General features: G+C 41.0%; 2 protein-coding genes and 1 pseudogene across 3 annotated transcripts; 1 reads left to right on the plus strand and 2 right to left on the minus strand.

Annotated features, from left to right (window-relative positions):
* The first annotated feature begins 30,953 nt into the window (after window positions 1-30,953).
* Window positions 30,954-35,627, plus strand: LOC115685630 (uncharacterized; annotated as a pseudogene).
* Window positions 35,628-39,423: 3,796 nt separating this feature from the next.
* Window positions 39,424-42,316, minus strand: LOC115685608 (putative receptor protein kinase ZmPK1). 2 transcript variants are annotated; one of them, XM_030610688.2, is made up of 2 exons: window positions 41,120-42,316; window positions 39,424-40,975 (listed from the first exon to the last, which is right to left on the minus strand). In XM_030610688.2, the coding sequence occupies exons 1-2, from the start codon at window positions 42,178-42,180 to the stop codon at window positions 39,787-39,789; spliced, it is 2,250 nt and encodes a 749-aa protein (XP_030466548.1). In that variant the 5' UTR covers window positions 42,181-42,316; the 3' UTR covers window positions 39,424-39,786. The 2 variants fall into 2 exon arrangements, with proteins under 2 accessions (XP_030466548.1, XP_030466549.1); XM_030610689.2 differs by having other exon boundaries at window positions 39,424-40,700; window positions 41,120-41,527.
* An 8,226-nt stretch (window positions 42,317-50,542) lies between these two features.
* LOC115665554 (putative receptor protein kinase ZmPK1) lies at window positions 50,543-52,967 on the minus strand. Its single transcript, XM_030587419.2, has one exon. It carries the CDS (start codon window positions 52,965-52,967, stop codon window positions 50,544-50,546), a length of 2,424 nt encoding a protein of 807 aa, XP_030443279.1. The 3' UTR covers window position 50,543.
* Window positions 52,968-72,089: the final 19,122 nt, after the last annotated feature.

The raw sequence follows: 72,089 nt of genomic DNA on the forward strand, positions 1-72,089 counted from the left end.
AGGGTTATTTGCAAGAAAAAGAGTGCGAATAAGGTATTTTCTTCAAAAGGATTAAATTTGAAATTTAATCCTTTTGAAAGGGGGCATATGTTGATACCAAAAAATGATCTGATCATCGATACACACGTGCCTAGCATGTGAATAAGGAAAAACTTGTGAATGGCATATGAGTAGGGATAAAGACAATCACGTGCATGGCACATGAACGCTATCTTGCACGTATTGATCTATCGACGGGGATAGGAGTTAACACGTGGCAATCGATGATGATATTCTTTAATGCCACATGTCCAGTTGTCAAAATACGATAACGGACGATTGATAGCCGCAAACATGGGCACCGATGGTAAGTTTTCATTAAAAGTATTTCAAATACCATTCAAAACTTGAAATTATCAAGACGGTTAGCATTGAGGATGCACACTGTGGAGGGAACGGTTACCATTCTGAGACCTAGTCATGGAACGATCATCGATAGCTACAAAGCTGTCCACACATAATGAAGATAGTTATTCAAGAATGTGGATAAGTAAAGCTTGCGGAAATAAAGGAGTATGGATGAGATCGATGGAAGTTATTTGAAGAAGCATAATTGCTGAACCAATTCAAAAACAAGGATGAGTAAAGCTTGCGGAAATAAAGGAATATGGATGAGATCGATTGAAGTTACTTGAAGAAGCATAACTACTAAAGATTGTCATGGAGTAGTTACCACACCTTCACTATAAATACCACCAGCTATATAACAAAAAGCCCTCCCCCAAATTATCAAAATAAAATTTTATCTTTCAATTATCTTTAAGCTTTCCTGCACAGTCCCTAGTTGTAGCTTTCAATTCGCGTCATTGATTAAATGTCGGCATATGTCTTTATCCTTGTATTGCGTCGTTGATTAAATTTCGGCGTGATATCTCGGTGTAGTCAGGCTGTTGTTGATAAATTCCATAAGAGTTTGTTTACATTTGTACCCGCTGTAGTTTCTAGACTTTGTCGTCGATTAAATTCCAGCACAGTTCAAGTTTGTATAATTTCGATCGAAGTGAAGTTGTTGATTCTATAGTTTGCCTAGATACCTCATGTTCAGAATTGCCACAGAACCCGATCTCTTCTCATTAAAAGCCGAAGAACGATTTTCGGTAAAAGATATATTGTAGTGGGAACAATTCTGATGAAACAAATTTAAATTCAGTTTGTATGTGAGAGGAGTTATTAAACTATTACCTTACATCGCGTAACTAAATGTGAACCCTGCAAACATCTTTTCAGGCAATGGCACAAGACATCTATTTCTTGCGCTCCTCAACGATGTTCAGCAGTTATGCTTTTCAAGTAACTTCCATCAATCTCATTCATACTCCTTTATTTCCGTAAGCTTTTCTCATCCACGTTCTTGAATTGGTTTAGCAGTTATGCTTCTTTAAGTAACTTCCATCGATCTCATCCATAGTCCTTTATTTCTGCAAGCTTTACTCATCCACGTTCTTGAATAACTGTCTTCATCATGTGTGGACAGCTTTGTTATCGTCAATAATTGTTTGAGGACTGGTAAATAGTAACCGTTCCCTCTACAGTGTGCATCTTTAATGCTAACCGTCTTGATAATTTCTTGAACAGTATTTGAAATACTTTTAATGAAAACTTACCGCTGGCACCCATGTTTGCGGCTATGAATCGTCCATTATCGTATTTCGACAACTAGACACGTGGCATTAAAGAATATTGTCATCGATCGCCACATGTTGACTCTTGTGCCCCTTGATAGATCAACACGTGCAAGATAGAGCTCATGTGCCCTACACATGATTATCTTTATACCTGCTCAGATGTAATTCACATGTTTTCCTTATTCACGTGCTACGCACGTTTGTATCGATGACCAGATCATTGTACGGAAGAAGACAAGCGTAATTGAAGGACTAGGAGCCACACATAAGCAAAATCAACCTGATGCACGATGAATGCAGGAATTTGGTTATGAAATTATGTTAGAAAGTTCAACAAAAGAAAATTTTGGTTATTCAATGGAGGGGAAATCACATGTATAAGGCTTGTAGTCAATACAGGTAATCAAGTAATGTAGCATAAAATTTTGACAACTTTGACTACTAAAGTTTTAATATCGAATCACCAATTTGCTTGAAAGTTTTGAATGAATTAGGATCTCATTATATTTGAATGAATCTATTTATGTTTTGCCGCTCTTGACAGGTGAGTCCACTTTAGGACGGGCGGGGAGGACTTGAGAACCGGTTACAATGGACCGGTCGACCGGCTGGCCCCAACGCCCAAAGGGATGAGATCACATTGGATTTGGGGAGAACCTTCCAAGTTCCCCACTAGAAAAGGATAGGAAGGTGCATCTTATGGCGTATTAATAGCTTAATTATCTACAATTTACTATTGATTAAGGCTAAGAGTGTGCACATTATTAGGACAAGAAATGACAAAGATGTTGAAGAGATGGACATCTTGATCGTGACGAGAAACCCTACAAAAGTAGGGACATCAGTCTACGTTGTACTATCTTATCTGTGGGAAAAAAGACTTTATGAGTAAGAAAATCAGTGTAAAAATATTTAGTAAAATCATATGGAGAGGGATCAGATGATAAAGAAGTTTCGTGAAATTAATCCGTCTAAGATTAGGGCGATGTGGCCTCCCTTAGATCTACCAGCGTATGTGAAAAAAAAAATCAACTAGTCATCTTTTTGGATTTTCTGGATCTATATTTAGCAAAGACTCCACTACAAACTTCGACTCAGCATCTTCTTGTTGTCCATTCGGCAATGCAACAAAATAATAGCGAATATAATGAAAAATTCACCAAAACAGATTTCGGCAAAATCAAATCTAATGGTGTCTTTTGTTTTGAACATCAGTCTCCAAGATATCAGAGAATTTTGAAAAAGCTTTTTTAACATATCAGAGATGGGAGACAATATTAGAGCGAGCGAGAGATTCCCACAACAAGATCTGGTTTGTAACTTTTTCTTTTAGGGAAATTGATTTCCTCTTTGCGTACGGGAGAACTCATTTTCCCGATTTGGTCTGCGCTTCTTAGTCAACAGAAAACTTTTTTCTATTGACCGCTTATTTTACCGTCATGTAAACACCGAAAAGTTAGAAAACATTTTTTTGAAAAATTTTATTTCTAAGAAAAATATCCTGACTTCTTATGAATTACCAGGACTATAAATGAGATCAATTTCATGGAACATGAAAAAAGTAAGGGCATCTCAAGATTATCCCAGGGGCTATGTGTGTTTTTTTTTTAATCTTTACATAAGAATCTTAGATTGGCTCTAAAGTAGGTTTATTACCACGGTCGCGAGAGGATAAAACTAGTGAGCCTATCTCGAGGTTGGCATATCATTGTGGAATGATGCAAGAGCAATGCGAGCTATACTAAATTGAGTCTCTTAAAGCCGATTTACTAAGGATGTAGTAGATTGTAAATGAGCTTTTAAATTAGTCGGCTAAATTTAGCACCTAACAACAAGTTTTGATGTTATCACTTACTATACAAATTTTATAAATTTGTCTTAGATTAAAATTTCTCAAAAAGTTATCAGGGGCAAAGAATTCTAGCCACTAAAAGTTCTTAAGATGTTACTCCATGTGATGTAGTTGATCGACACCTAAATTTAGAGTATAGTTTTGTGCAGCATGAACTAATTAATTAGAAGAAGGTCTAGCATCAGTAGCATAAACTCAAATGAAGTTGGACGTGTCTCTGTATTTTCAACGGGATCTCGAATGTGCTCTCCACTGGAAAACACACTTCCCTCCGTACCGTCAACACCCCTCCAGTTCCGGAAACCTGCTTAATACTTACTAAGGTCAGGATGGATCGGGAATCCGATTTAACACGACCTCCTTTCACCGCTACACCGATTTCTAAGTCACGTCAATCTCTTCATTGCCTAAAAAAACAAAACGGAGAGAAAAGAGAGACGAAATTTTGCTCTAATCGTCGCTAAAGCATACAGCTTCTCGGAAAGTGCTTAAAAGAGAGCAAGGACAACGTCAAGAAAACGCAAGATGAGATCAAGACTTGCGCAATGAAATTTCACCAATTATCATTATCTTAGCTGGATCCCATCACAGAAAAACTCCAGCATTCGAAATATTTATAGCAAATCTAATCCTCGCTGTACAAACAAAGCCATTTCCCGGAACTTTCCATGACTCCTACTGAGAAAGCAAATGCCCATCGAACTTTCAATCTGGTGGTTTCTTCTTTTCCCTTCAAATACGCACAAAAGACAGCACATATGGCACCATCGACTCGGTGGGGACGATGACTTGATAGCATGCCCGAGTCAAGTCTCTTCCCAGGTGCGACAGAGGAAATCACTTACCCTGAAGGGAGGAATTTGACGTGGTTGACGGGCGAGTTGAGGACCAAATCCACGTAAGTGAAAAAAAAGGAAGGAATTTCTGGTAGCTCTTGATCGAATCTCTAGTCTCTATATCTTTGATGTTCGATTCCTTTGGTGGGGTGAAGAACTATGTGTCAATCTCCTCAAAATTTCAACACATTCCGACCTAGAATAAATACATGCTCACCATTTTCACGAGACTGCGTTGAGCTCTCTTGTTGGTCCGACCGGTTTGTTTTTCTATTTTCTCACCAATCCCACCAAACAAATCCAAGAACAATTTCTTCCCATATTCTCCACAAATTTTAAGCACAATCCAACGGTTAACGTTGTGGAGCACGATCTAACAGTTAACATTCGTGCACTCATCGATTTTGAGGAAGAGAGCTTCGCCGTTTTATCCCTCCTCTTTTATTTTCTTAACTTTCTGTATGTCTAACCTTGATTGTGAGCCTTCTTTTGTGAAGGCTCAAAGCACATATTTATCGGTGTAAGTCTAGAGTTTCTTTTAAGATCAAAATCCCTTACTTTCCTATTTTGGAATTTAAGATAAATATTCTATCTTTAACAATAGGAAATTCTCCTATTATGCCTTATTATTTATTGTGATAATATCCTTTCCTATTTTGGACTTTAAGATATGTATTCTCTCTTTAACAATAGGAAATTCTCCTTTATGTCTTATTATTTATTGTGATGATATCAAGTTTAATTATTCTCTAAGTTTACTTTTAATAAATCAATTCCAACTTGGCAACCCCTATCTACAAATTTTCGGCCACCATGAAGATTTAATGGGCTCAATTTGATTTTTCACCTTATAGGCTTAGCTCAATTAATTTAATTAAGCTCAAAACGTCCCTCGTTTAAAGTCCCTTAGTTCCAGTCCAATGCAATTATATGTGCTTAATTAAAATCCTCATTATATTTATATGAAATTTTAATTCCGAATCATCAATTTGCTCGACATCGACAGTCTTGAAAGTTTTGAATGAATGAGGACCTCATTATATTCGAACGCCTATATTTAAGTTTTGCCACTTTTGAATGGTGAGTCCACTTTAGGACGAATGGGGAGTACTTGGAAACCACCGGCCAGCCCAACGGTCAAAGGGATGACATCACATGAGGATCTGGGATAAACTTGCAAGTTCCCCCACTAGAAAACGATAGGAAGGCGCATCTTTTGGAGTATTAAGAGCTTAATTATTAACAATTTACTATTGATTAAAGCTAAAAGTGCGCGCAACATTAGGACAACAAACGACAAAGACGTTGAAGAGATGGCCGTCTAGATCGTGATGAGAAACCCTATAAAAGTAGTAACATCAGTCTACGTTGTACTATCTTATATGTGGGAAAAAAAAAACACTTCATGATTAAGAAAATCAGTGTAAAAATACTTAATAAAATCATATGGAGAGGGATAGGACGATTAACCCAAAAAAGTTTTGTGATATAAAATATATAATGAATGCACGATCCATGGATAGACAAGGGCGATGGCACCCGCTAGCCTCCCGTAGATCCACCTGTGTGTGTTATGATGCTCGATAATTACTTATTTATGACCTAACCTCAAGGGTCAATGGGAAAAAAAAATCAACTAGTCATATTCTTGGAGTGGCTGGATCTATATTTAGCAAAGACTGAACTACAAACTTAAACTCAGCATCTTCTTGCCGTCCTTTCGGCAGTGCAACAAAATAATAATGAATACAAGGAAAAATTTTTAGAAACAGATTTCGGAAAGATTAAATCTAATGGTGTCTTTTGTTATGAACATCAGTAAGTGGCATATCAGAGAATTTTAGAGAGAGAGAATTTACGCCCGCAACAAGATCTTGTTTGTGATTGTTTTCACTTGCGGAAAATGATTTCCTTTTTGCCTCCAGGAGAAGTCATTTTCCCGATTTGTTCCGCGCTTCTCAGTCAACAGAAAACTTTTTTCTACTGACCGCTTATTTTTCAATCATCAAAATACCGGAAAATTAGAAACATTTTTCTGAAAATAGTTTTCTTTCAAACAAAAAAAGACCCCTAACTTCTGATGAATTACCATGGCTATACATAAGATCAATTTTATAGAACATGAAGAAAGTAAGGCGTCTAAAGATTATCCCAAGGGCTAAGTGCTTTTTTTTTCCCTTTACGTCAGAATCTTCCAATAATTAGTTCTAAAGTAGGTTTATTATTGCCGTTGCGAGAGGATGAAATTGGTGAAATTTCATATACCGTGACGGAACATGGAATGATGCAAGAGCAATGGGAGCTATACTAAATTGACTCTCTTAAAGCGGATTACTAAGAATGTGGTAGATCGTAAATGAGCTTTTGAATAAGTTAGCTAAATTCAGCACCTAATAACAAGTTTTGATGCTATCACTTATTATACAAATGTTATAAATTTGTCTTAGATTAATATTTCTCAAAAAGTTATCAGGAGCGAAGAATTCTCGTTTAAACGTTCTTAAGATGTTTCTCGGTGTGATGTGGCCAATCGACAACCAAATTTGGTGAGATGGCCAACTGTTGGAAAGCTCGCATAGTAAGGCGGAGATCAGTTTAATTATAGTTTTGCGCTGTATGAACTAATTAATTAGAAGAAGGGCTGGCATCAGTTGTGAAAACTAAAATGAGTAGTTAATCTTTATGACCAAGCAAATCAACACACTGGGTTTCGAAGTTTCAATGGGATCTCGAACTTGTCTTCAGTTCCAAAACCTGCGTAGTACCAACTAAGATCAGGATGGATGGGAAATCTGATCAAACACGACCGCCTTTCAACGCTACTCAAGCATTACTCTTGCTTTTTTTACAAGAAGCAGTACTCCTGCTGATCTCCTCATTACTTGAAGAAACAAAACATAGAGAAAAGAGAGACGATTCAAGAGTAAATGCTGTCCTGATCGTCACCAATGTGCATACAGCTTCTCCGAAAGTGCTTAAAAGAGAGTAGGTAGAACGTCAAGACAACGCAAGAAGAATTACTCGGGACTTATTTATAATCCCAACCATTTTTCTCCGGAATCTGGAGGCTTGGGGGAGATCAAGACTTGCGCAATGACATTGCACCAAGGATCATTATCTCGATTGGATCCCGTCGCAGACAAACTCCAGCATTCGAATTATTTGTAGTAAATCTGATCATCGATGTACAGACCAAACCACTTCCCAGGAATTTTCCACGACTCCAACTCAGAAGCAAATGCCCATCGAAGAATACTTAAGAAAGTCGAAGAACGTCGCCTTCAACCCCTCTCTCTCTCTCTCTCTCTCTCTCTCTCTCTCTCTCTCTCTCTCTCTCTCTCTCCCCGTGTGGGCAACGTCTGTGTGTGAATATAGTGGAGCGTGTAAATTATCAGTAAGAATCTGGTTGGTTTCTTCTTTCCCTTTAGATACACACAAAAGATGTTGTACTGATAAGCATGCCCGATAGGAAATTATAAGGGGATATTTAATCCTAGCGCATCTTATTCGTTTGTCCTCTGTGGCTTAAAGATAGCACATTTGGCACCATCCACTCGGTGGGGACAATGACTTGACAGCATGCCCCAGTCAAAGTCCCTTCCCAGGTGCGACAGAGGGAATCACTTAATCCCGAAGGGAGGAATCTGACGTGCTTGACGGGCGAGTCTCCGTTTGTGGACCAAATCCACGTAGGTGAAAAAAACAGGGAAGGAATCCCTGGTAGCTCTTGGTTGAATCCCTAGATCTCTAATCTGCTCGACTCCTTGAGTGAGGTCGAAGAACTATGTGCGGTCGAGATCTCCTCAAAATTTCAAAGCATTTCAACCTAAAACAAATACTTGATCACCATTTTTGCGAAACCACGCCTTAAGTTGTCTTGTCTTGATCCAAGAGTCCGATCGGTTCGGTATTCTATTTTCTTACCAATCTTGCTGAACAAACCCAATGACAATTTCATACTACATGTCCCTCCTCTTTTATTCTAAAAAGTCTCTATATGTCTAACCTTGATTGTTAGACTTCTTTTGTGAAGGCACAAAGCACATATTTATAGGTGTAAGTCTAGGGTTTCTTTTAAGATCAAAATCCCTTACTTTCCTATCTTGTATTCTAAGAGAAATACCCTATCTTTAACAATAGGATACTCTCCTATTATTTCTTATGAATTAAATTGTGATAATAAGTTTAATTATTTTCTAAGCTCACTTTTAATAAATCAATTCCAACTTGGCACCTCCTAGCTACAAATTTTTTTGCCACCATGAATATTTAATGGGCTCAATTTGATTTGTCACCTTATGGGCTTAATTCAATTAATCCAATTAAGCTCAGAACTGCCCTTGCTTAAAGTCCCTCATTTACAGTCCAATGCATATGGGCTTAATTAAAATGCTCCAAATACTTATGTGCAATTTAACCAATGTTTTTTTTAGGGGTCAGAATCGATTCCTAATTTTTTTATGTAATAATGACTAAAATGAATCATCAAAATTTAAATGTCAACAAATTTTTTTTTTTTGGGATGACAGTTCCATAATTGCTCAAATTTGGGCCACATGTAGCAATTTTGGCCTGTGTCTTGCCGCATGACAATCACAAAGGTAAAATGAAAGCGAATGTCCTTTCAGCTCCCATTTATATTATACATAGATATAATTTTCAATATGAATTTTGATTAGAAATCGTATATAAATTGAATTCAATAACTGTGGTATAATCTCTGATTACAATTTCAAATCATAAACATTCTCTAATACTTTTTCTCTCAAGAATGATTTAAGGGTCTTCATGGCGTAATCTCTGATCAAACATCACCAACTATGGATCCTCTTTATATATCAGACTTGAAGGTCACGATGGCTTATCCTCAAGCTGAAGATAATTGGGATATTAATAACCTAAATCCAACAGAGTTATGCGTTCTTAAAAAAGCTTTTAGTCTCTAAGAAACATCAATTCTTCGGACTTTCAGTGTCTTTGTTTGTACAAGGGGTGTCAAAACAAATGAAGGACCTTCCTATTCACACGGAAGAAGGAAGGAGCCTTTAAAAGGGAAAATTGTCCAAAAAGTCATAAACTTATTATACGGCGGTCAATTCAGTTCTAAACCTTTTAAAAAGTTGCCAATTCAGTCCTAAACCTTTTAAAAATTGCCAATTCAATCATAAACCTTTCAATCATGTTAATTTAGTCCTAAACCTTTTAACGAATTGCTAATTTAGTCCTTTCAGCTAATTTTGACAGAAAATTGCTGACGTGGCAGTCCAGTCGGCACTGGCCATCCTACGTGGCGCTGACGTGGATAATTTTATATATTTTTTTAAAAATCCAAATTTTTTATTGATTTTTGTTGATTATTTTATTTTTATTCATTTTTTTTTCTTTTTTCTTCGTTGAGCCGGCGACCAAGGGTTGAAGGGGGTGGCTGGCCACTAGACGAGGGTCGGCGACCCTCGTCAGCCTGCCGGGCCGTGGGTGAGGGCGTCGCGGCCCTCGCCAGATCTGGGCGAGGGCTTGTGAGCCCTCGTTGTAGCTGGCGAGGGCGTCGAGAGCCCTTGCCCAGGCCCTCGCGGGCCACAGTGAGGTCGTCGCGGCCCTCACGGATTTGGCAAGGGCTTGCGAGTCCTTGTTGCGGCCAGTGAGGGCATCGCGAGCCGTCGCCCGCCCTCGCTGTGGCTAGCGAGGGCATTGAGAGCCCTCGCCCAGGCCCTCGCCAACCACAGAGAGGGCGGGTGAGGGCCGCGACGCCCTCGCCCATGGCCGGCGAAGGCTTCGCGGTCCTTGCTCTTGGGCTGGCGAGGGTTGCTGGCCCTTGACCAGTGGCTGGCCACCTCCGTTGGCCTTTAGTCGGCGACTCGCTGGGTCAACGAAGAAGAAGAAAGGAAAAAGAAAAAAAAGAAAGAAGAAAAGAAAAGAAGAAAAGTAAAATAATCAATAAAAATCAATAAAAATTTGAATTTTTTTTAAATAGAAAATTATCCACGTTAACGCCACGTAGGATGGCCGGCGCCTACTGGACCACTATGTCAGCGATTTCCGACTAAAATTAGGCGAAAGGACTAAATTGGCAATTCATTAAAAGGTTTAGGACTTATTGACACTTATTTTCTAATTTTTGCCCAAAATTAACTATGCAAAATTTAGGAGGTAATTTCTTAATCAATTCATAAAACAAAAAATATATTATTTTTATCTAAATGCATTGCATATAGACATTAGGCACATTTGCATTAATAAGGCCTATTAGAGCATATTTTTTTAATTAACTTTCAAAATTTTTTATAAAATTATAATTTAAAAAAAAAAATTTAAAAAATTCGGATCGGGCCAGGTCGGACTGGGTCGACCCGACCCTTTCTTTTTCCCTCCGCGCAAGCCCAGCCCACTTTTTTTTTTCTCTCCCCTTTCCGCGAGCTGGGCCCAGCCCGGCCCAACTCTTCCTTTTCCTTCTCTCCCCACTGCCAGTCTTCCTCCTCTATCTTCCTCTATTTCTGGCCGTCAAGCCAACGAAGGACGGAGAAGCCTCGACGTCCCCATCAGCCACAACAGGTAGGTAAAGGAGCAGCAGGAGGAGGGCATTGATGGCCAGTCCCATCCTTCTCCCTTTCCCGGTCTCTCCCCCTCTCCTCTTCTTCTTTTGGTGCCCATGGAAGTCAAGAAGCAGAGGTACACTTTCCCTCCCTGCACCGGCCTAGGGTGGCCACCAAAGTCGTGGTGCAGGCTATGGCTGGTGTAGGACCATTAAGGCCACGACTTCTGGGGCGGAGCAGGTGGTCGGTGACCCCTATAAAAGCCAGAGAATAGGCAGAGAGAGGGGAGGGTTCAGGGCAGAACAGAGAGAGAGAGAGAGAGAGAGAGAGAGAGAGAGAGAGAGAGAGAGAGAGAGAGATTTTCAGAGATTTTAGAGCTAACCGAGAGAGTCTGCAAGTCACCGAGGAGTACTAGCAACCCCGTCGTTGTCAGTAGGACGACCGGAGATCCCCCCGGAAGCAGTGCCAACCGGTGAGTCTTCCCGGTCTCATCAAAGCCCTGTTTGCCCTTGTTTTTTAGTAAGGTTTGGTTGGGACTCACGCCGGCCGTTTCACAAGAATCCCGGCCCATACCGTCGTTCCCCGTAGTCCATACATCGTTGCCGAAGGTAAGGGTAGGTTGCCGGTGTAACCGCCCGAATTTCGACGTAATTCCGGGATCAATAAAATTGACAATATTTCGCATTTTATTTTAGTAAGTCTCGCCCAGAGCTGATCACTCTCGGGATACTAACCAATGGGGTATGGCTAACTAGGAAACGGTACGTGGACTAGGGACTCGACAGTGAACGGGACACCGATCTCGAGATACGATGAGTGAATATTTTGGGCCAACGTGGGCCGATCTTAGGAAAGGTGATGGATTTGGTTTGGCCAAGGCCAACGATGTACAATCGGATCGCAGGTGATTCTGCAAGACCGTAAGTGCACGTGGCCAACCAGTCCTGAACCTGAACCGAACGATCGTGATCTTTGGAACTAATGATAATTTCTCATTCTCTCAATGATCGGGACCGTCGTAATTCGAATAACCCTAGGTCAATACGCGTATGTCCTAAACAGCCGCCCGTTAGCCAGAGACCCTGAAATTGAAACTCGAGCGAGTTTTGATCACGAAATTGGGCCCGGATTTCGATGTCGATTTTCGAAGGCTTAAGAGACTATTTTTGGGAATCTGACATCATATTACGCTGGCCACACACATTTGGAGTTAGTACGAGTAAAAAGTGGAATTTCGGTCCAGGGGTGAAAAATTACGGTTTTGCCCCTGTGGGCACCGAGGTTGGATTCGGAAGCCGTTTGAGGTTATTTTTCGCGGCCAAGGTTATTTTGGGGTGGCCACGCACATTTAGAGTGGTTTTGGTCAAAATTTGGAATTTCGACAAAAATTGAAAAAATAATATTATTTTATTCCCGAAACTTTGCAGTCAGTTTTCGAGGACTTAAAAAGTGAAGTTCGCGATTCCGACGCCATATTATGTTGGCCACGCACATATGGAACACGTATGTACGAAAATTGAAATTTCAGTTTGGGATCGGAAAATTACGAAAATGCCCCTAGGCCATTTTTCACTAATTCCGAAATTTAGTTAATTTTTGGGGGTTAACCAAGATTAGTTAGGCTTAACTCAGGTCTGGTCAACCATGGTTAAGGACAAATGACCATTTTACCCCTACATTATTGGATTGGATCAAATTTGGGCCATTGGATTAGGGGCAAAAGTGTCCAATGCTATGGATTAATGACACTTGGATTCCACCCACACTTTGTTGACCTATTTGACCAGACATTTCTCTCTCTCTCTCTCCCATTCTGTTCGATCCGCCGAGCCATTCTCCTCCTCCCCTTCCCCGTGAATTTCTTTTCCCGTTTCTTTTCGGCGTGCACGGTTCCGTCCCATTCTGCACTGTTCACGCCGGAACAAGCACTCAGCCTGGAAATGCTCGCCGAGCCAAGACCACCAGCAGCCACTCCCGCCTCTGTCCAGCCCTTTCTCTCTCCCTTTCCCTCTCTTTCTCTCTCTTTTTCTCTCCCGGTAAAGCACCGCCGCCGCGTCCGAGCCTCGCCGGAGCTTCGCCGGAGCTCTGATCGCCGTTCCGTCGCCACCCAGCCGTCCAGCCCACCCGTACGTCGCCATCCAGCCTGTCCGTACGTGTCCGTACGGTACTGTTCATCGCGTCCGTATGGATCACTGTTCACGCCGGCCGTACGGCCGCCGTGCCGTCACCGCCACTTCGCCGGTCACCGTTTTCTGTCCGTCCGTACAAGTCCCCCCCACCGCGTGAATAGTACGCTGTGAACAGTACTCCGTGAACAGTACCCGTGAATAGTGCGCGTGAACATGCACGCCCCCGGGAATTCCGCCGCCGGTTTCACTGTTCATCGCTGATCGGCCGCCGTCCTCCGTCGCCGTGGTCCAGAAATTAAGTGAGTAAAATTCCTAAACCCGGATTAGGACTGTTAGTGCGTTTTTCTGGACTGGTTTAGGTATTATCTGTACAATTTGGACTGACTTAGATAGTATCAGTGTGTATTTCAGACTGGGTTGAGGACGGATTGGTAGAAATTATCATTTGGAAATTTAGTGGATTAATGAGAATTATTTGGGGAGATTAATTGGATTAAATGACCAATTTAGGAGCCCGTTGGAAAATTATCGGGTATGTCCGGGTTGACCGATTGTACGTCAATTGTGCTTAATTGTGGTTGATTTCGATCTTGCTATGTCGTATGTGGTGTGGCTGATTTTATGGAGTGCGATTGGCCATTGTTTGGTTTACAATGATTTACTGATTTGTGAATCGCACGTTAGGCCACACGGTATTAATTGGGCCAATTAAGCACGTGTTGTGACATTGGGTGTCTGAATTATATTGGTGCTCGTGGTGCATTGCATTGCATAACATGGACACGCATTGCGTATGCCAAGAGTGAGGCATGTGATGAACTTGCGCGAGAATGCGTGTCTCGCCATGAGCATGTGATCACCTAAAATACCCCGAAGCGTTATACGCGGGTTCGATAATAATGAGTTGTGTGATCACCTAAGGACCTTTGGGTCATGACCTTCGGGTCGATACCGTCCTCATGCACTTTGAAGCAGGACGATGCCCGGTACGTCCGGAAGGCGACCATCCTCATGCACTTTGAAGTAGGCTCTGGTTCGCAAGGAGAACAGTGTTGCGCCTCATGCACTTTGAAGCAGGCTAGAGACACTGGGCCAGATCGGTTGCTGCGCCTCATGCACTTTGAAGCAGGCTAGACGCACCGGGCCGTGAATGTTGTTGACTCGAGTCGTAATAAATAATAAATTGGGCGATTGCCAGTGTGGGCCAGTGGGCCGGGGAAATACAAGTGACATGTCGACGACATTTGCATGCATGAACATGCATGGACTAGCATGCGAGTGTGTGAGCCTCGGTGCATGAGCATGTGATTGGCGTACGTGTGATAATATGTGCCACGTACGTGCCGTGATTATTATATATTGAACTGCCTAACCTGCAGGATCGGAGGATTATTTGATTGTTGTTGCACTATGGCTTCACATATTTATTTTCTGGTCAGGAGATTGCATGCTAGCCTAGCCTAGGTTTAGGGGTTGAACTCACTGAGATTCGTCTCACGGTTGTGTAAACCGAAACATTTCAGACCCCTAGCCGTAGGATGCCGAGGAGAGTGCCTCTTTTTGGTATACCGCAATTCATCCAGCGGTCACCTAGTGTGCACCCTTGTGGGGATGGACCTGCAGCCATGGTCGAGGAAGCTGAGGAGCCCGAAGTGATATACGCTGACCCCTTTTTACTGAGTGGCTGCTGACTGTGTGTTTTCTCAGCCGTTGTATAAATGAATTTTGTAAAAAGTTTCCTATGGTATTACTAGTATACATATTTTCAGAGGTGCTGTTTACTTAATGTACTACTTTGGTCTCATGTGTTTTATTGTCAGGGTGTATATATATATATTTATATGCGTGCTTCTGCATGTGTTTGATCTCTGATTGGGCGTTGGGTCGGCGATGCTTCCTGGGAGCATCGCACCAAAATCGACCGTGACGGGATGTTGCGTTCCAATGGGGTACGGGGCGTGACAGCCGGAGCCCTGAAGTAGGTCAAAGTTGCTTCATTTCGTCTCTACACGCCAGGTACTGATGAAAAACCTCAACTAGGCCGATTTGATTTTGCTCGCCGGCCGACAAGCAGGTGGCCAGACGGCGAGCTAAGTGGCTGTGGGAGCTCGGTGGTGGTCCCCAGAGGTCGGATTTAGGCCGGAGCCACATGGGTCGGCCGGCGAACGGCCGATTTTCACTCGGCAGGCGTCCTCATGTGCTTGTGCACGCGAGAACCGACCCAGCCCTGTTCATGACCCGGGTCAACGACCCAACCCGATTCATGACCCGGGTTGACTGCCTGACCCGGTTCGGACTCGAAGATCCGACCCGGATCAATGCTTTGGATCGAATTCGTTGACCCGGGTCGGATTTGACCCAACCCAGGTTCGCCGACCCGATCCCGTTTGATTATTATATTAATATTAATATTTTTTTTATTTTTTTAAAAAAATTTGTTAAAAAATTTTAAAAAATTAAATTTTTTTGCCGTATTTATTATTATTATTATCATCTCTAAAAATAATAAAAAATATATACATTTTTTTATTCTTTTAAAATTACGAAATAGTTTAGAAATTAGTATTTTTGAATATTTTTCTAAATTACGTGAATTATTTAATTTATGATCATGTTTAAATCGGATAATCCTATAGGGCTATGCGATAGTATTTTGCATTTTATTTTCACTACTATTGTAATATTATTATGCATGTTATTTTTAATTAGAATATAATTGCATAAATTGTTGTGTTTTGAATGTTGTCACCTTAGTTAGGTTAGAGCCCTAGGCTGCATAATTATCTTGATTGCTAATCGTTAATGATTGAGCACTCGTTTGATCACCTCACATGTTAGGAGAAATGTCCTAAAATCAATCCAAATTACCTGACAAATGTTTTCTGAAATGAATAGGGTAAAAAGGTACCAAAAGGGCACTAGTTATTCAACTAGCGTAACCAAATTCCTGAACTCATTTAATCTCTGGTTGGTAGGAGTAAGGTGATTCTCCCGTCACTTTACTTGGGTGTCTAATTGATCCACCTCAAATCGATTAGTGGCGACTCCTAAATAAAAACCACTTGCAGGTTGAAAACCTAAACCCTAAGTCGTGATATGGTATGGGCTTGGGAGAACCCGAGTTAAGTCCCAGATATAGACTTGGCGCGTACCCGGTGAGACCGCCCTTTTTATGCTAAAAAGCCGGAGGTCAGTCGTGACAGACTAGCGACTCCGCTGGGGAAATATTTTTTAAGTGGACTTAGGCCAGAAATTTTATCTTGTTCAAAAACATTTTTGTTTGGCAGCAAGAATTCCAGGTATGATCCTGACATTGAGGTGTTAAATGTTCTTGTAGGTTCGAAATAATGATTATTTATGAATTGTTGGGAATGCTTTAATGATTTAGCACTATACTGTTGCACATACAACCATGCCGCCAGACTTGAGCCGCGATAGGGCATTTTACAATGGTGTTAAGAAATATACGACCTCGAACGCGAGACTGCGATGTAGAAGTTGCCTTTCTTTTTCCCGAAATTTCTTTCTAAAAAATCGCAAAGTGTCTATCTTTAACCGTTATTCACGTGACTATAAGATATTCCTTTCGATTTGGCCGAGATTAAAAGGACTTGACACCAACGCGAGATTGCGACAGTCAGGCACCCTTTTAGCTTCACTTTGCTGAATCAGTCTAGATAAAAATCGAACCTCACTCCTCATGTGCATGTTTATGTGATTGCCATGGTTCAAGATAAGGTATATAATCTATCCCTTCTTATTTCATTATGCGGCCTACTTATTCCTTCGATTCATGACTATTAGGTTATCCGTTGATTTCATTCGATATACAATGGGAAGAGCTGATATCCGACAGGCTCGATTAGAATAGCCAAGAGTATGTTAAAGCAAGATTTGGTTGCCTACTTCCACTGCTCAAAACCAATGTTCATTCTAGCATGATGCTGGCATGGCACATTTCTGGTGCCCTCATACATCCACTTTCGTGTTTAGTAAGTTTGAAGTGACCCCAACTCGAGAAGAATATTGTGTTGCCATTGAAATGCCTTTGGGATCTGAACTCATCAAATCACTTTTGGGCATTTCCCCTATACTAGAATTGTCATAGTTTTTGCAAGTCAAGATCAATGCGGTAAAAAGGATTGTTAAAGCTTACTGTAATTCATGTCTATTATTTTTCTTAAATGAATTTTTTGAAAATCAATCAATGAGTCAGAAATCTAAGATCTTTCTCGTTACTCTTATCGGGTTTGTCATTTTCCCTCATCGCAAAAATTCTATAAACCCCTCAATTGCATATGTGGCCAAACAATTTGCATTGGTATGGGTTATGTTAATTCGATTTTGGCAGAAACATTCTTGACCCTTAACCGTTGTTAACAAAATGAGGAGAAGGTCATGCGAGCCGCCCCGGAAATTTTGCAAATTTGGTTTTTATCTCACTTAAGAGGATTTGGGCACCTCATGCAGCTTTTTAAAATTGATGACCTTATGCACTCGATACAAAGATTTGAAGTCTTAAAAAGTAATTCCCCTGATAAGGAATACTCTTGCTAGATAAATTTTTTGAAATATCCCGATCCCAAAACATTCTTATGGCACACTAAATGGTTCCGTGAGGGCGAGGTTCGTTATGCTCACAGGTTTCACAACCCTGTTCCACTACTCGATTTATCTGGCGTCACTTCTTACTACCCCTATTGGGTAGCCCGCCAGTACAAGGCCCTTTAGGAGATCTTGCCGCTTCTCAAGACGGACCTGTTTCGAGTCCTATTCTCTTGCTCGAACTACAACTATATTAGCGAGATTCGTGCCATCCAGAGTGCATGGGTCGAGTGTCAACCTAAGAATATTATTGTACCCAGGCGACTGAAGGGGCAAGAAAAGATCCACCGTGCCTCTCTGTTCTATATTCTCCATCAACAAATCCTAATAGCTCTATAGCCAAAGGTCCCAGATATAGCTAACAAGCCCAATCACCAAGCATGGATCGATCATTTTGAAAGGACTGTGGGGACGAGGGATATGCTTATTGTAGAGCTTGTCCGTGAAAATAAGCGACTTTGAGAGACCGTGGCTTGCGCATCGTATATAAAATGAGTATCCGGGAAGGGCACCTTTTTTTGTTAAAAGCCCATATCTTTTATAAATTCATAGTATTTGTGTTTAAGGATTTATGTTTTCTAGTTTTAAATGTTTAGGGATTGTACTGATGTTAATATATGTCGGACCGCTTTTATATAAATAAAAGAAATTGCGCTCTAAAGACACTACCATGGCCATAGCCTGGTGGTATCCGGGGAATGAGCTGTCCGAGGAGATCGGGGTTCGAACCCCAGGGTTGCCGTTGTAATGAATATATAAATAAAAATCTTTTTTTGCTTCTCTTATTTTTTGCAAATAAAGAAAATACGTACAGATTAAATGGCCGAGAAAATAAAGACAATATGTAATGTGACCTCATGAACTGATTCTTTATGAGGTCTTATACTTATTTATTTCAACGTCTTCACAGGTAGTTACGAATTAAATGACCGAGGAAAACGTGCCGATCCGTCTCGATAACATGAAAAACAAAATAAAGATGGTTTTCAATGCAATCAAAATCTCACCAAGCAGGTAGAATCTATCAATGGCAAGCTCACCCCACCCCTGCGTCAATTGCGGTAATGTTACCGCCACTGTCTGCTGGAAAAGTGAAAGCCTCCGCCAGCGACAGCAAGATGCCCTCGCTAGAGGACGATCCACTTCCACTTGCCATCAAGAAGACTGAACTTGTAAGCACGCCTATGATAGAGCATGATAAACGCCTTGCAAAGGTCGAGGAGATGTTAAAAACAATTGCAAGGCCTGCAACATGCTGTCCCACTTGACCTATCTGTGTACAAAAGGGTTAAGGTGCTAAAAAAGTTCAAGATGTCAGAATTCGAGAAATATAATGGCACCTCATGCCCTATGCACTATTTGCACATGTATCATGTGTGAATGACCCAGTATATCGATAATGAACTCCTCATGATGCAGACCTTTCAAGCAAGCTTGACAGGGCCAGCTTTGACATGTTATATGCCAAAAGATGTAGATGCCTTCAAATCTTGGGATGATGTTGCTGATGCATTCCTCAAGCAGTATCAATTCAACATTGACATCACATTTTCTCGTGACGACCTCGAACGCATCGAGAAGAAGAAAAGTGAGTCGTTCAAAGAATATGCCATCAGATGGAGAAACTTGGCTGCCCAGGTCACCCCAGAACTTACTGACCATGAACAAGTGAAGCTGTTCATTAAGTCTCTCCCATATAAATACAGACATCGCCTAGTTTGTGCCACTGCTGAGTCCCTTAATCGGCTTGTTCCAATAGGTGAACAAATTGAGATAGGATTATGTGACGGGTGGTTCACGGACCTTGCCTCCACGAGCAAGAGACTCACATGAGAAAGGAAAATGAGCCCCTGATAGATGGGAACATCGCGTACACCCAGACCATTCATCCTCCCCCAATAATTCAAGTGAGCAGTGAACAGCAATCGGCCTCAAGCTGTCAGCCCTTAAAGCGATATAAGAAAAGGCAGTTCACTCCATTACCTGGATCTCTTTCTTAGGTCCTGGCCATACTTCGCAAGAAAAACTTACTCTCCACAGAGCCGAAGCGGCCCAACTCAAAGAGCTTCTTGAACTACGATCCGTTTAAGAAATGTGACTATCACATGAGCGAGGTAGGACATTCGATGAACGATTGCTATACCCTCAAGCACTGAGTACAGAACCTGCTAGACACTAAGGCCTTCTCGTTTCAGACATCCAAGCCAAATGTTCAGAATAATTCGTTATCGGAGCATGAGAACAAAATTAATGCCATATTTAGTTTCAATGCTGATCGAATCAAGAATGTAAGGGTATACACCACTGACGTTTATAATGGTCTGGTGAAAGCAGGATACTATCCTACTGATGAGGTACTGCCCCTGACCCTAATGAAGGAAAGAGTTGCCAAGATGGCGCAAGCAGGCCTAATTGTGTATGCCAACCATACCGGCATAGTGGCCACCATCTCCCAGGTTATCATTGACTGGGATGGAGAACTCTCAGTATTGAATGTCGAAACAAGTGAATCCATCCCTATACTCGTGAGGGAGCCTTTGGCTAACAACCTAGATGACGAGGAGGAACTGATGATTGAAATACCTCTAACTGAGGATTACATAGTGATCGAGATACCTCAGCCTTATCAGTACGAGAATGATAATGCAGTCCCATGGTCCTACGAACTGGACATTGACCTAGTCACAAGGTCAGGACGAACATATGCCCAAGCTGATGCGCAGCCTCCGAAGCCAATTTACCGACAAAGAAGCCAAGAAAATTTTGGCCGTCATCAAAGCCAGTGAATACAACATGGTGGATCAACTACGCAAGTTGCCCGTCCAGATTTCTTTGCTAGAACTACTTCAAACATCCACGAAGCATAAAAAATCTCTGATGAAAGTGCTCAGTGAGATAAACATCCCTGAAACGATTGAGCATGACAAATTAGAGAAATTCGTAGAGTCCAACTTGTTGAAGGACCAGATAGCAATTTCGGATGATAAATTCCCTACCGAGGGTAGGAGGCATTCCAAGGGCCTCTACATCTCTATTAAATGTAGGAACTCCCATGTGGCTCGAGTCTTGATCGACAATGGGTCTGCTTTGAATATTTGCCCGTTGGCAACCTTGCGCCGTCTCAATATAGACCTGTCTAAGCTTCGTGCCTCCAAAACATCAGTCTGAGCATTTGACGGGATGAAGAAAGACACCGCTGGTGAGATCGACCTCGATGTCCAGATTGGCCCAACCGTATTCAAAATTCTATTTCAGGTAATGGACATCCCCACAGCGTTTAACTTTCTATTGGACCTCCTTGGATTAACTCCGCTGGAGCTGTGCCCTCAAGCCTTTACCAAAGCGTGAAGTTTGTAGCTAACGGGAAATTAGTTACCATCCTCGGCGAAGAAAACCACCGAATCGATCAGGAAATTGCCATCCTGTATGTCGAACCAAATGGCAAAGTGGAATTAAGTTATCAGTCTATCGAACTTGTGTCGATAGTACACGGGTATCGAGGAGCTTCACCCCCTGTCCCCAATATGTCAAAAGCTACAATCATGGTAGCAAATATTATGGTAGGGAATGGCTTCACCTTAGGTCGAGGACTCGGTAGAGGAGGCTGGAGCATCCGAGAGCCTATCCAAGCTGCCAGGAATCACCGTACCTCTGGTTTAGGATATTGCAGAGGAAACCAACAAGTTAACAAGGGGCACGGAATGGGCCGAGCTAACTTGCTGCTTCCCCATATTCGAGAAATTTTCCCGCCACCTGCTAGATTATTGCAGGATGAAGAAAATTGTCTCAACTTCTCAGGACAACCAGGCGATAGGTTCAAACATCCTGCCGAATGCTCAAGTCACCCGAGCTCCTCGACACTTCCTGTAAATATTGCCATCGGTAAACAGGAAAACTTAGACGAACTAGTGATTGTGAAAGAAGGCAGGCAGGAGGACACCCTAGGTGGCATGATTATCCTATTTGACGATATCTTCGTAGGTCCTATTCATGAAGACTCGACCCCAGAAACGAATATAAACCCAATTGATTGGTTTGCACGTTTGCAGTATCAGGTGGACAAACTACGAAATTTGCTTATATCCTTGATGGATATCACTGCCCAAATCCCTAACATATCGCTGTTGCTTCCCGATCAAGAAGAGGTGACCCAAGCGAATGTTCCTGAAGAAAGCCCACCATCGGGAGTCCTTGACATGACATGGCAGGATATCCGACTCCTACAATGGCAAGGCGACGTGAGGCACTACTTGCCAGTCCCTAAATCCATGGATGTAATACTCCATGTCTTTTTGCAGAAGAGGCTGATCACAAGGAAGCCAAGATATACTACTCCCGAGTACTTCATCAATTATGATCCCATCCTGTCATATTACTATCACTCGGGAGAAATTGGTCACTCATTAGATGATTGCAGCGCCCTGAAAAACAGAATTCAAGATCTATTGGATGTTGGGGCATTTACTTTTCGTGCCCCCTGGCTGTGCTACGGTAGGAACGACCTTCTGGTGGTGCCTAGCATTCGTGCCACCACCCTTGAACTTTCTAGGAGAGTACGCAAAGAAAAGGCGATCATGGATACCCTGGATGAGCCCAGTGGTGGGTATGACTTCTACGTAAACTACTAGATATCGTTAAAAATTTTTGACGAGTAGCAGAATAATATCGTGGATGGATGGGATGGCATGGCTCGGCTAATAGCAGTGAAGGGAGGAGGCGATGAGTCAGACTTCGGGAATGATACTTTCGAGAATTTCTTCGTCGGCGCGATAGACGAAGAACCGGTGAAGAGAATGGGTGCAAGCCCGCTTGAGTAGATTTTGCATGAATCCCTGGAAAATGAGATATCCTTGTATTTTATTTTTTGTCGTCATTTCTAATGGAAGAAATGTCTTTTTGCACTCTCCCTCTCCTGAGATTGTAAATCCATGGGTTGTAAATAAATAATGTTTTGAGGGCATGATGTAGTATCTCAAACCGGCCCGTTGATGATATCCAGCCACGTAAAGGAAAGTATTCTGAGGCCAGGGCTACCTCATGCTTCCTTGTTTCTAAACTTTTTGAAAATCAAAGGCATTTCACTATTTCTTCCAAAAATGTTTTAAGAAAAAGAACAATGGAAAACTATTTATGTTCATAACCCGATTTGTTTTTCTGATCAATTTACCTTGTATTCCAGGCATAATCGTGCGACTTGCGAGGGAGTTAGTACGGTCTAGCCAGATGCCGTAGATGCCAACAGCAGCGATTCTGACGATTCAAATGATGATCCCACTGAAATCCGAAGAAATTGGGAGCAATATGAACAAATCAAGCCCTTTACAACCGAGGACACTGTTACTATCAATTTGAGTGGTACTGACGATCCAAAAGAAGTGAAGATCGGGGCCAATCTTCCCGAAGAGAAGGCCACACGTCTGATCGCTCTCCTAAAAAATTATCAAGATATCTTCGCGTGGTCTTATTTTGATATGCCAGGTCTAGACCCTTGGATTGTCGAGCACAGTTTGCCTACCAATCCCGACATACCTCCTATGAAGCAAAGGTTACGAAGAACCAAACTTGAGCTATCGAAAAAAATCAAAGAAGAAGTGATGAAGCTCTCAAAAGTAGGGTTCATCGAGGTTTCGCAATACCCTGATTGGATAGCAAACATTGTGCCAGTGAAGAAGAAGGATGGTCGGATTCGAGTTTGTGTTGATTACCGCGACTTGAACAAGGCCAATTCGAAGGACGACTTTCCGCTCCCCCGTATAGATGTCCTTGTGGATAGCAATGCTGGATTCGAATTATTCTCTTTCATGGATGGATTCTCCGGGTACAACCAAATAAGGATGAACGACGAAGACAAGGAGAAGACGACATTCATCGCTCCATGGAGAACCTTTCACTATAAGGTCATGCCTTTTGGTTTAAAGAATGCCGGGGCAATATACCAACGTGCTATGGTCACTCTGTTCCATGACATGATGAACAAAGAAATTGTAGTCTATGTCGATGACATGATCACCAAGACTAAATGTGGAGAGGACCACGTTGAAGCCCCGAAGAAGCTATTCAGCCGGCTACGTGAGTTCAAATTACACCTAAACCCTGCAAAGTGCGTGTTCGGGGTGACCTCTGATAAGTTACTCGGGTTCATCGTGAGTAGCAAAGGGATCGAGGTCGACCCATCAAAAGTCAAAGCAATATGTGAACTGCAGCCCCCATCCACAGTGAGGGAGGTCAGAAGCCTTTTGGGAAGGTTGAACTACATCTCACGATTCATCTCCCAACTCTCTAAAACTGCACGGGCCTTTTTCAAACTTCTCAAGAAAGATGTTCAGATCAGCTGGGATGAAGACTGTCAAGAAGCGTTTGAAAAAATGAAGCAGTATTTGATGAATCCCCCAGTACTAGTTCCGCCAGTTCCAGGACATCCTCTAACTCTCTATGTCACGATCCACAATGAATCGTTGGGAGCCCTATTGGCCTAGAGCAACCCCTATGATGGAAAAGAATGGGCCATCTATCATTTGAGTAAGAAATTCATCATTTCGGAACAGAATTATTCCGAATAAGAAAAGACATGTGTCGCATTGGTATGGGTATTGCATAGGCTTCGGCAATATACTTTGCACCACCAAACGTTTCTCGCAACTGAAAACGACCCCATCCGGTATTTGCTTAACCGGCTGGCATTGGTGGGAAAATTAGCCAAATGGCAAATTCTAATTTCGGAATTCGACATCCAAACATCATCGCAGAAGTCAGTGAAAGGTCGAGTGATCACTAATATGCTAGATGAATGCCCTGGGGAAACACATGAGGATGATCTCCCAGATGATCGCATTTTATCGACAGAAGAACATACGTGACCATGTTATTCGATGGAGCAGTAAACTTGTTTGGCTCTGGCACCGGGCCAGTCTTAATATCCCTATATGGGCAATATTGTATTCGCGAAATTGGTATTTCCCTGCACCAACAATATAGTTAAGTACGAGGCGTGTATTCTCGGTCTACAAGCAGCATTGACATGAAAATAACCAAACTAAAAGTATTTGGTGATTCTACCTTAATCATCCTCCAGACTATGGGTGAATGGAAGACTAGGGATGCTAAGCTAGTACCCTATCATGACTATTTGAAAGAATTGGTGACAGAATTCAACGAGATCTCGTTTGACTACCTATCTAGATCTCATAACCAATTCGCCGATGCGCTGGTCACACTATCATCTATGTTACAGGTCACTAATGGATTGGAAATAGAACCTCTGAAGATTGAAGTCCTGACCAGACCAGCCTATTGCATGGCCGTGACCGAGGAACTTGATGGCAAACCATGGTATTATGATATCATGAACTACATCAAGGAGCAGCAGTTCCCTGAAGGGAGTACCCCTGCAGACATAAGGTACATAATGAAGATGGCAACGAAATTCTTCATCAATGGTGAGAACTTGTATAAGAGGTCCTATAATTCTATCCTACTGAGATGTGTGGACGCAATTGAAGCAATGCGAATTATGCAAGAATTGCATGAAGGAGTATGCGGTCCACACATGAATGGACACATGCTGGCCAAGAAAATAACGAGACTGGGTTATTACTGCCTTCCCCTAGAAAGCGATTGCATTCAATATATTTGGAATTGTCACCGTTGTCAGATCCACGTAGACAGGATAAATGCCCCTCCAACTGAATTACATCAGTTGTCTGATCCATGGCCATTTTCAATGTGGAGCAACGATGTGATTGGCCCAATCAACCCGAAAGCTTTAAATGGACACCGGTTCATTTTGATTGCGATTGATTACTTCTCCAAGTGGATTGAAGCCACATCATATACCAACGCCACTGCTCGAAACGTGGCGAAATTAATCAAACGAGACATAATCGCCCGCTATGGCATCCCTAAAGCCATTGTTACAAATAATGGGACGAATCTGAATAACAAGCTTGTTGATGATTTATTCAATGAATTCAAGATCAGTCATATGAATTCGTCTCCTTACCGTCCCCAAATGAACGGAGCTGTCGAGGCAGCTAACAAAAACATCAAAAAGATCTTAGCCAAAACTGCTGAGAACTAACGAAATTGGAATGAAAGATTGCCTTTTGCATTAATGGCATATCGAATATCAATTTAGACTTCTACCGGGGCAACCCCTTTTTCCTTGGTGTACAGCATGGAAGTAGTTCTGCCTGTTGAGATAGAAATCCCCTCGCTGCGAGTATTGTCCCAAGTAAAACTGTTTGATGTAGAGTGGAAGCAGCAAAGACTAGAGCAGTTGAATATGATCGACAAAAAGCGGCTAAAGGCTCTTTGTCATGGCCAATGCTATCAACAGAGGGTAGCCAGGTTGTTCAATCGGAAGGTCCACCCAAGACACTTCGCAATAAGCGATCTTGTCCTGAGAAAGGTTCTACCACTATTCCCCCAACTTGGAGGTAAGTTCGCTCCAAACTACAAAGGTCCCTATATCGTGAAAAAGGCACTCCCCGAAAAGACTTTGACTCTGATCGAGATGGATGGAAGTCAATTCTCCAACCCGGTCAACTCTGATGCCGTGAAGAAGTACTACCCTTGAAATAACTTCTATATTCCCGTTGATAACAAGGGAATTGGTAGAAAAGTTATTGATGAGGGTACCCCTAGTAGCGAGTTTAACTGAAAAGGACTTTGCATATGACAAAATGGCATCGAGGCCGATCTTGACAACCATGGAAGTCTCCATGGTAGTGATGCTCATATCAGTCAAAGACATTTAAAGTATAAATTAGCTTTGCTGCGAAGATCTCTATGCAAGCAATTGCACATGCCCTGTGCAGTCATGAATCAAATGATTCTCGAGAAGTTCCTCAACGTGTCGGAACCGCATTGACACAACATACACCGAGAATAGGACCGCCTAATAAGGAGTACCCTTAATTATAGAGGATTTCATTCGAGCTCTAAGACCAAACATGAAAGAAGTCTTGAAAGAAAAGACTCTGCTAGCTTTAAAGGCAAAAAGAAGAAGAAGGGTAATTTGTATCGTTCTCAATTTACCTTCAATTATCTTATTGCTAACATGAGCTCATGTTATTCTTAACAGAAATTGTTGACATTCAAGAAAGCTCAAGGAATTGCCAGCTTAAACAAAGTGAAGGGAGACACGAAGGGAGACACAAAGGGAGACACGAAGGGAAATGTTGAATCATTCCCAATTTATGTCCCTCAAAGAGCCATTCATTAACATAGTCTTTCTTATTACTTGGCAAGTTTGCCTTACCGCCGCTGCAGCACAGGTAAGTATTTATTTCCTTTAAAACTCTTTTTTTATAAGAGTAGAAAGAATCAAAGAAAGAGGAAGCAATTTAAAGCAAATAGACGCTTAATCCTCCCCTAAATGCATCGCATGTCTTTTAGAAAGGAATTTTGCATGGTAATTTTACCTGTTTAATTCATCAATTCCATGTGAAAATTTTGACAATTCGATGAATGGTGTCGAACTGCTCGGGTATGCTGAACGAGATGTGTCAGGATGATGAAAGACAATCCTTAGTCCATACACATCCTCATGTACTGATCCCTTGCGAGACGAGTGAAAAGATTCCATGTCTGCAAGGTTAAAGGATTTCTTGCATAAGGTACGGTAGCCAAAATAATGAGAGGTAATTCATTTCTCTACCCCATACACTATCGGCAATCTTTTGCTTAAACATGTTGAGCCCATACACTTAGAGGTTCCTTTCAAATTACTCCTGTCAAGAATCACCCTGCACTGGGGCAACTGGAGGTAAGTCGGCATCGCAAGGTGAGAAAAATGGATGGAAATTTTCTTGCTATCACTTGCATCAATCTTGAAGTGTTATTATTACATATGAACTCTCATGATGATTCAAGTGCCCTAGGATGATTAAGAGCATTTCTTCTTCTATCCCATACACTTATATCCCTTGCTAGCCCAATTGAGCCTTTAATTTTGTTTCGTACAAATCCAGTTGATGATCATCCTCACACTGGAGCAAGGCGAAGGTCACCACAGTTCAAATATCATGGTCCAGAGTGCCAAATGAAAATAAAGACCCCAAGAGCCTAATAATATTCCTTTGTTCAAACTTTACTAGGTTAGTTCGTGACAACACAAAAAGAACAGCAAAAAATGATAAAACTGAAAAACTGAAAACTAGAGGCATAAAAAAGCAGTGTGCCTGGTAAAAGCGAGGTCAATGCCCATAGACAAAAAGCAAAGGAACTTGTATCCCCAAGCGAATTCGCAATTGTTGAACAAAAGTCCAAGAAAAAAGGGCTTGAAACTACCTTGGGGAATTTTCAAGAGGATCCTAATGGTGGAGAAGAAGACTGGTAACAATGCCGAGATGATCATCAACTCTCACCCTTACACACATTTTTGAACCTGACGATCCTTTCGTTTCTCAACCTGTGAGCCAAGCCCACGTTATGTCCCTCATGAAATCTCTCCTAACTAGGGCGCTTGAATTAACGTAGAATTTCAAATGTTTATAAATATCGCTCGAGGAAGTGCGAGCAAGACTACTTCTGTTTCAATTTGCAGGATTCTTGATTTGTAAACCCGGAGATGATCGCGGAATATTTTCTTTCTTGGCCTTGACTCAGACAGTCTCCTTTGTTAAGCCATTGACCAAGCCTACATTACGATCCTGATAAAGACCTCTCAAATTGATAAGATCGTACCACTTGCGAGAAAACTTGAGCCCTTGTTGATGTAATGACGGTCAGATTAAGTGTTTACAATATTTTCACATTAATGGTCGGGACAAACAATTCCTTTTTCAATGAGAGCGAGTGGAAATTCCTTTTTGACTGAAGGCCCCTCGTTTAGCATCTTGAGAAGTCCACCATGTGAGGGAAAATTGTCTCAATTAATAATTACCTTGAGTGGATATGTGGCGATGCAAACATGGCAAAATCATGACCTTTCAAAATGCACATTCTGGAATAGCCTAGCTTGTCTATATCCTTTATGAATATATGATATTTGCTCTAATCATTTTTGACAGGTAAAACATGCTCAAAGACTCAAAGAGCACCTGACCTAGAGTATCTCCAAAGATGTCCCAAAAACTCTCAAATGTTCTCCCCAGTAGAACAACATGGCGTTCCCCGGCAGCCTGGAGTTCCCCTTTTCATTGACAATGCTTCCGCAGCTTAATGTCCCCTCAACAAGACCGACACAGCATGCTTCTGTGGCCGGTGTCCCCTCATTGACTTGACGTTCTTTCGTGACTCAGGGTCCCTTTTTATTCTCTAACAGTGTATCCTAGAAGAAGTTCAGATACCAAACTAGTGCTCCCGTTCCACAAGAGGAATTGACACGGCATGTTTTCGTGTCCCGGAGTTTTCCTTACTCCTCAGTGGTACGCCATGAAAATTAGAGCACTAGAGAAGCCCTCTTTACCATCCCTAGTGATGTGTCCCGATAAAAGTCGATTATTCAGCAGATGATTTATTAAACCTTCGGGTAAGAAATCCCAGATATTTCATCAAAACTCTTTTCAAACCACCCGGAAGGAAAACTAGGTGTTTCTTTGAAAAAGAAAAGTATTTCTCATTGCGCAAGATGTAACTAAGATATTTCAAAAGATGTATGTGTTCTAGAATAGCCTTAATTATCTATTTCTTCGATGAATATATATGCTCTTGCACGAAAACTTGTCTGACAAGAGACATGCCCTCAAGAGGCAGGAACGTGCCTAGGTAAGTATCTTCTACCTATGTCCGGTTCCAAAAATCCATGTACCTACGATTGTTATGGTATCCCTCGAACATTGGGCTGACCCTTCTGTTCACCACGTACCTACGATTGTTATGGTACCCCTCGAACATTGGACTGACCTCTTTGTTCACCAGGTACCTACGATTATTATAGTACCCCTCCTGAACATATGATCGACCCCCTCTATTCACATCAAGCTTGATGTGGACATCGTGCCATATCGAGGAGGAGGTGCTAGGGACCCATTGTCCTATCCTCTTGGTCCGAATACTCGAGCAAGGGCAAAGCAATTCGAGCAAGTTGTTGGCATCATGGTTCGAGATCTTTGGAGTGGAAGCGAACTTGGATCGGGACTTGAACAATCTTGGACTTCTTGGCGCAACACGATCAAATTTGGTCAGTTGCAAGGAAACGGGCCTCTGATTAATACTCACCGCTAATGCCGTGACGGATGTCGTTTTTTTCGCATTTCAGAGTAGTTTTGATAGTTTTTTTTAAAGTTTTTTTTATTTAAGCGCTTTTATTAATTCTAGTGGCGTTTTCGTAATTTTGCGTTTAGGGTTAACACCATATAAAAATGGTGTTTAGGGTTTCTTTAGAAGGGATGATTCAGTTTAATATGACAAGAGGTTTTTCTTTTTTTTGAGTTCTCTGTGTACTTGACCTTATCAAGGTCTTCCTTGTGGCGATCGATTCGACTAATCGAGCAGCATAGTGAATTCTCTTGTTCGTGGCGTTTATAACGTCAATTGGTTGACACAACTTCGTCAACAGGTTACGTTTATACCGAGGTTACCAATCACAGGTTCGATTGGGGGTCGAGGTTTTGCGATTCGCACTTTCTAGATCTTCGTAGAACGATCAACTTCCGCTCAGATTTACTTCATCTGGTATCAGAGCCCAGGTTCTACAAGGTTTAGTTATCCTAACTTTGTTACTTTCATTCAGCAAATTGAGAATTATTGAACTAGTATCTCAGATTTTAACCGAATTGGGGATCCAAATCGTTCTTGCTGCATTTTTTTTTTCTTTTCGGTCCTAATGTGTTTTGATTGTATTTGAGTTCGTAAAATAAAAAAAGGTTTCGGCCTAAAAAAAAAAGCAAGCCGAACAAAAAAAAATCAACCGAAAAGAATCGAGAAGATGACTCGTTTGTTAGTTGGACCGAACTGAATTTTTAAAAAAAGTATCAAAATTGAGTTTGAATTTGACAATTAGTGAAAGGTTGACAAATTATTTTGATCCTGCTTGGTGGTTTGGTCGATTGTTGTGAGGTGGGTGAGAAAACGGTTTTTAGTCCGATAAAGAGCTTGTGAGAAGGGAATACTAGAGGTCAAAGGTAAGAGTATGTGAGCTTAATTGAGGAAAAAAAAGCCGACATTGAGTTTGAGTTAAACACAAGGGGGAGCGACAAATACCTTGAGCAAAACACGTGAGGGAGTGTTTGGTGAGATTTCTTTTATTTCTAACATTTTCTTGTAGGTAAATCATGTCACACGATCAAGAAAGCGTAAATCAAAAGAAGGATGCTTCCAAACAAAGGGATGATGTAATTTTGGAAGGCATTCAACAGTTGAGATTGCAACTTGAAGTACTTAGTACCCGAGTTATGGGATGTAAGACGAGGCTTGACGGAGATCGAGAGCCACCATGGGGGAGGCCGCGAAATCAGCGAGATGAATCTAGAACACGACCTAGATGGCAGTGGCAATTTGATGATGAGTTTGAGGCCGAGATGGAGGAAGACCGAGATGACCGGTTTGGGAGGTGGAACGGAGGACGAGGCCGAGGGGTTAGACATCGAGAAGATGATGAGCTTGGTAACATCAAGATGAAGATTCCATCTTTTCAAGGAAAGAATAATCGTGATGCGTATCTAGAGTGGGAAAAAAAATAGAATTGGTATTTGACTGCCAACGATATTCCGAGCTTAAGAAGGTAAAAATCACAGCTGTTGAATTCACTGATTATGCTATAATTTGGTAGGATTAGCTTGTGACTAGCAGGAGGCGCAATGGTGAGAGGCCGATAGACACGTGGGATGAGATGAAAATAGTCATGAGGAGGCGTTTTGTACTGAGCCATTACCACCGAGACTTGTTCCATAAGCTACACAAGGTAATAGGAGCGTGGAAGAGTACCATAAGGAGAGGAGATTACCTTGATCCGTGCTAATATGGTAGAAGACCGTGAAGCCACAATGTCACGATTTTTTAGTGGTTTAAGCCGAGATATAGCGAGGGTGGTGGAGCTGCAACATTATGTTGAGTTGGAGGAATTGGTGGACAAGGCCATCAAAGTTGAGAGGCAATTGAAGTTGGACCGAAATTACAAGAGTAGTGGAGGTTCATGCTCGAATTGGAAGTCCCATTGGAAGAGAGATGAGAAGCCGAATTGGAAGGGAAACAACACCAAGGCTGAAAGGAGAAAGAGAAGGATGGCAAAGTTGGTTCAAATCCGGCTTCAGGTAAAACTGAAAACCCTAATGCTAAGACTCGTGATATTAAATGTTTCAAGTGTTTGGGCAGGAGTCATTTGGCAAATCAGTGCCCTAATAGGAGGGTGATGATCATGACTGGGCATAATGATGTTGAATCAGAAAGTGAGAGGGAGGAAGAGGATGATGACATGCCACCATTGGAGGATTGTAGTGATGTTGAGATGCCAGCAAAGGGTGAATTGATGGTGGTTAGGCGTTCTCTTAGTGTTCAAGCCAAGGAGGAGGATCAACACCAGCAACGTGACAATTTATTCCATACACGATGCGTGGTGAATGGCAAGATTTGTAGTTTGATTATTGATGGGGGCAGTTGTGCGAATGTGACAAGTTGTACCATGGTGGAGAAGTTGGGGTTAAAGACTGCAAAATACCCTAGACCATATAGACTTCAATGGTTGAATGATAGTGGTGAGGTGAAGGTGTCGAAGCAAGTCCGAGTTCCATTTGAGATAGGAAGATATAAGGACGAGGTGGTGTGTGATGTTGTACCTATGCAAGCGGGCCATGTTTTACTTGGTAGGCCATGGCAATATGATCGGAAGGTCCATCATGATGGGTACACTAACCGATATTCATTGGTAATGAATCGGAAGACTTATACCTTGATGCCAATGACACCTAGTGAGGTGTATGAGGATCAATTGAAACTAAAACATGAGGCTGAGAGGGAGAGAAAGGTGAGAGAACTGAGGGTTTACGAGGAGAGACCGAGACGTAAGGAAAAGGAGAGATCGAGGGAATAAGAGTGGTAAAAGCCGAGGGAAAAGGAGAAAGAAAAGAAGAGAGGCAAAAGAATTTCTATACAAAATCGAGCGAAATGAGGAGAGCTTTAATTCTGGACCTACCGATGCTTGTACTTTTGTATAAGGAGGCACTGTTTACTACTAACGATATGGACCCGAGTTTGCCTAGCTCTATTGTGTCTTTATTGCAGGAATTTGAAGATGTCTTTCATGATGAGCTTCCTGAAGTGTTACCCCCGATTCGAGGCATAGAACATCTAATCGATTTGATACATGGTGCGCCAATGCCTAACTGACCCGCATATCGAAGCAATCCCGAGGAGACAAAGGAACTTCAACGGCAAGTTAGTGAACTATTGGAGCGCGGGTATATGCGAAAGAGTCTTAGCCCGTGCACCGTCCTTGTTTTGTTGGTGCCAAAGAAGGATGGGTTATGGCGAATGTGTGTTGATTGCCGAGCAATCAATAACATAACGGTAAAATATCGACACCCTATTCCTAGGTTAGATGACATGTTGGATGAATTGCATGGTGCTAGCATATTTACTAAGATCGATTTGAGAAGTGGTTATCATCAAATTAGGATGGAAAAAGGGGATGAATGGAAAACTGCATTTAAAACCAAGTATGGGTTGTATGAGTGGTTAGTCATGCCATTTGGACTAACTAATGCACCTAGCACGTTTATGTGACTTATGAACCATGTATTGCGTGCTTTTATTGGTCAATTTGTAGTTGTCTATTTTGATGATATCTTGATATATAGCCGAAGCCTTGATGACCACATTGAACATGTCCGAGCTGTTTTGGAGATTTTAAGGACCGAGCAATTATATGCTAACCGAAAGAAATGGTCTTTTGTGACTAACAAATTAGTGTTTCTAGGGTTTGTTGTTAGTGCTGATGGTATATAGGTTGATGAGGAAAAGGTGAAAGCAATCCGTGAGTGGCTGACACCTAAGATTGTGGGTGAGGTGCGTAGCTTTCATGGCTTAACAAGTTTTTATCGATGATTCGTGAAAGACTTAGCACCATTGCCGCACCTTTGACCGAAGTTATCAAGAAGCATGTGGGTTTCACATGGGGAGAAGAGCAAGAGAGAGCGTTCAATCTGTTAAAAGATAAGTTGACTAGCACTCCTTTGTTATCTTTGCCGAATTTCGGTGCTGCTTTTGAGATAGAGTGCGATGCTTTTGGTATAGGAATTGGAGCCGTGTTAATGCAAGGAGGACGTCCCATAGCTTATTTCAGCGAGACATTAAGTGGAGCAACATTGAATTATCCTACTTACGATAAGGAGACATATGCTTTGGTGCGAGCCTTGGAGACTTGGCAACATTACCTATGGCCAAAAGAGTTTGTGATCCACACTGACCACGAGACCTTAAAATACTTGAAGGGATAGCAAAAGTTGAATAAAAGACATGCCAAATGGATGGAGTTCATCGAGACTTTTCCATATGCGATCAAGTACAAGAAAGGTATGGAAAATGTGGCAGCCGATGCACTTTCTCGAAGGTACACAATTCTAATTACTCTAGGAGCAAAATGTTTAGGTTTTGAGCATATCAAGGACTTATATACTAATGATGAAGACTTTGGAAGATTGTTTGAAGCTTGTGAACACGCTGCATTTGAAAAATTCTATAGGCATAATGGCTATTTCTTTCGTGAGAAAAAGTTATGTTTGCCTAAATGTTCTTTGCGTGAGTTGTTGGTGCGAGAGGCGCATGGTGGTGGCTTAATGGGACATTTTGGCATTAATAAAACTTATGAAGTGCTGTATAAACATTTTTATGGGCCACACATAAAAGGAGATGTCACACGTATTTGTGAGAGATGTATTGCATGTAAACAAGCTAAGTCTACAACTAAACCACATGGCTTGTATACGTCTTTGCCTATTCCGAAGCATCTGTGGGTTGATATTTCAATGGATTTTGTGTTAGGATTGCTTAGGTCTAAGCATGGTTGGAATTCTATTTAAGTGGTTGTTGATCGGTTTTCAAAGATGGCTCATTTTATACCCTGTCACAAAATCGATAACGCATCTCATGTTGCTGATTTGTTCTTTCGTGAGATTGTGCGTTTGCATGGCATGCCTAGGTCCATTGTTTCTGATTGAGACACTAAATTTCTTAGCTACTTTTGGAAAATATTATGGAAGAAGTTAGGTACACAGCTTTTATTTTCTACTACTTGTCATCCATAAACTGATGGTCAAACTGAGCTAGTTAATAGAACTTTAGGGGTATTGTTGCGTGCTATAATTAAAAAGAACATAAAGTGTTGGGAAGATTGTTTGCCACATGTTGAGTTTGCATATAGCAGGAGCATGCATTCTGCTACTAAATTTACACCGTTTGAAGTTGGTTATGGCTTTAATCCTTTAACTCCATTGGATTTAACCCATTTGCCTATTGATGAGCGTATGGACTTAGATGGTTCTAGGAAGGCCGAATTTGTCAAGGCATTGCATGAGAAGACGCAGTTGAATATTGAGCACAAGACCAAGCAATATGCAAAGCAAGCCAACAAAGGGCGCAAGAAAGTAGTGTTTGAGCCCGGCAATTGGGTTTGGGTTCATATGCGCAAGGAGCGTTTTCCCAAGCGGTGACTTTCTAAGTTACAACCGCGAGGGGATGGACCATTTATGGTGTTGGAGAGGGTTAACGATAATGCCTACAAGCTTGACCTTCCAGGTGAGTATGGTATTAGTACTACTTTCAATGTTTCTGACTTAACTTTTTTCGATGCAGAAGATGATTTTAGGACAAATCCTTTGCACGAGGGAGGGAATGATGTGGATATCGTGACATATCGAGGAGGAGGTGCTAGGGACCCATTGTCCTATCCTCTTGGTCCGATTACTCAAGCAAGGGCGAAGCAATTCAAGCAAGCTGTTGGTATTATGGTTCGAGATCTTTGGAGTGGAAGCGATCTTGGATCGGGACTTGAAGAATCTTGGACTTCTTGGCGCAACACGATCAAATTTGGTCAGTTGCAAGGAAACGGGCCGCTGATTAATACTCACCGCTAATGCCGTGACGAATGTCGTTTTTTTCGCGTTTCAGAGTAGTTTTGATGGTTTTTTTTAAAGTTTTTTTTATTTAAGCGTTTTTATTAATTCTAGTGGCGTTTTTGTAATTTTGCGTTTAGGGTGAACACCATATAAAAAGGGTGTTTAGGGTTTCTTTAGAAGGGATGATTCAGTTTAATACGACGAGAGGTTCTTCTCTTCTTTGAGTTCTCTATGGACTTGACCTTATCAAGGTCTTCCTTGTGGCGGTCGATTCGACTAATCAAGCAGGATAGCGAATTCTCTTGTTCGTGGCGTCTATAACGTCGATTGGTTGACACAAGTTCGTCAACAGGTCATGTTTATACCGAGGTTACCAATCACAGGTTCGATTGGGGGTCGAGGTTTTGTGATTCGCACTTTCCAGATCTTCGTAGAACGATCAACTTCCGCTCAAATTTACTTCAAAGCCTTTTCAGGTACCTTTGATAAGATGCGGGTACTTCGACAAAGCAAAACCCTATCAAGGCTGTCGAAGATAGGTTTGGGTCCTAAACAAACAAAATCTCATCAAGGCGACCGAAGATAGATTCGGGTCATAGACAAGTGAAATCTAGTCAAGGCGATCGAAGATAGGTTCGGGTCCTCGACATACAATATCAACTGCGCAAAATTATTCTACTCTCATGGCAAGGTAAGTAGTCTTAGGTATGTCTTTATTTGCTTTAGCATGAATCATCTTATATCGCATAATAAAAAATATGACCCATGGTCCTGCCAAAAATAACATTCATCGTACATGCATGGGTCAAATTTAGATGTCATTTTATCTTTGAATGCAATCTCTACTAGCTCAACTTTTGTAAGCTCACCTTCAAAGAGGGGCAGTTGATGACACCTATTTTCTAATTTTTGTCCAAAATTAGCTATGCAAAATTTAGGAGTTAATTTCTTAATCAATTCCTAAAACAAAAAATATATTATTTTTATCTAATTGCATTGCATATAGACATTAGACACATTTACATTAATAGGGCCTATTAGAGCATATTTTCTTAATTAACTTTAAAAAAAATTACAAAATTATAATTTTTTTAACAAAAATTATAAAAATTTAAAAAAAAATTCGGGTCGGACCGGGTCAACCCGACCCTTTCTTTTTCCCCCCGCGTGGGCCCAGCCTGCTTCTTTTTTTTTTTTTCTCTCCCCTCCGCGCGATCTAAGCCCGGCCCGGCCCGGCCCAACTCTTCCTTTTCCTTCTCTCCCCGCTGCTGATCTTCCTCCTCTGTCTTCCTCTATTTTTGGCCATCGAGCCAACGGACGATGGAAAAGCCTCGACGTCCCGATCAGCCACAACGGGCAGGTAAGGGAGCAGCGAGGGAGGGCATTGATGGCTAGTCCAATCTCTCCCCCTTTCCCGGTCTCTCCCCCTCTCCTCTTCCCCTTTTGGTGGCCATGTAAGTCAAGAAGCAGAGGTGCCATTTCCCTCCCTGCACCAGCCTAGGGTGGCCACCACAGTCGTGGCTCAGTCTTTGGCCGATGCAAGGCCATTACGGCCATGACTTCTGGGGCGGGACAGGTGGCCGGCGACCCCTATAAAAGCCGGAGAATTGATAGAGATAGGGGAGGATTTAAGGCAGAACACAAAGAGAGACAGAGAGAGAGAGAGAGAGAGAGAGAGAGAGAGAGAGAGAGAGAGAGAGAGAGAGAGAGAGAGAGATTTTCATGGATTTGAGAGCTAAACAAGAGAGTCTGCAAGTCGCCGAGGAGTACCAGCAACCCCGTCGTTGCCAACAGGATGACCGGAGATCCCCCCGGAAGCGGTACCGATCGGTGAGTCTTCCCGATCTCACCAAAGCCCTGTTTGCCCCTATTTTTTAGTAAGGTTTGGCCAGGACTCGCGCCGGCCGTTTCACACGAATTCCGATCCATACCGTCATTCCCCGTAGTCCATACGTCGTCGCCGAAGGCAAGAGTAGGTCGCCGGAAGATGCCGGAGCCCCGAAGTAGGTCAAAGTTGCTTCATTTTGTCTCTACACGCCAGGTGCTCGACGAAATGCCTCAACGAGGATGATTTGATTTTGCTCGCCGGCCGGCAAGCATGTGGCCGGACGGCGAGCTAAGTGGCTATAGGAGCTCGGTGGTGGTCCATAGAGGCCGGATTTAGGCTGGAGCTGGCATGGGTTGGCCAATGAATGGCCGATTTTTGCTCAGCCGGCGTCCCCGCGTGCTTGTCCACACGGGAACCGACTTGACCCGATTCATGATCCGGGTCAATGACTCGGGTTGACTGCTTAACCCGGTTCGGATCCGAAGATTCGACCCGGATCAACGCTTTGGACCGGATTCGTTGACCCGAGTCGGATTTGACCCGACCTAGGTCTGTCGACCTAATCTGGTTTTTAATATTATATTAATATCATATTTTATTTTTAAAAAAATATTTTCAAAAAAATTTTAAAAAATTAAAATTTTTTGCCGTATTTATTATTATTATTATTATCATCTCTAAAAAATAAAAAATAAAAATATATAATTTTTTTTCTTCTTTTAAAATTAGGAAATAGTTTAGAAATTAGTATTTTTTTGAATATTTTTCTAAATTATGTGAATTATTTGTTTAATGATCATGTTTAAATCGGATAATCCTATAGGGCTATGCAATAGTATTTTGCATGTTAATTTCACTACCGTTGTAATATTATTATGCATGTTGTTTTTAATTAGAATATAATTGCACAAATTATTGTATTTTGAATGCTATCGCCTTAGTTAGGGTTAAAGCCCTAGGCTGCATATCTATCTTGACTGCTAATCGTTAATGATTGAGTACTCGTTTGATCACCTCACATGTTAGGAAAAAGGTCCTAAAATCAATCTAAATTGCCTGACAAATGTTTTCTGAAATGAATAGGGTAAAAAGGTACCGAAAGGGCACTAGTTATTCAACTAGCGTAACCAAATCCCCGAACTCATTTAATCTCTGGTTCATAGGAGTAGGATGATTCTCCCGTCACTTTACTTGGGTGTCTAATCGACTTACCCCAAACCGATTAGTGGCGACTCCTAAATAAAAACCATTTGCAAGTTAAAAACCTAAACTTTAAGTCACGCTATGATATGGGCTTGGGAGAGCCTGAGTTAAGTCCCAAACATAGACTTAGCGCGTACCAGACGAGACCCCCCTTTTTATGCCAAAAAGTCGGAGGTTGGTCGTGACAGGACTAAATTGGCAAATAGTCAATAGGTTTATGACTAAATTGACGCGATTGAAAAGTTTATGACTGAATTGGCAACTTTTTAAAAGGTTTAGGATTGAATTGGTAATATTGAAAGGTTTAGGACTTAATTGGCTGCCGTACAATAGGTTTAGGACTTTTTGGACAATTTTCCTGCCTTTAAAACATGCTTGGTTGATTCTCCATAATATTGGATTTAACAATATTCATTCTATTTTAAATTTCACTTGGATAATTGTAAAATTGAATTTATGTATTTGACTAATTTTTGAATAATAAACCAATAAATTAAAACTCACGCACTTATTTGTAATTAAATTTTTTTTCTGAAAGTATCTTGATTTCAAATTAAGTGGATTTTGGACAAAACTACTGTCGTTTTCATATTTGTGCTTAACAAATATGCATCAAACCACAAAAGTTATATTTGGAATAAGTGGATTTTTAAACATAAAACTAGATAAAATGTGAACTTTCAAAAAACTTGCAATTGTTGTTTTGATGGAATACATTTAAGAATACATTTGAAGATACTTTCTTTTGATCTATTTTTTATTTAAATTAGTAACTGATAAAAGTTGAAGATGGCAAATCACTAAAGTAATGCTAATTTAATTAGTGAATGTGTACACCATGTGGCAATCACAGAATTGAAGTTGATTGTCACGCGACGAACATAGCAGCGAGCATTTTCTCGGCTTCGGCCTTAACTATAACTAGTATATTTGCTTCTACAATGTCGCTTTCAATTTAAGGCAATATGCCAAGGACACACAGGCAAAGTGACACTAACTTTCATGATTTCGTACATCCAAAGGGATTACATCCCGAAACTTCTGCCTTATACCTGTAGATATGTAATGACTATGACCCTATGATTGTATATGGATCGATGACATATGTAGACACAACTAAGGACCCTGGCTTGTATCATTTTCTGACTACACATCTTCTTCACAACGTAGAAGCATCTCAGCCACTTGGCTCATGGTGGGTCTTGCATCTCGGTCTTCTTCCACGCACTTAAAAGCCACTGCAACTAAAATTTCAATCTTCATAATGTCATATTCCCCTCTTACGCTTGGATCCACAATTTCCTCTATCAACGTCTGCAGTGGAACTCCGAGTCTCTTCTTCTCTCGCACCCACGAAGTCAATGTTTGATTCTCCTCCACATCACTAGCCTCAATCTTTTCGTATTCTCCAGTTGGACTCCTGCCAGTCACCAGCTCCAACAAGACAATCCCATAGCTATACACATCCACTTTGGAGGTGATTGGGAAGTTGTAAATCCATTCGGGAGCCATGTAGCCTCTTGTCCCTCGGATCTTTGAGAAGCTCGAGTTCTTGAGGCCCTCTCTCTTGAGTAGTTTAGAGAGTCCGAAATCCGCCACCTTGGGTTGGTATGTGGAATCAAGTAGTATGTTTTGTGGTTTCACATCACAATGAAGAACCCATTCCAAGCACTCTTCATGAAGATAAGCGAGTCCCCTGGCTGACCCTACGGCAATTTCAAACCTCTTGTTCCAATCGAGTTCAGTTGGAGATGACAAATTTTCTGCTAACGAACCATGTTCCATGAATTCGTAGATCAAAAGCCTGTGCTTTCCTTGTGCGCAGTAACCCCACATGTCAATCAAGTTCATGTGGTTAAGATTTCCTATGGTGCTCACTTCTGCGAGAAACTCATTCTCTCCTTGGTTAGCCACATTGAGCCGCTTGACCGCTGCAACCCTGCAATCTGACAATACGGCCTTGTATACAATTCCTCCACTTCCTCTTCCAATTTCTTCGCTGAAATTCCGTGTTGCCTTCTTTAGCTCATCGTACGTGAACCGTCGGAATCCAGTCAGCCCTGCATGGTATCCATCGAAGTGAGCCCCACCTTTCTCTGGGCGGGTTCTATATAAGAAGAACCAAACCATGAGTACCAATATCGCCTCCACTCCAGCTATTGCCCCAGCAGAAATGAGCAAAATCTTGACTGCCCAACTCCCTTTTCTTTTTAGAAAAGTCCTTGGTAACATAATTTCTTTGGCAGTACATTGCAGAGTTGCATATTCTATTTTCGGTACGTCGTAAGAGGAGAGATTGAATTTTGGGAGCTTGAAGTGGATGCCCCCATCAACACTGGGTGAATAACGGCCATTTAACAACAATAACTTGGGGTAACAGTTAGAGAATTTATACTGGAAACCTAAGCAATTACACAAATCCAAACATAACTTCTTGCACATCTCCGGAGTATAACCTGGGAAGAAGCCTTTGTCATACCCGTAAAAATCAGAATGTGGTAACTCGACGAATTCGGTCTCGACTTTGCTATCACAGAAGCTGTTGAATTTGGGTTTGCATCCTTGAGTCCAGTCATAAAGGTTTTCCCACTCATATCCCGGAACACAAATGCAACTTCTTCCCTCGCTAGGATGGTATGTACACAGGCTATTAGGTCCACAAATGCCATGAACTGTGCATGGGTCAGAAAAGGCTTGCCATGAAACCATCCATTCCCCTCCATCAGATCGACTGTAAACCCGAATACTACCATCGTGATCAACCGTCAATCTCCTCTGAATTTTTGTGCCATAATCAGCTGTCAAGAAAGTCAAATTATCTGATGAAACGAAATACCCGTAAGGATCAAGCATTGCAAATCTACTATCATTATAAGTTGTTCTTCCAGCGTCCCAACTTTTAAGCCATGGATCTGGCCAATAGACACTTCTAATCTTAGGGCCAATGAAAAGAAGACGAAGAAGGTTATCGTTGTCAAAGTAAAGCCTGTAATAGCCAGAAGAAACGTTGTTCTTGCTTCGATAGGAAACGAGCGGTGTGTCTGGGGTGAGCTTTTGGTCTGGAAGAAGCGTGTTGGTTGGGGAGTCAAAGCTTTGCCACGAAACAACATGCTGTTTGTCACGAAGGACAAGATTGCCAGTGTCAAGGAGTTGCAGCAACTTCATTGATGACTGGGAGGATGAACCAGTGCTTGTGGCCCAAACAACCGCACGATCAGCATCGATCAGTACAAGGTCACCATTCTTTCTTAAAGAAAGCTTTGAGGATCTTCCGTTGACGGGCTGGTCGCGATTTGCCATCCAAACTACGGTGCAGTTATAGATACTACAAGATGGTTTGCTGAACCATATGGCAAAGCAATAAGCGTTTTCTCCAACGGAATGAAAGCCTGCAGAAAAAGCACCGTCTTCCGATGCCAAAATATCATCAGGTTTATCGACTGAAAGGGAGGAGCCTTCAAGCAAAGTAAGGCGAACTGAAGATGCAAGTGAAAAAGATAAGAACAGTGAGAAACATAGCAAGAGAAGAGGATTTCTCATGGCTTTGATTGGATTTCAGGTGATCTGTTATGTGCTATTACGCATATGAGGCGTTACCAAATTGCACTATGTTATATAGAACTTTTTGTGGTGGAGCATTGGAACAAACTGGCTCTGGTCAAAACATTGATGTATGCAGATATATTAGGGTTCGGTTGGTGTTTCATGAGAAAAAAGCATACTTTGACCACCGACCATTACCTTTCTCTTTCCTAATCTCTGGCAATAACTGGACCGAGGGAAGAGGTTAGGGGGACCCGCGATTGAAATACCGTAGCAATGTCACTCCATTTAAAATTGGGTTAATATCCGAAAAGCCCAAAATCGGTACATCTGTGATAGATTTACCTCAAACTAATTTTTTAATCACCAAAAATCCCAAAATGATACACTTGTGACAAATTTATTCTCCGAAAAATTGGATTAATACCTCGAAAAATCACAAATTTACAAACTTGTTACAAACGGAGAGGTAAAACCCCAAATTTGTACACCTCTCAACTATTACGTGTCATCCAATTCGGCAATTTGACAGTAAAATTTAATGGAAATTAACTAAAGGTAAATTTATCACAAGTGTATCAGTTTGCGGTTTTCGTGATAGTAACCCTTTAAAACTTGAGACATACATTGATTGTTCCAATCCAAAAGCATAAGGTATAAATTGTTGGGATAGCGCATTGTAGATAAGGTCTTATCAAATTCAGTACCCAAGTGAGGTGACATGATATTTTAACACCGCTTTTCGTTACAATCATATGGAAGAAATTAAGCATGTCTAATTGAAAAAAAAAAAAGGGAGCCACGCATACGTAAAATAAATATGATGTGTGAAGATTGCAGAAACTTGACTCTGATACTATATTAAAAAATCAAATCCAAAAACTTATACTATTCGAAGGAGGAAGATCACGTATACGTAAGGCATATAGTCGAACCTAATAGTCAAGTAAGTTAGGATAATACTTTTAACGACTTTGACCGCTAAAATTTTAACCCCAAAACCACGGATTTACTCGACATTGACAACCTCAAAGTTTTGAATAAATTAGGACCTCATTAGAACGATGTTTTGTCGATTTTAGGACTAACTCGGAGGACTTGAAACAGGCTAAAATGGACCGCCCCTATCGGCCAAAGGGACGACATCACATCAGGATTTGGGTAACCTTCCAAATGAGACTACAACGTATTATTGCTAAGAGCTAGACGTGCCCCCAATTTAAGGCAACAAATAAAAACGATGTTGAAAAGTTGGACATCTTGATAGTCATAAAAAACCCAATAAAAGTAGTGACATAAGTCTATGTTTTGCCATCTTATCAGTAGGACTGCAGACTTCTCTAATAAAAGGCCATACGTATTAATTCTAACATAAATATATGTGAGCCATGGAATTTTAGAGAACTCGCATAAACAATGGGGCATATATGGGTGGTTCAACTATATATAGACGAAATCTCCCCTAAACTTTTGATACGTGGCAAAAATCCCGATCCCTTACCACTTTCACGTGCCTCTATGGACACAGGTTACCTTCTGGATGAGAGGTCTTGCTAAATATACATGACCCACAACAATTTACCATTTTGCCTTCTAGTCGCTCATATTCAATAGGTTCGTATGCAAGTTAGGTACACAATGAATTTTCTCTTTGAAAGCATTCTTTGTATAGTACGAAAAGGACTAGACAGAAAATCGAAAAGGACATGCTTTACCAAGTACTTCATTTATTAGTAGCTCCTTCAAAGGTCAAGACATTTGTAAATTTAGAAGAATTACGGGGGGAAAGTGCAAAAGTCAAAGAATATGTGTTATATTTTGGTAAGAAGCACCAAATTGTTCTTTATGAGATTGGTTGAATCTACTTTGCGAGAATGAGAACATCAGTAGAAAAGAGAAGTTTCCAAGGGCAACACAAGTGGAGAGGAAATACAAACTTCCATTAATTTAAGTTCATCGACAACATTGAATATTTTCTTATAGTTTAGAGACTAAATTGATCATATATCAAAAGTCTAGGGATCACATTGAACCAATTGAAAGTTCAAAGACCGCATTACAATATAGTTCAGGGACCACATTACATATCGGGCCAAAGTTTAGGGATTATTTGTGCTATTTTCTCCTTTCTTCTTTACTAAGCATGATAATGATATGTTGGAGATGCTTTAAACACATCGGTGCCGTCACGACAAAGAAATTCATTTTTCATATGTCAATTCCGAGTTCATGGAATGCTCCAATATCAACTTGGATGAAAGGGTGAACGATTAGGAAAATTATTCAAATCTCACAGGTACGTTTTCCAAGGGTAATTCCAAGACGAGTGGTGACGACATAGAGGCGAGTCATGCATTCGGGAGGGCTTGCCACTTGCAATCTTCTCTTCCACCATTGATGGAGGAAGCACATGGAGGACCACGAACAAGTCTAATCGAAGATTCGGACACAACTTCGAAGAGAAGCAAGACCGTCCACATAAAATGTACATCTACCCGGTACAGTCATCCATAAGTGGCGACTTTAGTTAGAGCACAGAATTATTTTATCGATTGACTAAGTTAGCCTCTGTTGATTTTGGCTCGAAGTTTCCCATTTGACTCAAAATCGGCTCATGTATATGTTTGTCAAGGCTCTCGGAGTGTTTTAGGGGGGGGGGGGGGGGGGGGGTGGGGTTGCATGGAGACGAAAGCAGATAACGGGAGATGTGAGGAAACCGCCAAGCACTTGGGCGAACCAGACCACCAGGCAAGCGCTCGGCCAAGGAGTGGCCAAGCTGTTGAGCAGGTTCAGGCACCCGGACAAAGCTTGTCGGGCACTCAAATAGTGTTCAGAAGCTATTGCGTTTTTTCGGCGAGGTAGCCAAGCACCCGAATTTATGTTAGAGGGATCGCGCCCAAGTGATCTCAATCCAGATTTATTGAAATCCTAATCTTAGAGCTCATTTTTAGAAGAGAAACTTGTGAGGAATTTAGAGAGCCATCGTTTAAGAGAACCGAGAGCACGAGAATACTCCTCTTACGTGATAGATACTTGTAGGTTTTGAGGTACCTAGGATTGGGAAACGCTTTAGTTTAAACATTTTGAGCGATTGTAATATTCTCTTTTCCAATTATAGTGGAACCATCTCGTCGATCTCTCCCTATGGAGTAGGCATATCGCCGAACCAAGTAAGTTCATTGTGTTTAGGTTTTATTTCTGCAATTTATTTTTTACTCAAATCATTTCATATGTTCATGCATTCCCGTTAGTTGTAACAAATTGGTATCAGAACATAGGGTTACTACTTATTGATATCCTGAGAATTTTGGTTATCAACGATTATCGCTCTGGCTTCTACAAAACTCACGTTGGAGATATGTACTGGCATTAGCGTAGGAGGGAGGTGAAGATGATAAATTTGCCTAGGGTATGAAAGTGGAAGAAAAAACTGATATTTTGGAAAAGGCTACGAGTGAGAGTGTAGCTGCAGTTTGAACGAAACTTGAAGCACTATATGAAAAAATCACTCGAAGAAACTTCTCCTGATTTAATGGTTCTTCAAATGCAAGATGATTGAGGGAACATCAATCGAGGATCAAATGAATGACTTTAATATAGACATTAATGATCTTGCAAGCACTTTAGTGGTTCTCTAATGAGAGGACATGAGACTATATCCGTAGAGGAAGTGAAGTCCGTGCTGTTCTCAAAAGAATGGCAGAAGAAATTGCAAGGCAATGATTAGAGAGGGGCACTAGCAACGGACCCAGATTTAGATCGAATCTAGAGCGAGAAGAAAATCGCTTAGATGTTACTACTATCAGAAAGAGGGGCACATTGCAAGCAATTTCCTTGAGCCAAAGAAAGCTAAGAGATCGGAGAGCAACAAGAATGTCACACCAGCCAAAATAACACCAGAGGTGATACAAAAGAACACTAGAGATGAGTTAACTAATTTCTTTTTTGGAAACTTAGCTCAAATCAAATCCAAAAACTCAAACTATTCGAACAAGGAAGATCACATATAGATAAGGCTTATAATCGAACCTAATAGTCAAGTAAGGTACGATAATACTTTAACAACTTTGACCGCTAAAATTTTAACCCCAAACCACGGATTTTCTCGACATTGACAACCTTAAAGTTTTGAATAAATTAGGACCTCATTAGAACGATGTTTTGTCTACTTTAGGACTAACTCGGTGGACTTGAAACAGGCTAAAATGGACCGTCCTTATCGGCCAAAGGGACGACATCACATCAGGATTTGGGTAACCTTCCAAGTGAGACTACAACGAATTATTGCTAAAAGCTAAACGTGCCCCCAATTTAAGGCAACAAATGAAAACGATGTTGAAAAGATGGACATCTTGATAGTCATAAAAAAACCCAATAAAAGTAGTGACACAAGTCTATATTTTACCATCTTATCAGTAGGACTGCAGACTTTTCTAATAAGAGGCCAAACGTATTAATTCTAGCATAAATATATGTGAGCCATGAAATTTTATAGAACTCGCATAAACAATGGGGCATATATGGGTGGTTCAACTATATATAGACGAAATCTCCCCTAAACTTTTGATCGTATGAAAGCATGTAATGAATTAATTGGCAAAAATCCCGATCCCCTACCACTTTCACGTACCTCTAAGGACACAGGTTACCTTCTGGATGAGAGGTTTTGCTAAATATACATGACCCACAACAAATTACCATTTTGCCTTCCAGTAGCTCATATGCATTAGGTTCATATGCAAGTTAGGTACACAATGAATTTTCCCTTTGAAAGCATTCTTTGTATAGTACGAAAAGGACTAGAGAGAAAATCGAAAAGGACATGCTTTACCAAGTACTTCATTTATTAGTAGCTCCTTCAAAGGTTAAGACCTTTGTAAATTTAGAAGAATTAAGGGGGAAAAGTTCAAAAGTCAAAGAATATGTCTTATATTTTGGTAAGAAGCACCAAATTGTTCTTTATGAGATTGGTTGAATCTACTTTGCGAGAATGAGACCATCAGTAGAAAAGAGAAGTTTCCAAAGGCAACACAAGTGGAGAGGAAATACAGACTTCCATTAATTTAAGTTCAGAGACAACATTGAATATTTTCTTATAGTTTAGGAACTAAATTAATCATATATTAAAAGTCTAAGGATAACATTGAACCAATTGAAAGTTCAGAGATCGCATTGCAATATAGTTTAGGAACCACATTACACATTGAGCTAAAGTTTATGGATTATTCGTGTTATTTTCTCCTTTCTTTTTTACTAAGTATGATAATGATATGTTGGAGATGCTTTAAACACATCGGTGCCGTCACGACAAAGAAATTCATTTTTCATATGTCAATTCTGAGTTCATGGAATGCTCCAATATCAACTTGGATGAAAGGGTGAACGATTAGGAAGATTATTCAAATCTCACATCCCGATAAACTGGTGTCGAATGGAGAAAAGGGCTCGATGACGGTTAACGTTTTAGAGACTAAATGGGCTCAAAAGCAGTTTCCACTTCGTACAAAAGATAAGATAACCGTTGATAAATAGGTGTCATCGCATGAACGGTAAAGATAAAATCAACGATAGAGATTGGATACAACACCAAGAATAGTTACCAAGTTTGCGCTATAAATAGCACCTGATTACCAATAGAAAGGGCCCCCCGGCACACATGAAAAACAAATATTGTCTTTTATCTTTACTTCCCAGTTTCGCACTTTCAGCTTTCATAGTTATAATCTTTATTTCTCAGTTTCGCATTTTCAGTTTCTTTAGTAGTTGCTCAAGTCTTTGTAATTTCGGACGCGACCAGCAATTGGATGGATTCGTCTAGATTTTCTATATAAATCAAGTTTCTTATTTACGCCTGGATTGCTCCTGTCCGGAATTAGATCTAGAACTCAGTCTCCTTTCATTAAGAGCCGAAGAACGACTTTCGGTGAATTATATTTCGTCGTGAGGACATTTCCGACGAAACAATTAGTATGAAATTTTTGTGTTCTAACTAGAAGGGGCATGAAAATAGGGTCACTTTATGATTGACACGCTAATTTAGTATAAAAAGTTTACCCGTGCGTTATCCGGACTTAAAGTCGCCACTTATGGATGACTGGACTGGGGTAGAAGTACAGTTTAGACTTGTTCGTGGTCCTTCTCTTCTCTCACGTATAACAACAATTTTGTGGTAAGACTGAGACCTTTCGAAGTTGTGTCCGAATCTTCGAATAGACTTGTTCGTGGTCCTCCATGTGCTTCCTCCATCGATGGTGGAATAAAAGCTTGCAAGTGGCAAGCCCTCCCAAATGCATGACTCGCCTCTACGTCGTCACCACTCCTCTTGGAATTATCCTTGGAAAACGTACCTGTGAGATTTGAATAATCTTCCTAATTTTTCACCCTTTCATCCAACTTGATATTGGAGTATTCCATGAACTCGGAATTGACATATGAAAAATGAATTTCTTTGTCGGGACGGCACCGATGTGTTCAAAGTATCTCGAACATATTATTATTATTATTATCAAGATCTATCAGAAAATTAAAAAAGAACACCTCATTATTAGGAAAAAGAAAGAAGTTCTTCATGATTTTTTAGAGAAGTCTGTATTTCCTCTCCACTTGCGTTGCCCTTGGAAACTTCTCTTTTCAACTGATGGTCTCGTTCTCGCAAAGTAGATTCGACCAATCTCATAAAGAACAATTTGGTGCTTCTTATGTTAGTTTCGATTTTCCGTCTATGCCAAATTACTATAATAAGAATGCTTTAAAGAGAAAATTTATTGTGTACCTAACTCACGAGTGAACCTAATGCATATGAGCTACTAAATGGCAAAATGGTTAATTACCGTGGGTCATGTATATTTAGTAAGACCTCTCCTTTAGAAGGTAACATGTGTCCAAGTTTTACCTAAGTGGTTTAGTTAATCTCACCACTAAGACTTTAAATTTTAGATTTCCCAACAACTTGAGAATAAATAGTAGGATGGCGAACCCGAAAATATTTTAATTCTTTTTTAATAGGTCAACGGAAATCTAGATTATAGGAACCCAAGGTGATAGGCTAACCTCCTTTAGTTTTGCAAAAATTCGAGGTACCACGGGAATATACGTATTCATATATAAACTTCAAACAATAGGGGTGAAATTTTAGTCGGAAAAAGAAAAAGTAAGAGAGCGGATTATATAAGAATAGAAGGGATAAGGATAGATTAATGAAAATAAATGTTATTGGGTAAGTTAAACTTGGTTTTATTTATTAAATTTAAACGGCAATACGTGTTTTTTTTTCTGTATCTGTAATATCAAAACTATTATCAAAAAAGAAAAATAGGAAGAAAAGAGGGAAGAATTCCATAGAAATAGAGATAACCCTTCCCGATACAGTAGATATTATTATTATCTATATATTGAATAGAACTTACATGTGGGAGAGAGGAAAAAACTACATTGCATACAAAAGTATCTAAATAAAGTTGGAAGAATAATTCTATTATTTTTTAACAATCAGTAAATAATGCGTGTAATAAATTGAACAGTTCATAAATTATTATCACAATTATACAAGATAAAATGAAACTATAGAATATATATGTATAGTAAAAGTTCGTGACTACATTTTTTTGTCGTGGAAAAGATTAAGAGTGTAAACGAAATATGCTAAGGATGACATAGATTTTGTTAAAATAACGGGAATAGTACTAGTGCACAAAAAGTAAAAGCAATTACAAATTATCTTTACGTCAATAAAAATAGAATGTTTTACAACTTGTGGGTCTTCTACTAGTAAATTACATGTTTCTCTTGACATGAAAGTACGATGATTATTAAGTAAATATGGATTTCATAACATTCTTCTTATATTGTTTTTATTGTATGTACTGAATAGCTTTTATTAAACGAAGTCTCCATGTCATGTTGCATGTTATGGATTCTTTTGTTGTAGACTTGCTGGATATTTGATGTACGTTGGATACGTGAAAAGCTAGGATGTATTAATTGATCACCTATGCCGGCACTTTGCATGTTTTCAATAATAAAAACCGACAATTATTTGCCCCATCCATTTTCATTTGTTCTAAAAATTCGATCACATGGCATGTTGGTATTTTTCAAAGTCTATAAGTTGCAAAGTGAATATCATAAAACATAGCGTACATAAAATGCAATATAAGAAAAAGTTTGAGATTGTTTATGTTATTCTCCCAATAAGTAACATAAAGACAAAGCCAAAGTAACACACTTCATGACTTGATACATCCAAAGACTAGTACCTTATACTTGGAAACATTCAGGGATTATCATTACCTTATACTTGTAGAAATGCAAAGATCATTACCTTACAAACGTAATTTATTCTAGAGGTAGGGATAGAGGACCTATACTAGGATTGTTTCATCTTCATCTTCATCGCCGGAGCGCAAAAGCTTCTCCACCACCTGGTTCATGGTGGGTCTTGCATCTCTGTCTTCCTCCACACACTGAAGAGCCACTGCAACCAAAACTTCAATCTTCCTAATGTCGTATTCCCCTGTCAGCCTTGGATCCACAATTTCCTTTATCCATGTTTCCATGGGGACTCCTGTTCTCTTCCTCTCTCTCACCCAAGAAGTCAACCTTTTGCTCCCATTCTCATCGCCACTCTCAGTATTTGCAAGCCCTCCTGTTGGACTCCAACCAGTCACCAGCTCCAACAGAACAATTCCATAACTGTAGACGTCTACTTTGGAGGTGATTGGCATATTGTAAACCCATTCAGGAGCCATGTAACCTCTAGTTCCTCGGATTCTTGAGAAGCTTGAATTCTTCAGGCCCTCCCTCTTGAGTATCTTCGACAGTCCAAAATCCGCCACCTTCGGTTGGTACACGGAATCAAGAAGAATGTTTTGTGGCTTCACATCACAATGAAGAACCCATTCCAAGCACTCTTCGTGAAGATAAGCGAGTCCCCTAGCCGACCCTACCGCAATTTCGAACCTCTTGGACCAATCGAGTTCAGTCGGAGAAGACAAATTTTCCGCTAGGGAACCATGTTCCATGAATTCGTAGATCAAAAGCCGGTGCTTTCCTTCTATGCAGTACCCCCACATGTCAATCAAGTTCATGTGGTTAAGATTTCCTATGGTGCTAACCTCCGCCAGAAACTCATTCTCACCTTGGTTAGCCTCATGGAGCCGCTTGACCGCTGCAACCCTGCAATCTGACAACACAGCCTTGTATACGTTTCCTCCATTTCCTCTTCCAATTTCTTCACTGAAATTCCGTGTTGCCTTCTTTAGCTCATCATACGTGAACCGTCTGAACCCAGTTGGCCCAGCGTGGTATCCATCAATGTGAGCTCCACCTTTCTCTCGGCGGGTTGCATATAAGAAGCACCAAACCATGAGTACAACTATGGCCTCCATTCCAGCTATAGCCCCAACGAAAATGAGCAAAATCTTGATTGCCAAACTCTCTTTTCGTTTTACGTAAGTCCTTGGTAGCAAAATTTCGTTTGCCGGACATTGCAAAGCAGCGTACTCTATCCTCGGTATTTTATAAGAGGAGAGATTGGATTTTGGGAGCTTGAAGTGGATGCCCCCAGCAACACCGGGTGAATAGTGACCATTCAACAGAAGCAACTTGGGGAAACATTTATAGTCTTTAAATTGGATACCCAAGCAATTGCACAAATCCAAGCATAATTTCTTGCACATTTCGAGAGTATAACTTGGAAAGTAGCCTATGTCATACCCATAAAAATCGGCATGTGGTAACTCGACTAATTCGGTTTCGACTTTGCTGTCACAGAAGCTGTTGAATTTAGCCTTGCATCCTCGAGTCCAATCGAAAAGGTTTTCCCTTTCATATCCGGGAGCACAAATGCAACTTCTTCCCTCTCTAGGGTGGTATGTACACATGCTATTATTTCCACAAATGCCATGAATTGTGCATGGGTCAGATTTGGCTTGCCATGAAACTAACCACTCCTCTCCTTCGGACCGACTATAAACTCGAACATTACCATCATAATCGACCGTTAATCTTCTCTGAACTTTTGCACCGTAATCGGATGTTAAGAATTTCAAATTATCAGATGAAGTGAAATTCCCGTAAGGATCAAGCATTGCAACTCTACTATCATTATAAGGTGCTCTTCCTGTGTCCAAACTACTAAGCCATGGATCTGGCCAATAGACACTGGTAACCTTAGGGCCATCAAAAAGAAGACGAAGAAGGTTATCATTGTCGAAATAAAGCCTGTAATAGCCAGAAGAAAAGTTGTTCTTACTTCGAGAGGAAACGAGCGGGGTGTTCCCAGTGAGCTTTTGTAGTGGAAGAAGCGTGTTGGTCGGCGAGTCAAAGCTTTGCCATGAAATGTCGTGCTGTTTGTCACGAAGGACAAGATTGCCAGTGTCAAGGAGTTGCAGCAACTTCATTGATGACCCGGAGGATGAACCGGTGCTTGTGGCCCAAACAACGGTACGATCAGCTTCAACCAGTACAAGGTCACCATTCTTTCTTAAAGAAAGCTTTGAAGATCTTCCGTTGACGGGCTGGTCGCGGTTTGCCATCCAAACTACGGTGCAGTTATGGATACTACAAGATGGTTTGGTGAACCAAATGGCAAAGCAATAAGCATTTTCTCCGACAGGATAAAAGCCCGCGGTAAAAGCACCATCTTCCGACGTCAAAGTGTCATCAGGTTTATCAACTGAAAGGGAGGAGCCTTCACGCAAAGTGAGACGAACTGAAGATGTAAGTGAAAAAGACAAGACCAGGGAGAAACATAGCAAGAGAAGAGGATTTTTCATGGCATTCATGAGATTCCAGTTGATCTCTTATGTATTATTAGGCATATAACGCGTTCCCGCACTCCACCTTGTTATATAGGACTTGGTGGTGCAACATTAGAACTGATTGGGTCTCGTTAAAAACATAAAAGTACGAAAATCTATATGGGAAAAAGAAAGCATACTTTGGTCATACTTTGACCAATGACCAGTAGTACGAAAATCTATATGGGAAAAAGAAAGCATACTTTGACCAATGACCAGTACCTTTCTCTTCCCTAATTATGATAAATAAGTTGACCCTCCAAGTTCCTCACTGCCAAAAGCTAAAGTGCCAAGTATTACTGCCAAAAGCTAAAGTGCGCCCCAATATTAGGACAACAAATGAAAAGGATGTTGAAAAGATGGACATCTTAATAGTCATGACAAACCCGATAAAAGTAGTGACATAAGACTAATTCTACTGTCTTATCAGTGGTCAGATCATATTGAGAGGCGATGAACCCCAAATAAATTTCATTAGGTATAATGAGTGAAAATTGTGCGATACATCTAAAGACCGGGGCAACGGCACCCACCAGCCTCCCTTGGATTCACCCGTGTATGTTATGATGCTCGGTGATAACTTATTTTGGGCCCAACCTCAACAGTTAATGGGAAAGAAAAGAAATCATTGTAGTACTAGATTTGGATCTGCGGGATCTGTAGTGACATTATAATATAACCTACTAAGGCCTGCTTAGTAACATTTATATTTCTTTGTTTTTCTATTTTTTTTTCCCCGGAACAAAAAAAGAACAGAAATTCGTTTAGTAAAAAAAATCTACTTTTTTGTTTCTGGAACAAAAAAGTGATCCGGGGATAAATTTGGAATAGAAACAAAAAACAAAAAAAATCTTTGTTTTTTGAACAAAAACAAGACACGATTTTTTCTAGAACCCTCCAAAAACAAAAAACAATCTGCCGGCTGCAACCCGCCCACCTCCGCCTCTCGCCGTCCTTCGCCGCCACCTACCAGCCGCCTTTCGCTGCTGCCTCCCGCTCGCCGACTGCCTCCCGCCTGCCGGCCACCGCCCACCGCCGGCCGCCTCTTGCCGTCGACCACTGTCCTTCGTCGCCCGACGCCTGTCACCACCCGCCACCAGCCGTCGTCCTCCGCCCCCAGCCGTCGTGCTCCACCGCCCGACGTCAGCCGCCACCCGACGCCGGCGGTCACCCACCACCGGCCGCCGTCCTCCGCCGTCAGCGGCCACCCACCACCGGCTACCGTCCACCGCCCGACGCCGACCGCCACCCGGTGCCGGCTGCCCTCGACCGCCGGTCACCTCCCACCCCCAGCCACCCGATCGGCGGTCACCCACCACCGGCCGTCGTCCTTCGCCGCCGGCCGCCGTGCTCCACCAACCAACGCCGGCCACCCTCCGCCGCCAGCCACCTCCCGCTGCCGCCCCCCGCTACTGGTCATCCCCGCCCGACGCCACCGTGATCCGCCGCCGGCCGACGTGCTTCGCCGCTGACCGCCGGCTGCCATCCTCCGCCTCCGCCGGCCGGCCACCTCCCACCACCGACCACCGTCCTCCACCGGCAGCCCATAAGGGAGAAACTTGTCCATGGAATAGAAATAGATCATTCGTGCCCTAACACGTTTCTATTCTTTTTCTATTCCATGAATATAAATTTTGCGCAGTTACTAAACGCGTTTTTTTCTCAGAAACTGTTCTAGGAAATAGAAATAGAAAAAATTATTTCTGATCAGAAATTGTTTCTAGGAACAGAAACGTTACTATGCAAAGCCTAAAATTATATATTTGTGTGGTATGAACTAATTAGAAGAAGGTGTAGCTTCGGTTGTGAAAATTAGATGAATATTTATTTTTTATAATCAGGCATGTTGAAATATTATCCAACATTACTTGACAACGGACATGCATGCTCTTTATATGTGGTCTCTTTCCTTCTATCAGTTGGAGTTTCTTTCTAATATGATATTAAAATCAATGATATCCCTTTCACATATGAGCATCCACTCCTATTAGTCAAATTTCGGCTTACACGTGAGAGGGGCCTTAAAATATTGTCTCATATCGCTTAACAACGGATTTGCGAGAAGTTTTGCAAAAACATCAAAGAAAGCCACACAAACCATATTCATATACCAAATCGACGATTAATCATGATCAATGGATTAGACAAATATCAATAATGGTCGATGGGCAAAGACTATAAGTAAAGTCTCTTCATTCCAAACGTTTAATCCAAATGTTTCTTACACGTTTGTCCACTGTTGCATATGATAGCGCACATGGCACCAACGACTCGGTGGGGACATTGAATTGGCAGCATGCCAGAGGCAAGTTTCTTCACAAGGGCAACCAGGAAATGACTTAGTCCGAATGACAGAAAATCTGACGTGCTTGACGGGGTGAGTCTCCGTCTAAGGACCAAAACCACACATGAAAAGAAAGAAAATTAGACAAAACTCTCCAGAATTTTGAAAGTGACATATATTTGTCCTGAAATTTCAAATGTTACGCAATATCTCCTGAACTTCCTACTGTAATTTTAACGAACGAGAAAGCTAACCCAAATTAACTCAAATCTTACAAACTAAATCAATGCGAAAATCGCTAAAAGAAATAAACGAGAAACAATAAAGGACACTTAATATTTATGTGGTTCGGTCCGACGTATCGATACCTATATTCACGGAAAGAGCCAGCAGCACATAATCAATTAATAATTAGAAAACCCAAATTACAATCTTACAATCACACACTTAAGTGTTTTTCACGCTTAGATTACACTAACATCCTAATTCATAATGGAAGTAAAAATACTCACAGCACAATCCACGTGTCCGATGCTCTCTTCCCACGAAAGAACGTGTGCCTCCTGCTCTTTTCGAGAGCTACTGTGCGGCCATTTTCACACACAAAGGAAACCACTCATTTTACCCTTGTGCGGCTATGAGAGAGAGAGCTACTGTGTTCTCCTTTGAAAACCCACGCCCTTCACTGTTCGGCTCTTCTTCAAGGCACCAGCAATAAAAGAATGGGCGGCCACACTTGATGAGAAAGAAACACACACTAGGGCTAGGGCTATGGCTAGAACCGAAAAAGAAAACCTATTTTATCTTATCTTTTTGTTTTTCTTTTCTTCTTGGCCCCACTAGCTTCTTTCAATACGCCCACAAATGAGAAGCAAATAAGTCCACTTGTTTGACCACGTAATAAATAAAAATATATTCACTAAAAATCTTGAAATTTATTTTGAAAGTTCATTTAAATCTTAAAACTTACAAAAAGTGCAATCAATTTCTATAACTTGTCAAATTGATTCAATCGAGTCCTAAAATTAACACTATCTAACTTACTAACGGAAAATACTGACGTGGCGCTAACGTGGCTTATTTTGATGTTTTTTCTTTCCTACGTGACGATGACGTGACTAAATTATAAAACATAAGACTAAAACAACGACGTTTTGACCCAAATTTTATTTTTAATACTAATTTTATTTAAAATAAATTTTAAAAATAAGCTAAATATTTTTTAAAAAAAAAGGAGGAGGAGGAGGACGGGGAGGGTTGCAAGCCCTCGCTGCCGCCGCCGCCCCATCATCTCCTAGAGGGGCTGGCGAGGGTGGGGGACGACAGGCGGGAGTTGTCGAGCCTCGGCTAGGGGCCGGCGACCTTCGCCTGTCACATCCTCAATTTCAGTCCCTGGAAAATGGCTATGGTTTAAGTGTGGTAGTTTTCCAATTGGAACCAAATTTTTACTCTTGTTTTGGAAAACGATATTTCGGATCCTTGGTACCCCTTCGTTTTGTTATTTTTGGGGAGACTTTTGTGATCCGAATTTCCAAACACTTTCTTCTTGAAAGTTGTTCCAAATATCATGAAGTTTTACATACTTTAATTTTAGAATTTTTGGAATTGATATGAGTGGTACGATGGCCTGATTTTCGGACCGTGTAAAACTGCCCAGAATGGGTATTTCGGTGATGTTCACACTGTTTTGATTTATACAAGCTTTTCTGGGACGATTTTGGAAACGTTTCCTTCACAAAAGTTGTTGAGAACGTCCTTTCTTATAACATGTATAAATTTGGGAATTTTCCGAGATGATTTGGATTCTGGACAAAGCTTAATTTGAGAAACCAGAGTCCCGTTTCAGCGAACTGTTTTTAGTCTGTCTTTGAGCTACTAAAAATGGTGTTTATAGAAAGATTCCGAATTTGTGTTCTTCACGAGAAATGTTTGGTAAAGTCTTGTTTATGACATATTCAAATTTGAGAATTTTCGGAGTCCATTTACTATATTTTCAAGCTCTATTTCGTGAACAGTGCAAAGCTGTTCGGTTTTATAAGATTTCCAAGATTTATCAATTTCTATTTGAGAACGTTGGAATCTCAACTTGATGTCTTTTGGTGATATTTAAGGACATTTCCGCGCCGAACCTCGGGTTGAATGAGATTATTATACGTGTTTTGTCGTAGAAAACCCTCGGAAATCAAGGAATTGATTATGATGCGGGTTTACGACTTGAGTGTCGATTAGTTGTTATTGTGCAAACTGATGGTGCTGAGTCATTGTGAGCCGAACCGACATTTCTAGAAGACCGAAATAGGCTCCGTGTTTGTTTTGTTGGGAAGAAACTAGAAGATAAGGCTTTGTCATGGTCAAAGCTTCTCCTTCAAGCTTCCATCATTAAGTTTCATTAATGCCATTAAATGGCCCTTGACTTAGAAGCCCTATTTCATGATGACAAGCATTAATAACATTAGACTTTGGAGGTCCTATCATTATGGCCTTGCCAAGGGAACCAACGTGAAGGCCATTCGGCCGTGAGGAAGGAAAAGAGAGAGAGAGAGAGAACCAATAGGGAAAGGATGAGTCTTAGCCTTCATCATTTAACCCATAAATGCTCATAAATACTTGGATGACATATGCCATGACTCAAGCAAGGCCATCATGACTTTGGTGCACATTAATACTTGGCTTCTTCTCCAAGCCTATTTGTCTATAAGGAAGCAAGAAGCCTCACGTGAAGCCCCCCCCTTCTCCTCTCTCACGCCAACCTCACCATCATCTTCTTCTTCCTTTGTTTCTTGTTTTTCTCACTTTGGCCGAGAAGCTCACGCCCAAACCAACCCCGAACCGGCCCGTGTTCCTACTCGTTCCCATCCAAGAGCCACGGTTTGGCCTTGGTAGGCCTCGTCTTGGTCGGCCAAACAAGGAGGAAGCAAGGAAAGAGCCCGAAATTTCCCGAGCTCACCCGTCTCGAACCCCGTTCCCTAGTTTTATTTGTCGTTGTGTAAGTGAATTCCCTAATATCGGGAAAGGAAGTTGCGATACGTTGTAACATGGGTTGGTTGGCCCGTTTCTTGGTTTCATGGTTGTTCGTTGTTTCTCATCTAATGATGTTCACATGTGATACTCACGTTTGATGTTTGTTTGGTTGATTTCGTAGCATGACTTTGCTATTTGAAATGCCATTGATGCCGGTACGGTAAGAATTGACTTGTGTGAACGACGATTGTCTCGTCCTCGCTTGATATTAGTGTTTTCACTTGCTGAGTCTCCCCGACTCATCCCCCGTTGTTTCCCCTTTTTCAGGTCCGTAGGATGGCGTCTCCCCCAGCCCGCGTTGGCAATCCCGTGGAGCAGAGAGCCGAAGTGCTCACCGTGATAGATGTCAGTAAAGACCGCGCCTACCGTCGAATCACGACGCTTGAGACGTTCGATGAGGGCCTAACGGACTTGTTGCCTCAGGGCGGGCCGGCTCCGGGATAAAGCCACGGGTGGGATGTGAGATGGCCAGGCGGACGGGACCGGGGTGAAGGTGAAGAAGCGAGGAGCGAGAAGCCGTAGAGGGAATAGGATCACCCAAGCCGAGTTTTGTTACTCAGTCGGCTATGAAATATGTGTTGTCATGGCCCGAAGGGCTTGTTAAAATATGTTTGTATGCATTGTACACATAAGGTTTGCTCATGATGTTGTTTGTCTTATTTCCGCTGTGTATATTGATTGTGATTGTCCCGTGATATGCTTCCGCCTGTGTGTAACTAAATATAATAATGAACGGGACGTCGCATGAATGACCCCGAGGTAGGGGCGTCACATCGCCCCTCCTGGAGATGGTGGGGTGGTGGCGGCGGTGAGGTCTTGCAGCCCTCCTTGTCTGTCATCCTCCTCCTCCTCCTTTTTTATTAATATTTAGCTTATTTTTTAAATTTAATTTAAATGACAAAATCCATGTCATCACCACGTAGGATAGAAAAATAAATAAATAAATCACGTTAACATTTTTCGTTAGTCAAATCGGACGGTGTTAACTTTAGGACTCGATTGAATCAATTTGACAAGTTTAGGACTTGATTACACTTTTTGCAAGTTTTAGAACTCAATTGCACGCTCTTAACAAGTTGTAGGATTTCCCCTTATAAATATAATAAAATAAGCATGCCCTGTTGTAAAATATTGCGTTGCAAGTATATAATAGAGAGAATAGAAATTAAGTAGAGAAAGCAGATAAACACCAAAGATATATATTTTCTCTTTTCATTATGTTCTGATTTTTCTTACACGATGACCAAAACTAAGCTCCTATTTATAAAAAAACAAGGATGCACATATCATTAATGTCAATGTATTGAATACATACATTGAATAGGGAGATGAACATTCATTGGAGATTGTACGTAGAATGTAGGTTACAAATGTACCATAATAGGTATATTGAATATACATTCATGTATGTAGGTTACAAATGTACCATAATAGGTACATTGAATATAATGAATATTCATTCATGTATTTCATAACACTCCCCCTTGAATATTCATTGTATTCATTATATTATGAATGTGCATTGAATGATACTGCCTCATTAAAAACCTTAAGCCGGAAAAACCCAGTGGGACAAAAACTGGACAAAAGGGAAAAAGAGTACACAGCACAAATTTTAAGATCTCTCCCTTTTATAGATGCGTTAATTGCCTCGTTAAAACTTTAAGCCGAAAAAACCCTGTGGGAAAAAATCGGACATAAAGAAAAAGAGTGCAATGCATAGTTCATAATATCTCCCCCTCAATTTGAGCTATATAGCCACTGCTGGGGCTAGTCAATCTTGCATCTTATGAACTCGCCGCATACCAATGCCATATACTAATTTCTCAAAAGTTGACGTTGGCAATGATTTGGTAAAAAGATTTGCAAGATTATTTATGGATTGAATATGCTTAACATCAATTTGTCGACTTTCTTAGAGTTCGTGAGTATAGAAAAATTTTCGGCGAGATATGCTTGGTCCTATCACCTTTGATATATCCTCCCCTAACTTATGCAACACAAGCAGTATTATCTTCATAAATTATAGTGGGAGAATTTGTAACCGGTGTTAAACAACAAGAATTGTGAATATGTGTTATAACGGATCTTAACCAAACACACTCTCTTCCAGCTTCATATAAAGCAATAATCTCAGAGTGGTTAGAAGATGTAGATACTAGCGATTGCTTCGTAGAACGCCAAGAAATGGCGGTGCCATTATAACAAAATAAACAACCGGTTTGAGAGCGAGCTTTATGTGGATCGGATCTATATCCAGCATCAGTATATCCAACTAAACCAGAGGTAGTGGAATCTTTGGAATAATATAATCCAAAATCTATGTTTCCTCGGAGATAATGAAAAATATGTTTAACTCCATTCCAGTGCCTCCGAGTTGGCTCAGAATAAAAACATGCCAATAAATTTACCGCAAAAGCGATATCTAGTCTCGTACATTGTGCCAAGTACATCAAAGCCCCAATTGCATTGAGATATGGTACTTCAGGACCAAGTATCTCTTCATCAGATTCTCTAGGACAAAACGGATCCTTTTGAGGATCTAGACACCTTACAACCATAGGGGTGCTCAATGGATGAGCCTTGTCCATGTTGAAGCGTTTAAGTAATCTTTCAATGTATGCTGATTGTGTTGACACCTGAATTTTAGCTCATTTTTTTTTTCATATTTTCAAAAATCTCAAAATTATGATTAGGAATCTTGGCCAAGCCTAGAAACCTATTTCTAGACCAAAAATAAAAAATTTTAGCATTTTCCTGAATTTTTCCTTAATTTCTTTTAGTCAAAATGAGTGAGAAAATCAAGAAAAATAGCAAATGGAATCAGAAAATTCCACAAAAATATTCATTAGTCTTATTTTAAATCCAATTTCACTAATGCATCATTAATTTTAGAAAATCTCAATCGCGCATGTGTTTTTCCCAAAATTGGGCAAAATCAAACCCGAATTGAACCAAAAATGCAATTAAATCTTTTCTAGTCATTTTCAAGTCATAGTATCTTCACAACAAGTGATTCTGAGACCTTGAATTACACAATGGTCAGTCCAATTGCACAATTTAATAAAGAAATCAAAAAACCCCAAAATTCAATTAAAAATTAGGAATTTTGAGCCCAAATTGGGAACCGTGCCCAATTCGAAATTGTTGAACCATGAGACCATCATTTCTAGGGTTAATCATATGTGGGTAATTCAATTTTGACACCAATTTTACCTAATCAGGTCATTAAGGCATCAAATTGAACAATGCCCCCAATAACCCGATTACAAAAAAATAAAAATTTAGGACATGATTTTGTAAAAATTTAGGAAAAATTACATATTTGGGTTTAGAATATGATGAGGAATTCAATTTTCAGGTTTAATTTGGAAAAAATCGGTCAAAATTGGGCTCAAATCGAATTTTTAGTTAAAATCGGACTTACCGGGTCGGCCGGGTTAACTCGACCCGACCCGGAAACCTGTCTTCCTTACCCGACTCACCCCAATGCATAATGAAACCCAGAAAAATCCAGTTGGACCCGCAACTTCGCCGATTTCCTATGATCAATATAACACGTGCAAATCGAGTCGGCCAGTAGGAGAATCTCCAACTGGTGCCAGAGAATCGTTACAGCCGATTCTAAGTCGGTAGTAACGATCTTTGGGCGGGAAATATAGATCAACAAAAGAGAAGAAGAAAGGAACATTATGCACGGAACGTGCATGAGAGAATTCCATAGAGAGAGCGAGAACTCTAGAGAGCAAGAACGAAAGAGATTGAGAAATGAAGGTGTATTGAGGTCTCGTGGGACGAGTGATCGGCGTTTTCCCGACGGAAAACACCGGCAAATCAGTGCCGATCGTGGATCTCCACACCTGGAAATCCCAAGTTGAAGCTGATCGCCAGCGCCTGAAAATCAAGTTCAGCTGGTGTGTCCAAGAGTCCCCCGACGAGGCCGAGACCACGGATCGACAGCTCAAGTGTCAAGGAATAGTTCCACGGCGGTTGATTAGCTCGGAAACGCCGATTTGATCATAGTCAGAGAAGGTAAAAATCTCGTTCGCTGCTTCAATTTTTACTAATTTCCAGAATGAGTTTTTAGCTTGTTCATGCATTTTTCTTCGTGATTTTGTCATACTAGATGCTTAAAACGTGTTCTGATCATATTTTATGATGTTTGATTGCATTTTGGGCATTAAAAAACACACGAACCGGAGATAAGTACGGCGCAAGCGCCATAACTTTTGTGCGGAGGACACTTAAGTGCCGTAACTTTTTTTTGGCTCACTTGAGTGCCATAACTTTAAAAAAAATGATCACTTAAGTGCCACTTACGAGCTGGTCGTGAGGGCCCGAAACCGCAACTTTTCCGGCCGAACAATGACCTTTCTGGTGAGGCGAGCACCACCAACTTGAAGAAGGGGTGTTGGTGAATCATTCCATGGCCTCCGTTCGTCTCGAAATTTCCGTTTTAGCCTTCGTTGACGAAGGTAAAAATGCTTCGTAGTCACACAATTTATCGAACCGATTTGTGTGACTACGAAGCATTTTTTCCTTCGTCAATGGAGGCTAAAACGGAAATTTCGAGACGAACGGAGGCCATGTAATGATTCACCGACACCCCCTCTTCAAGCTTGTGGTGCTCGCCTCATCGGGAAGGTCACCGTTCAACCGAAAAAGCCGTGGTTTCGAGCCCTCACGACCAGCTTGTCAGAGGGGTTGGTCGTTAGGGCCTGAAACCACGGCTTTTTCGGTCGAACGGTGACCTTTCCGACGAGGCGAGCACCACCAGCTTGAAGAGGGGGTGTCAGTGAATCATTCCACGGTCTCCGTTCGTCTTGAAATTTCCATTTTAGCTTCCGTTGATGAAGGTAAAAATGCTTCGTAGTCACACAAATCGGTTCGATAAATTGTGTAACTACGAAGCATTTTTACCTTCGTCAACGGAGGCTAAAACGGAAATTTCGAGACGAACGGAGGCTATGGAATGATTCACCGACACCCCTCTTCAAGCTGGTGGTGCTAGCCTAACCGGGAAGGTCATTGTTCGGCCGAAAAATCGTAGTTTCGGGCCCTCACGATCAACTCGTAAGTGGCACTTAAGTAATTATTTTTTTGAAAGTTATGGCACTCAAGTGAGTCAAAAAAAAGTTATGGCACTTAAGTGTCCTCCGTACAAAAGTTATGGCACTTGCATTGTACTTACCCCCACGAACCGAGTCGGCCACTCCCATGAACCATCTCGCCGGTGCTCGGAGGTCCTCGCTGGAGCTTCGTTTCGGCCGTAGGCCGTCCAAGTTAGACTTCCTTGACTTTGTTTGTTGATTTTATGTTGATTGGGATCGATCTAGACGGGTAGGGCGAGTAGAACTAGGATTTGGAATTTTGAAGAGTTAATATAGAATAGTTGCAAACTAGGTTTTTCCGACCGGTTTTTCGCCGGCCGGTGAAGGTCCGACGATGAATCATTGGATAGATATTGAAAGAATATCATATGAACTTGACACAGAACCAAAAACCAATCCAAAAGGTCGACCGGAAGCTCGCCGGAGCTTGATTCAAAGTCTCGGCCTTGAGAACTCTAACATACAAATCATGCATTTTTGGTGTTTGATAAAATGCCTAACAGAAAAGGGGCAAAACGGCGCCGTTTTTGGCACCGTGCCCGCCGGAGAGGATCATCGGCGCCGGTGCTGGCGATCCACGGTTCGGCTTAGCTGAACCGGGTTCAACCGGTCGGGTCCGTCCGGTTCATCATCCCGGCGGGAAAATAAATAAAAATCTAAAAATAATCTAAAAAATTCAAAAAATCAATAAAAAAAATTGAAAATTCAAAAATCAATAAAAAAATCAGAAAAATTTAAAAAAAGTTAAAAAATACTTAAAATACTTAAAAAAATTTCAGGAATTCGGAAAATTACAGAAAAATAGAAAATTTTAACAAAAAAAATTCAAAATTCAGAAAAACCCATGAAAATTAAAAAAATTCAGAAAACACAAATAAAAATTGTGAAAAAATTCAGAAAATGTAAAAAGATTGAAAATTTCAAAAATTCATAAAAAAATTTCAGAAAATCATAAAAATCAATTCTCGGTTAATAGAATTCTCAGAAATTCAATTTCCGAAAAAAAAATTCAAAAATTTCAAAAATTCACAGAATGGTTCAAAAACATTGTGGCCAACCTTGGAAAGTGAAATTTGAATTTTTGGAAGTGCCCAAGTGGCATTTTTAGAAAATCTCAAATTCAGGGGTTATAACCCCTAAAAAACCCTAAAACCCTAAAAAATGTAAATCATGAAATGAATAAGCTTCTAGAGCTTCATTAGGATTTGGATGTTTTGATTGATTCTCATTTTTAGAGACCATTTAGGATTGATTGATATGATTGACATTGATTGCGCATTTAAATACTTAATTGGTTTTTCCTGCGATTAGAATGGATAGAATTAGTGGGTAAGTCTCGAAAATTTGTGTGACACGTTAGACATCGTATCGTTCTTAGGTATCGAAAGGGAATTAGGGATCTCAATTTGAGATCATTAGCGTAACCAAGTCCCCGTACTTATAATCTCTAGTTCGTAGGATCGTGGTGTTTCTCTCATACCCCGATTAGGTTTCTAGTCAACCTACCAAGAATGACTATAGGCGACTCCAAATCGAAAATTTAGATCAAATAGGAAATTACCATCCGCTATCACGTGAGGCATGGTTTGGGAGAGACCCTTACACGGAAACACCTCCTTAGCGCGCAACCCCGAAAGTCCCAAAAAAAGCGCGGCACGACAAGCTTGGCGACTCCGCTGGTGAGTTACCTTTTCTAAGTGAACTTAGGCCTAGATAGAACGATATGCTTGTGATTTGTGCTTGCAAGGATCCCAGGTACGTCCTACTAACGATAGTGTTAAATGGTTTTGCAAGATGGTGGTATAAGGGGTGCAGTCTGTGTTAACCTTTGTTTTGCAGGGTGGTGTCGAGAATGAATGTGAAAATGATTACTTTAGAAGTGCTGTTTGATTATTAATTACAATGCATGCATTTGAATAGCTTAGGCACTACACCATTAGCACACACTACCCGTGGCCTAACCCCAGCTACATTTAGGATTACCCTTAGGAGGTATGTGTTTAGGCGAAACTATAAGCCGATTGCTCATGGGATCGTTTAAATACAATACCGATCACCGAGGTGGAATAATATTTTATAACTTTAGGCCGATTGCCTATTGGAATGGAATCTCTTGTCTATTAAGGTGATGACCTTTAGCATGTCCTACCCATTTAGGCGTCAAAACTTCACTGGTTGCATTCGCTTGTCTTTATGGTTGGTATACCTAAAACCAAACAAAAATGTCACGGTAAGCAAGTATCGTTCCATTCCATTCTTTTACAATTATGCACGTTAGTTAGTATATTTTCAAAAAAATGCCTAAATGACATTCAATGCTTGGTCTAAATGCCCTTTCGTTTTAGAATGCATGATTAGGACGTCATACTTCATTTGACCATCCTTTCATTTTTAGATGAAATGTATAGGTCCATGGCGAATTTTCCATGTTATTCAAGTGCTTATTTGTTCATTTTAATGTATTCGAGATTGTAAACCATAGTTTAGAAATTTATGGTCTAAATGGAGTATGATAGAATGGGCATTTACATCACATATTGAATTTGTCCATAATCTCAACTATATGCTCTTATAAGGTTTAAACGGACTCAAATTGACATTTGCATTACTTTCGAGGCATGCAAGTGTACTTTACCTCTGTTTTACCTCAAAAGGACATATGATTGAAATGGAGGCATTAAAATTGATTCGTAATCTATGGTGATTAATAACAAATCTTTTTGCATGATTAGGCTCAATGGGAAAACTAGACATCCAAGTAATTCCCATTCCTCGGAAGGAACTTTTTTGCTTGGTGGAAAGACATGTCCAAGGACAAGCGAACTTATGTCCAAAAAAAAAGGCTTGGATACCTTCTCGAGCTTATGCATGTGGAACATCAAGTCAACTTAGTCCAGGCTTTGGCGCATTTTTGGGAGGTTTCCACCGCCACATTCCATCTTAGAGAGCATGAATTGGTACCAACATTAAAAGAATATCAAGCCGCCATTGGAATTAATTCTAAACCTAGGGTCGTAGAGCCACCCGTTGGACCTAATCCTGTGAGCCTTTTAGCTGAATTCATCAACCTCAAAACGTCCAAAATCGAAAAGTTAATCAAATCAAACACGGGTAGATTTCCATTATTCTTCCTAATAGATAACTTTTCAAAACTTCCTAAGGAAATAGGAAACACTTCAGCCCGGGTATTCATTCTAGCTTTCTTCGGTTTTATTCTATTCCCCGTGTCCAGAACGGGATTAGACCCTTTAGTCGCCGTGATCGCTAGACAAGCATGTCTTAAATGGGACTTCTCTAATATGCTTCTTGCCCAAACCGTCATTTCCTTAAACACATACCAAAATCGTGGGAGGGGTATCTTTCAAGCTTCTACTGGTCTTTTGTCATTATGGTTCATCTCACACATTCGACCTTGATGCCGTTTCATGAACATTCGCGAAATTTGTTCGGCAATAAATCCAATTGAACGATACATTCGTCTCCAAAGCAAATTACCCAAACAATCTTTCTTAGATTGGGCCAATTTCTTTAGAGCGCTAACTCCTAATCAAATCCAATGGCGGATCAATTGGCTAAAGATTAGCAAAGTGAAGATCACAAGCCGAGAAGGAAATACGGTACCATTGCTTGGTTTGAGTGGAGGAGCGGCTTATTGCCCTCTAAGGGTTATTAGACAGTTCGGGATACTTCAGCAAATACCACCGGTATGGAATCTCGAAGAGTTCACCTTTGACATCCCAAGTGGAACTATACCCGAAGAGGAGAAGAATAGTCTTCAAGCCAAAATTCACAAGATTATCCTATCTTTGGATAACCCACTTGAACAAATAATTGAGTGGCCAAAAAGCTTGGAAGAAGACATGAAGATTTGCATGGCCTCCAAAGAATACATCAAATGGATAGAAAATAAGCTTCCGATTGATGTCGAGCCATATGTCCCGTTGAGCGTGGTACCTGATCCCGTAGATGAATATGTCCCGGAATACATTGTTCCAAACATGCCTGGAGTGGAACCATACATCCCTGAAGAGGTTGTGATCAATGTAGAAGAATGGGAATCTCGAGCCAATGAATGGGAGGAATATCAAAATGCGGAAGCTACCGTAGCTAGCAAGAAGCCTAGGATTGGATGATTTAGATTCCCATTTGAGTTTAAAATCACAATAGTAAACAATTTCAAATTTTATATGCAATGATGAGTTGATCACTTTATAAACATGCATGGATAATTTCAGAACATGATTTCAAAACATAAAGGAATCATCATGGATTACAATTCTTTGAATTGTATGATTGCTTGAGAAAGACATTGATAAAGAATTTTATACAAAGCCAAAGCTTGTATGAAATTTTTTATCCTTGATAATCTCATGGAACCATACAATTAAAAGAATGTAGGGTTTCATGATCATTTCACTATGCTGATATCGGGTCTTTTTGCGAAACAGGTTGTTTAGCAACGGAAGGTAAAAGACCTCGGACTCGCTTACAAATTAGAATGGCGGAAGAAGAAACCCATGCTCGACTAGCTGAAGTCGAGAATCAAATCACTCAAATGGCTGCAATGATGGCAGAAATGAAGGCTTTTATTCTCGCATCTCGAGGATCTTATCCTACTACTCCAAATGTGGGAACTTCAAACGCAACCGAAACACCGATTGAAGACCTAGCTAGAAACAAAGAACCGGTTCAAGAAAATCCTCCAAAGACTACGCCTGAGGTGGTAAATTTGGAAGAGGATTGTCAAATCAAGAAGACATCCAAAACAAAGGATGAAGAAGAAGCCAAGAGATTGGCCAAAATTGAAGAATGCTTAGCAAGTCAAGGCTATGAGCTTCAAAGGTTTGACAAGTTCTCGCCGTACGCAAAGGTGATTGTTCCATAAAACTATAAGGAATTAGAGTTCGTGAGCAAGTATGATGGCACTGGTTGTCCCAAAAGCCATTTGAAGTATTATCTCCGTAAGATGACGAGATATCCAGACAACACGCCACTTCTTATTAGTACATTTCAAGATAGTTTGAGAGGAGCAGCCCTCGCATGGTACACCGCCCTTGACATAGAAGACTTCACTGAATGGGACCATTTGGCGGGAGAATTTCTTCGCCAGTACAAGTTTAATGTTGAAGTACTCCCAACTAGAGAAGATCTCATCAGAACCGAGAAACGGAAGAATGAAGGATTTAAAGCATATGACCAGAGATGGAAAGCTGTTGCCTCGCAAGTAAAGCCTGCCATAAGTGAAGATGAGCTCATTAAGCTCTTTCTAAAATCATTACCAAGTGAGTACTATAATAAGCTTCATGTATCAGGCTGTCAAACATTCACCATGCTGGTAAAGGTTGGAGAAAGGATTGAATGGGGATTGAAAGAGAAGGCACAAGAAACAGCAACACGAAGGCCTTACCCCGGGAGAAAAGACAAAGAACCCATCCGAGAAGTAGCTATGGTATGTAGCCCAAATAATCATCAAACATCATTTCCAAAGCAATCAAATGTCGCTTGAAAAAACCAAAGGCAGTTCGAGCCGAAGAAAAGGCCCACGAGGCAATACACACCGTTGCCCCGACCCCTGTCGAAACTATTACCAATGCTTCTAGAAAGGCATTTGGTGGCCAAAGAGGTACCGAGGGACAACCCTACAAGATTTCCTTGGTACAATGAATCAAAAACTTGCACCTATCACATGGGAGAAAGGGGACATGATGTGGATAATTGTCCCACTCTAAAGTACAAGGTTCAACAGCTCATTGACAAGAAGATATTGAACTTCCAAGAGCCCTAGCCAAATGTACATCAGAATCCTCTTCCTGAGCACAATACAGTAAACATGTTCAGAGATGAACAAACAATGATCAAGTCTGACGATGAAGATGAATATGAAGTCAAGATCAAAGCTTCTCGATCAGGAGATGCCCGCTTTCGTCAAGAAGCGCTCCTAAAAGGCGAGATTGTAGACAACTTGGGAGAAGACTCCGGAAGGTATAACTTCCAAGTGAGATATACCCCACTGCCAAGGGCATTCAAGAATGAAGACATTGTACCCGATGGATGGGGTGGCATGGACGAGGTCCCAATTAGCCAACTAAATCTCGAAGAGAATGAAGATCGAGAAGAGAAAAAGAAGGAAAAGACTTGCCGAGGTGATAGGAAATTCGTCTGCAAAGCACGAAAGCAAGGTGAAGTTGTTGATTTCCTGGGTCAAATAGCGGCCGGTACAATTACCGTGTCAAATATACACCTCCTCCGTGGGCATTCAAGAATGAAATCATCACACCTGATGGCTGGGGTGGAATGGATGCCGAGGAAGCTAATAGAACCATGGTGTCCATGGTTACACCATTTCTGATCAAGCTTGATGAGGTGGATAAGTATAAGGAGGAGGAAGGTCCTGTCGAACCCATCACTATCCAACTCCCAATTGATCAACTGAAAATTGAAGGAGAAGAAACGCAACCTGTGATCATCATTCTCCCTCCAAAAGAAAATTTTGATACTAAGCGTATACCCTGGGATTACTCTCCTAAAGAGGTTGATACCATAACCCGATCGGGAAAATGCTATGTCCCTAAAGAGGGTGACCGAGAAAAGAAAGGAGTAACTGAAGAAGATTTCAAGCAATTGCTTTCGGTTATGAAGACAAGCGAATTTGAAGTAATCGAACAGCTAAGAAAGATACCAGCACAGATTTCTTTGTTGGATCTCTTCAAGATGTCAGAAAGCCACAAAATGGTGTTTACGAAGCTTCTCAATGAAGTGCACGTCCCGGAAACGATTAATGAAGTACAATTGGAGGACTTTGTTGGCGCTATTCTGCTGAAAGATCAAATTGCTTTCTCCAATGAAGATTTTTCAATCGATGGCCGCTCCCATAACAAAGCCTTATATATCGCTGTCAAGTGCCGGGGTAAAGAAGTATCACGTGTGCTAATCGATAATGGTTCCGCACTTAATTTGTGCCCGTTAAGCACATTACATCGCTTGGGGACTAGCGAATAGCTCATCAAACCTTCTAAGGTAACTGTGCGCTCGTTCGATGGAATGAAGAAGGATGTTATTGGCGACATTGAGCTCGAGGTAAATATAGGCCTTGTGCCTTTCCTAATTGACTTCCAAGTAGTGGATATTCCGAGGACTTTCAAGTTGTTACTCGGGAGACCTTGAATTCATATAGCTGGTGCCATTCCTTCAAGTCTCCATCAGAAGGTCAGGTTCGTCATGAATGGCAAGATGATTACCGTACACGGGGAGACAGATTTCGCCATCTACAAAGAGAGTGCAATACCGTATGTCGAACCTGAAGTGAAAGAAAAACCAAGCTATCATTCCTTTGAAATGATCTGAATGGTGCAAATCCCTGCCGGTTACATTATAAAATCCCCAGAATTTTCAACATCATCCATTATGTCTAGAAGAGTGTTATGCCAATATGGATTTACTCCCGGTAATGGTCTTGGGTTGCAATCCCAAGGGATCAAGGAACCTATCACTCTACTTGCCATGAGAATGAAACACGGAGTAGGTTATATTCCGAATAGTTCTAAAGATCACCATGGAGGCCAAGGCCGAGGTCGAAAAAATCATAAAGGCTATGGAAGCCGAGGTGATCGCATCATTAATCCATCCGTGTGGAAGGGTAAAGTTAAAGAGCTTTCCTATTATCAGATTCACATTAAAGAAACTTTTCCTAGACCTTCCAAGCTGCTTCAAGAAGAAGACTTACATGCAGTGGAAGAATCTGTTCTGCATGGTTTATTCAAAGAGAATACTATCAACGTTATTATAACTGAAGCAGAAGATACCTACGCACTGGAGTAGGAAGATTCTCTCAAACTTCTGTTTGTTTTTTTTCCATTGCATTTTGTTTGCAATTTCAGATTTCTTGTGATTTTGTTTGCAATTTTAGTTCAGTTGCAATTTCCATTCCTGTTGACTTAGATGTAATTGCATTTTTCAATCCAATAAAAATGTTCAAATGTTTTGTTAAGGACGTATAGAAATGAAACCAAGCCTATGATGAACATTGTCCTCATTCGTGAGGCTTGAGGCTTTGGGTTTCTATATTGCTCCTCACTGCGAAAATGATTTTCAAGAGCAAGGAAGTATGATGATATGAGGACTAGCTCTGTCTTTATATTCTTTCAAAATGAATTTCAAAAACGAATTTCCAAGGGTTTTTATAAAACCACATGCATTGTTTTACTTTGTATGCGATTACTAATTATGTTTGTTGCATGTCAGGCATGAGCATTCACATATCCATAACAGGTTCTTATGTAGCCCAAATCTTCCTGAGGAGATCGCTTGTGATATCGAAGTGGATAATGAAGATGAGGAATGGATCAGAAGGGAATGGATCCATCATGAAGAATCAAAGCCACTCACATTAGAGAAAACAATCACTGTTAATCTGGGCGATAAAGAGAATCACAAGGAAGTTAAGATTGGAGAAAGTCTTCCCTTAGCAGAAGCAAAAAGAATCATCAATATGCTCAGAGAATATCAAGATATATTCGCATAGTCTTACGCTGACATGCCAGGCCTTGATCCAAGCATAGTTGAACATGCTTTGCCAATCGATCCAAGTATTCCGCCAAAGTAGCAAAAACTTAGGCGAACAAAGCCAGAATTGGCAAAGAAGATAGAAGAAGAAGTTATGAAATTGCTCAAAGTTGGTTTCATTGAAGTAGT

Source organism: Syzygium oleosum, unplaced genomic scaffold (assembly GCF_021117445.2).
Source record: "Syzygium oleosum isolate NSW1041296 unplaced genomic scaffold, Sole_v2.1 Sole_v2.05, whole genome shotgun sequence".
Lineage (NCBI taxonomy): Eukaryota > Viridiplantae > Streptophyta > Magnoliopsida > Myrtales > Myrtaceae > Syzygium > Syzygium oleosum.

What these genes read in the sequence shown, in the direction of transcription:
- LOC115685608 (XM_030610688.2), bottom strand. Translation starts at nt 42,180, where the DNA reads ATGAGAAATCCTCTTCTCTTGCTATGTTTCTCACTGTTCTTATCTTTT. An exon ending in CCACATTCTGATTTTTACGG is followed by an intron (nt 40,976 to 41,119) that starts GTATGACAAAGG and finishes TTATTCACCCAG; the next exon opens with TGTTGATGGGGGCATCCACT.
- LOC115665554 (XM_030587419.2), bottom strand. Translation starts at nt 52,967, where the DNA reads ATGAATGCCATGAAAAATCCTCTTCTCTTGCTATGTTTCTCCCTGGTC.